Consider the following 56,935-nt stretch of genomic DNA (forward strand, 5'->3'; position numbering starts at 1 on the left):
ATTGATCAACGCGAGGGTGGTGAAAGTTACGTCGCAATCAGCCGCTTTTTACGCAGGTTTTTCGCTAAAAAAAACCTTAGGGGGTTGCATCAACCCCTTCCCCCTGTGCCGGCGAGGGTCAAAACTTCTTGTGAGCGAATTCACGTAATGAAGAAGAATAAAGGCACAACCTTCTACAGCAGCCAATAGATGACTTAGGACAGACACATGGGACTAGTTAAATCTTGTCCGACAGATGCAGGCAACAGTTCCAATTGCATAACTGCGCATATTGCGAAAGGGGCACATTTCGGCCTCGAAAGTTACGAATTCATACGTCATAGGAACATATTTCTGTCGTGGTCAATTTGCGTAAAAATTGAACACCGGATGATTACCGAGCTATTGTTCTATCCAAATTTTCTGATTCAAACTCGCTCAGGGTCATCGTGCAGGTAAAGGGGGCCCGCTCAGCAGAATGTGTATGAAATATGGAGATTCTGAAAAATGGGTGGGGGGGCCCGCACACTAGGGGGCCGCTTTGGAGGCGATGACCCCCCCGAAACGAAATCCTGGCTGCGCCACTGCATGACATTGACTTGAGGTAAACATCCTAAATTGCTTCACCTAAACAAAAAAACATATAAATCGACGCCTCTGAGAACAGAAAGCACGATTGTATCGAAGCGACGATAATGCGACCATTTTTACGAAGTTATTTTTTTTTTATATTCATGTCGCCTTACTATTTTTCGAAAAACCGAGACATACCAACTTAATGATATGCGGGCGGTGCCGGATTCGGGTTCGATTCCCGGTTCCGCCCGTTCCGCGGGCGTCGTCCCCGGATGTGTCACCAGGTGTGGGGTAGGCTCCCACTGAAGCCGTAGCCTGGGGGTGGGGTACAGTGGCCGGGAGGAGATGGAGCCCTCCTATAATTGGGACAACACAAGAGCCCGTTGGAGGGAGGCCTGAATAAATAAAAAAAATATTAAAAATATTATTGTGATTATGAAAACCGACTTACAAACACGGACGTATAAATAAACTGGACTGACAATCCCAATGGACCTCCTATGGAAGATACTGAAGCCGACAAGGCCCCATTTTACGTTGCCAAAAATCGTGCTGTGAAAGGTCATCGAGCCAATACAATTGGAATTGCGACTAAGTAAGCGGATGATCGGATCGAGATGCTGGTAGTACCGTTCGATGCGTAATGCCTTGAGGCAGGTGATGATGTATGTCACAGGTCACCCGGTGTCACGTGGCGCGTGCCACGTGCCGACAAACTTCCAAAGGGCAAAAACCTTCAAGCGACACTTCAAATCAAACGAAGGGCAGCACAGGTGCCAAACTCACAGGTCACATGTCCCAGTGTTCGACCACTAGCATATGGTATGCTCGGCATCAGGGGGTGCGGAATGCACGCGCTAGTGGCGAAAAACATGTTTTGAGGAGGCATCCTCCGATTCCGGAAAACCTTGGCCTAGGCACACCAAATTTGGCACACTGACACTACTGGACACGCGCTTTAAAGGGACCCTCCCACCTTCAAAAAAGCTAATGAATTGGCATGAAAGTGATGTCGCTAGATTCAGAAAGAGCAAAGACGAATATCTATCAAATTTCACCGAACAATATTCACCGGTTTTCAAGATATTAGATTTTTACTTTTGTTTACTTTTTGGGATCTCCGCTGTTCCTAGCGACTTCATTTTGGAAGTGCGGCGTTCGCGGCAGATGTTGCACGCAAATAGCATATACCACCACTGCTTTACAAAGATGTTAGTATAAGGTTTTAAAATCGTTAGATCACCGCTGACGTCACAAATTATAATGGGGCATCTCAATGCATTAGCCCCTTAGAATCCGAAAACTGCAAGTTTGAAATTCCATATCTCCGAATTAAAGCATTGTTCAATGTTGTGAGTGCCCAAACCGGTATTTGCAGGCCATGGCCACCAATTTGGCTATCTCAACTCAAAACTAATGTTAAGGTGGGATGGTCACTTTAAGGTGCTGTACAAATAGGCGTGCTGGGGTACACGGTGCACGTGCTGTGCACGTGCAAACCTTTTGATGTTGCACTCTGTGTCACATATGCGGGTAGGGCGGGTAGCGCTGGCAAGCTCAAAGTGCCAAATTTACACAGGCCACCCAGAATGCATTCCAGCATAGTTATTGAGCATATCCATCTCCTGGTGGACCCAAAAGGTGCGCTCTGCACGTGCAAAAAAAAATTATCCGCGCCGTGCGGTGGGGATGCTTGGACACCCTATGTGGATTTCTGTAAATATTTCGAAAACGGCGTTGTGTAGCGCCGCCGTTTTTGGCACACCTTTTCATGCATCTTTTTCACAAATGCTGCATAACTTTCAGACTTAGGTCGCTCAAGGTTAGGTCACCAGGTTACGTCCAAGCGGCCTTACCTTAGGAAAAATTATAATGCCCGTCATAGCTACACAGACTATAGGGGAGAGTGGGGTAAGATGCCCAGGGTGGGAAAGACGCCCCACCCCCTCTAGCGACGAAACAAAGAATTGGACCTGGAAATTAATGTTCATAGCGTAAAGCGGAAGCCTGCCTTGTTAACGGCACAAAAAAAATTGCGAAGCTCAGTTGGGCAACGGCTGGCTGATGACTGCATGTTTTTTATTTGCTGCTTTCAAAAAATATTTTGGTGTCAGAACATTGTAAATATCAAAGAAGGTAAATAATTTTTGCGTCCCTTGCTATAGTCGTGATACATTAGCATGCGTGTACTGTGTCCCAAACAGTTTGTTTCATGGTGTAGTTTTATGGCTAACAAATTGTATTGATTTAATGTTACTTCGGTACCTTGGGGTAAGATGCCCCCTGTCCTGATGGGGAAAGACGCCCCCCCCCCCCTAAATCCGTAGGCTGTCCTTCAAACAGCCCGTCAAATCATTTATTACATACTTGTGATGTAGACAAAAGCCGATCTGGGACTATTGAGAGTCCAGTACGGTCGGGTGCTCCCCATGCCGGTCTCTCGGCCCACATAGCGACTTTTTGGGCGGCATCTGACTCTGAGAGCCCTCACGACGGCCTCTGTGGGCCCAATTATTGGCTCCAGAGCCCATCACGACATCCTTTGAGGGCTCCCACGTTGGCCCCACGGGCCGCACTGGCATCGGAGGTCCCCACGATGGGCTCGAGGGCCCTCAAGCATCATGAAGACCTATAAGAGCCCCACAGTGGTCTCCGAACGCCACCACGGAGGCTTGTTTGGCCGCGCTGGACTATGATGGTCCTATCGATGACCTCTGAAGCCCCTTACGACTACTTTTGAGGGCCCTTATGATGACGTTTGGTGTCTACTGCAGGCTCGAAGGGACTACTGATTCGTTCAGGCGATTCACGTGCCCATTTATGTCACTTATAGTGCAGGGGCATCTTTCCCAACGTCAGGGGGCGTCTTTCCCACCCTGTGGGGTAAGATGCCCCCTTTCACTTCTTCAGGAAAATGCTTAATAGCAAAAAAAGTAATAATATTTCAGGCACGAAAGTGTGATATTTTTGGAGAAAAATGATGTCGGCTTCCGTTGAAACTCCAAGTTTTTGCTTTCCCATCGTCATTTTCGAATAATATATGACATAGTAAAACCCTGGGCATCTTTCCCCACTCTCCCCTACCAGTATAACGCCTTTTGGGGCGACTAACGGAGCGAGCGAGAGGGTGAGCCTTGCACGTGCGAAATTTCGAGAGGGTACTTCCAACTGACTTGTGCACGGCACCTTACTAACCGGTCTCTAGCGATGTGCCAAATTTGAGCACAATCGGCCCAGCCGTTCTGGAGATCTGGAAGCGGCACCCTGCACGTGCGCACGTGCAAAATGAGTCCCAACTGACTTGTGCACGGCACCCTACTAACTGGTCCCTAACCGTGTACCAAATTTGAGCGCCATCGGTCCAGCCGTTCTCGAGATCTGGAAACGACCCCTGCACGTGCGCACGTGCAGCAGCACCCCAACTCTGGCACATGGATAATGGATATGCAGTACCTAGTGGGTGCCTACCTACATGCCAACTTTCAGCGCAATCGGCCAAGTAGTTACCGAGATATTGCAACAATTACAAAACTGACACCCCTTCGTTTTGCACGTGGCACGTGCATAAGGGGTCACCCACATGCAGTGGGAATAGTCCAATACTTGGCAGAAGGAATGAAGCTACCCTACAAAAATTACCGCGTGTAAATCGGTCAAGTGGTTGCTGAGATATAAGCCTCGCAAAAAAAGTCCGCACGGCGGGCCGGCCGGCCGGCCGCTCATACTCAGAAATTTCCGTTAAGGAAAGGCTAAGGAAAGACTCCGCTCGCTTCGCTCGCTCCGTAACTACATAGGTACTTCTTAAATGTCCAAATGAATACTAAATTCGAAATCAGCTCCAAGCACTGCCCTAAAAACATGTAAAACTCGAAAAAGTGAACCAAGGTCATCAAAGGTCAGTGACCTTGACCTACCCTTCACATGACCTTGACACTTAACATATTGCATGGGACCAACAATATTCCACATGTTCGAACGTACAACCACAAAAAGACTGGAAACGCGCGGATAATGTGGCTGACTTACGCCGAATCACGATTCTGACCCAACACGGTCCGTGAGATATTGACACCTAACATATTGCATGGGACCTGAACAATATTCCACATGTTCGAACGTACAACCACAAAAAGACTGGAAACGCGCGGATAATGTGGCTGACTTACGCCGAATCACGATTCTGACCCAACACGGTCTCGGGAGATATCAGATACTGATTTACCGCTACTCAGTCAAGTTCGAACCATTTCTTGGCCGCGGTCACCGGTCCCGGCCACCCAATAATCCGTAATACACCGCGCTTGCTCAATGCTCAGCTCGTATTGTAAGAGCACTGCTGCAAGCATAGATGCAGGCGCTTCGCTACTGCCATCTATGGGTAAAAGATGGAGATATTGGTTATTGCGGTACATTATCATTGCAGGCGCAAACAACGTGGATAACAAAGATGCCTATACTGCGCTGGCCGGCGATTAAGGCGTAAATTTGCGTTGCTGGGTAGTAAAAAGTTTAGGAGCCCGAATTTGACAAAATACATGATTTGCCGTGCTGGTGGTCTGAGGTCGCAAAATCAACAGAACCCTAGGTCAGTGATATTGAAATTTCGAGGTAGAGGTAGGTACTCTACGTATATACTGTTGATCTTATCAATTGCTGCACGTTTTAAACCGATTGTATAGTCTGTGTAGCTATGACGGGCATTATAATTTTTCCTAAGGTAAGGCCACTTGGACGTAACCTGGTGACCTAACCTTGAGCGACCTAAGTCTGAAAGTTATGCAGCATTTGTGAAAAAGATGCATGAAAAGGTGTGCCAAAAACGGCGGCGCTACACAACGCCGTTTTCGAAATATTTACAGAAATCCACGTAGGGTGTCCATTTCCACAAGGCCCATTTCCAAGCATCCCCACCGCCCGGCGCGGATAATTTTTTGCACGTGCAGAGCGCACCTTTGGGGTCCACCAGGAGATGGATATGCTCAATAACTATGCTGGAATGCATTTTGGGTGGCCTGTGTAAATTTGGCGCTTTGAGCTTGCCAGCGCGTATGAGCGCCTTGCTCGTATCGTATATCGTATGTATCATATATGTCATGACATTCTTTATGCATCATATTCGCTTGTATGTATTATATAACATTCTATAAATATGTAATACAATATTCATAGAATGATATAGTTTTATGTGCTATGTAAGTGTTAAAGATGTATTATACGTGATCAGTGTTATTGACTGTCATGTTGTGTTTATTTATGTAGGGGAAGGAGGGTGAATTGCGCCACCTTAAGGAAAAACGCTAATTGTAAGAAAACCACTGGAGATGTAAGCATGCACTGGTAACCATTTTAAAGAGGAACTCATTGGCTACGATTTAAGGGCCTCCCGATCAATTAAGAATGTTTCGTTTGCTTCTGACAGCTGCTTTTTCAGAAACATGCAAAAGGGCGCATTTACCAACAACTGCTGTAAATTGCGCCAGGGGGATGGCGCAATTAGAATCCAATTGCGCCCTATCCTTTAACATGGCTAAGCAAAGGAGACGGAATGCATACACTCCGGCATTCTATGTCATTGTGGCTTACTTGAACATGTATTATGTGAATCAAGCTCGATACATAATAAATGTATATATAAATTGCGATGTTTTTTTGCGCAGGTAAATAACTTTACTTGTGTCCGGTATGCTTCTGAAGTGGAACGTAAACGTTTGATGTAACCGACTAGATATATACAGGGTCTTTCATAATGAATGTTACTTTTGAACATTTAGTTAGGAGCTCTTAATTTATCACTTCCGCGTGAATTTTAGATGCGTATTGTTGCAAATTGATTAGGGTTTTGTCCCAAAAAATAAAAAATTCACAACGCCAATTTTCCTTCACGGAAAGGCAGAGTATGTCGACACCACTAAAACGCATTACGGATTACGGCCGACGGACAAGTCTTCATCCATTGGCTCTCCCCTGGGTCAACACTGAACGGGGTGGCTCACCTCAGGCTGCTCAAGGAATGCTTCTGCCTCAGGTCAGGGACAAGGTTCAAAGAGACGGCCTGTGGTTCCAGCAGGATGGTGCCACAGTGCACACCATGGCAGCTGTTGCGCCAGTGGCTGATCGAGAATTTCGAAGAGCGCGTTATCAGCCGCCTCACCGAGCGACCATGGCCACCACTGAGTCCTGACCTCTCCCCGCTGGACTACTGGCTTTGGGGAGTCGCATTGGCAGATCTGAGACAAAACCCTCCTGCAGCCATCCACTGCGAACCACAGTGGAGAGGTTTACTGGAAGCCTGGACCCAGACGTTGTGAGGCGCGGGGTGCAACACCTTCGTCAGAGTGCCGAAACGTGTGCCTTAATTAAGGGCGATACAGTGGAAAATTCCTGAGGAGCATTAAAATGAAAGTTGTGTGTGCCAAAACGCTTATGTGTTTCTGCTTCATGTGATGGTACATATTACATGGGAACATATATGTCCTGAGAAATAGCTCGTTCAAAAGTAACATTCATTATGAAAGACCCTGTATGAACGTATGCGCCTAGACGGTTATATTTTCAATCGTTTCTCTCAAAATTAATATTTTTTATTGCTTCTACAACTTTTTTGACATCAGTTTTTACTTTGTATCATAGCTGTCACCTCTCACGCCTGTGTCCATGTTAAAAATGCCGTATTTTGTCAATTACACCGCAAGTTCATAGCCCAAATGTCAGCTACATTATAAGTTCGATGAGAGAAATAATTTTTGGACTGACGATGGCGGGTTGCTCCCCTGCCTGACATAAAACTCCTTCTTTATTGCAATCAGTTAATGATGCATTCATACTGTCGTGATACAATAGCTACACCATTATTCTATTTGCGCCCCCCTGGCGCAATTGCCATGGGCGCAATTAAAATTGAGGTACTTTTTAATAAAAGCGTAGAAGTTACCATAAAGATGCTAAAGGATGTTTACTGTTTCAGTGAAATATAATGAAAAAAGGATTTTTCTTTCCAAATATCACTCTCAAAATCACACAAGTATCGCCTACTTTTATAGCCAACGGTTCAAAATGCTGCAAAAAAGTTAAGAAAGCGCCGTAATATCTTCGATGGCGTAATGAGCCTTGCTGATTGGCTTCATCGGAGAGCTTGGGCCATAAAAGGAACTATCCAGTGGTGAAAATAATGTTTTCGAAAACAAAATGCTGAACATGCCATTGAATTCGTGGGAATGTGGGTGGGCGCAATTGGTTAGGAGGGCGCAATACACCCACTTTCCCCTACGCCTATGATGATAAAATTCCGACCTACTAAATGTTCGATCCTTAAGTTCGTTTTTTTTTTTCAAAAGGACGCTGGCTCCAAATATGTTTTTCGAACATGCACGTGTTTTAGCGAGCAAAACGGGCAAAAACTGAACCTGAGAAACTCGAACGTCGCCTTATTTTAACATGTGAATTATTCCCGATAAATTCCATGCCTGCGTTTTGGAACTAGACATGAGAACAGTGGTGACGTCATGCTGTGGGACTTGCATTGGAATGCAATGCAAAACTATCATGGAAAGGATCGCTTACTCGATTCGGGCCTCGGTAAGAGCAAAAAACGAAGTTTTCTCAAAATTCGTCGGCAATGAATGCTTTCGTACGGACACTGGGTGCCAGCTGCCACCAGTGACGTCATCATAGTATGCTCATTTTTGAAGTCACAGTTTCCATGTATTAACCGAGCACAATTTGAAATCAGTCATTTTTTTTCGGCAAGAAATTCCGAGCCAGACGCTAAGGTTGCTAAAACTCACGTGAGAGCTTCGATAATGAACTTTTAGCCAGCGTCCTTTTGAAAAAAAAACGAACTATAATCTTGAATTGAAGGCCATCGTTTATTTCTGCACGTTTGTACTCAGCAGAGGCGGATCCAGCTCAGAGTTTTTTTTGGGGGGGGGGGGGCAAACCATAACAATTTATCGATTCTTTCCATGCATCGTCCGTAGGCGTAATGTTAAAATTATGCCACTTTGGGGGGGGGGGGGGCAAATGCCCTGTGGCGCGGCGCGTATTATTTAGCTGCGGCGTGTCCGTCCAGCACGGCCGCCCTTTGCGCCGCCAATCGCCGCCTCGCGCAGTGTTTATGTTATTTTTCATGAACGTTTGTTGTCCTCTTTTATATTATTGTAAATTCATTATTATCGTCACTTCTGTTTTAAAGTTTTTAACCGTATTTAATATCTGTCCTTGCTTTAATTTGTTGTAATTACTAGATTGACTTTTCGCCGTTTCCATATGCTCGATTCGTTTTTGATTATGTAAAAAAGTGTTTTAATTTTTGGCTTTGTAGTTCCGCCCCCGTTGACTTCCTGTTCGTTTTGATCTCTATGGTTTTTGGCACGTGTCTGAGTTCGAATATAAATTTAGTATCCGTACGCAGAGTGTCAGAGAGGCTGAGTATTTCGACGAGTTCCTAGTTTTATTTCTCACGTTTTTCTCCCAGTTTTAACCCATATCTAACCATCGTTTCGCTGTTTATTTCGTTCTTTCATTGTGGGTAATTTCCTTTCTTCCGAACACGCACCTATATACCCTGAGACCCACATTCTGGTGACCCCGACGTGATCAGGGCCTCGTTTCATAAAACGAGTCCGTACTTTACTCCGGTTTTTGGGCTTGTATTGCAAGCGCATGTGAAGCGATAAATTTATTTCCCCTTCTCCCTTCTGTTCTTGCTTGCAAGATAATTCAACGATTCAAACTATCGTCATCGCTTCACATGCGCTTGCAATACAAGACCAAAAACCGGCGTAAGTTACGGACTCGCTTTATGAAACGGGGCCCTGAACACGCAACCTTCTGATTTTGCCCCCCTGGATCCGCCACTGGTACTCAGTGAAACGTCTCAGTTTTATTTCGTGTGTCGACAAATTGTTCTCATGTTCTGATGAAGGTGCAAGTCGAAATATATTAATTTGTGTTTTTCTTTTGAATGTAATTACGAATATGAGCATAAGGTTATTAATAGCATGCCTAATAATTACATTCATAATGCTCAAAAGTGCCTAGCAAGATTACAAGTTCATTTTAGTTGGAAACAACCATTCTGGTATGCAAAATTAAGTATAAAGCCCATTATGGTGACAATCTAGTATCCTTCAAAGGTCGAGTATCTGATATCAACACGAGTTGTTTACTATTCTGTCTCACGTTGCTAGGTGGTTGCTAGGGAGCTAAAGATACTCTCTTGCGCTATCATTTGTACTTAGTTTCGTCACTATATCGACATGTTGCTGTTTCTGAGACCTAATTCACGCTGATAAAATAGCATTTTTCTTGAAATGTGTATTTGAATGCCGTAGTATGAACAAAGCTCTGCCATTCTACTCAAATATCTGCATTATCCTGACTTCCCGGAAAATTGTTGGTGGTGATGGGGATTGAACCCGTCGATTAAAAGTAAGTCAATATTCAAAGGCCTAAAAACGTCATTTCTTGTGGTTCTATGAAATTGCAATGCAAAGGCTGATGATTGCACCAGTGTTGAGCTTTCAAATGAAGCATTGCAATTAATCGTATGATAATTAGAACCGAAGAAATCTGTCATAAAACACAATAATTATGCCATTGTCTTGCTGTCAATCAATCAATCAATCAATCAATCATGTATTGAGTCCTCCATGTGAATGGTTTTTCAGTGCTCTTGTCATACAATCATTCACAATCTATAAAACTACAAGTGGGTATAAAACACACATCAATAAGAATGACGCACAGTATAAAAGTAAAGAGAATTGTCTGTACCAGTAAGATACTCAGATGGCAAAATGTGAAGTTAAGAATGCACAATACGCGGGTAAAAAGTAGACAAAGTAAATAAAAGTGAGCAGCGCAAAAAAAATCATCACAAAATACATCACAGCTTGTTTGCCTGAAAGCTGTAGAACGGGGTTACTTTCAGTCTCTTGGGAACACGATATGCCGGTCTCAGTCGAAAAACACTTCAAAAAGCGGCAATAGACAATTAAATTTCCAGATAATTTCCGAGATAGTATCTCGTTTTTTCTGTATCTGGTTATGTATCTTCATGAAACCCTCTGAAATACAGTCATTTTAGCATTAAAGTCTATGGATTTAGAAGAATTTTCATATCCGACTAGATTTGGGCTGTTGATTATGATTGCAAATGATTGCAAATGAGATGATATGTTGATTACAGGGTTTCGGAGTCGTGGTAGCGCTGTTCCGTCTCCGACTCCCACTCCGACTCCGGGCTCCTGACCGACTCCGACTCCGACTCCGACTCCGACTCCGGGTCTGATACGAATGGCAATGGCGGCCGCCAAAATTTTGCGTGATATGACGCCACATGCTAGGTCTACGTGCACGGGGAGAACGCCCCTACACTCCGGTTTCCTTCATGCACTCACCATTTCTCCCACGTGGACGCAGCTGAATCCACAAAAGGTCAGCGGTCAGCGTGGAAACCCGCCGAGAAGCACGAGAGGCGGCCGTATCACGAACACGAGCATCGCCATCATGTTGGTCATTCCTATGTGTTGATACTTTTCGGAGCATAAACGAAGAAAATAAGAATACATTTAGTCTTTGACTCTTCAAATACTTAATATAGTGGAAGTTATAACAGGCATGCAAAATACTTGGCTACTTAATTATGATATAACTTGAAACTTGTAAGATCCAATGTTTGTCATTTAGAACAAAAACAAGATGAGTGCAATTTTTATCGCCGGAAGCGAATTCTACCGCGGGCAACTGGTAAGGTAAGAAAAAACTGAAAAGTGATGTCACAGATTCTAGTTATTTTCCGGAGTCGGAGTCAAGGCAGCTTGACCGACTCCGGCTCCGACTCCGACTCCTGGCTGCTTGCCACGACTCCGGGCGACTCCGACTCCGACTCCGACTCCGACTCCGAAACCCTGGTTGATTATGACAACAGACTGTAGATTAGTCTGTTGACCGGGGGCCGGATGGAATCGATTTTTTTTTTTTTTTTTGTCGACAATTGTTCCTGTTCATTCTGAATATGGCGCAAGAAGATGAAGATGAAGATGAAGTTGAAAATGAAGATGGCGCTCGGTCATTCTTTACAGAGCAAGAAGCAGCGCATTACCACTAGGAGAAAGGAACCGTCACAAAAACGACACACACACACACACACACCCCCACGCACACGCACACGCACACGCACACGCACACGCACACGCAAGGGGTGCCGTTGCGAAGGCGATACCCCGAAGACATCATCTACATCTACATCTAAGCCGAAACATATCAATGATTTTGTTTAATTATTCAATTTCAACAAAAAAAGTGCAAAGAATGAGCATAAGGTACATACTTTTTTACTTATGATGATGCTCAAAGATACCATTGCTCGCCAGTACAACAAATCAGTAATTATCGATTACCTGCTTTCTTGTCCACTAATGGAAAAAATGATTTTTATGCAGGAAAAACTGATAAAAAATAAACACTGCTTTTGACCGTGATGCGCATTATTTGTCGAATTTCCCAAAAGACGCTCGCTTTCGACATTTCAGTGAGGTTACCATATCCTCATAACGGCATTTCAATGCAGTGCATTTCTCAATTTATCATATTCTTGTTCCATGACACGGAACAAAAGTAAGGGTAGAATAAAGATTGAAATAGACTTGCAATCGGTTCAAATTAGGTATGGCGTCGTAGATTGTTCAATTCTGATTGTTTTTATGACACATTTTTATATTTTTATGGACGTTTTCATATAGTTTTATTGAAACGCCGTGACCATGCTTCGTCACGGAACAAATCACTGAACTTGGAACGTTAAAGCAATTCCGACTTAATTATATAAAAAATGGGTATCATTAGAATCGTTGAGAGACGGCGCTTTGCATAGCATAAAACCATTGCCCAGTTGATGCCGATTACAGGTAAAATACCGACATATGCTGATGTCACTTTTACATGAAGTAATGTTTGTCTAGGGCATAAATCCCTTTGCTTTTTAATATAGTATTTAGAATGAAACAGCCAGCTTGAGGTCAAATCTTCATTTATTTTTGATTATTTTTGCATTTGATATGCTATTTTGGGGTATTCATCAATTTTAATAAAGAGGCATCTATCTAAAATTTGGTATGTGAATAGAATTTGGTAAGGTCCATCAGATGTATTTCTTTTTTTCGTAAATCGAAAAACTTTTTGAATTGTTTGGCAATTATATTAATTTTTTTTGGTCAAAATTCAAAAAATTCAAAATTTCGAGATAGCAGTTTTGTAACCCTGCTAATTCTACACCTTTTATGTCTTGAACGTTTTTCTGTATCTTCAAAGGTAGGCTGTCTTTAGGTCAGAGCTGTCAAATAGGCCTGACAGCTCTTCCCGCGAAACCTTTTTTTGGGTCGAAAACGGCAGAACATGACGTCACTCTGACGTCATATCATTATCATATCACTCTGCCAACCTATCATAGTCTTTGGAACAAAATTTGGTCACAATGTGTAACATTGATGCCCGGGAGGGCACTGAAAGTTTGGTGACGATCGGCGCAGCGGTTCTGGAGATATATCGTAAAGTCTGTGGGAGGGGGCAAAAAATAGCCCCCCCCCCCCCACCAGAGTGCGGGTTAAAGGTATCCCAGTCATACATATTGCCGCCCCTGGCAAGTGGAAAGATGGCGTCTCTATGCCATTGGTCCATGTCGAAAGAAAATAATGAATACACATGTGCTTTTGATTCCTTTTAAGACCAATGACTTATGCGTAAATTTCTAGCGCATTTCCGGGCGACTGGCCCATCGTGGCCTGTTGTGGTGCCACAGTGGAGCTTCTGTTCTGTACCGGCGCTGTGACGGCTTCCCTTGTCCTACACCGGCAGGAGACACCTTCAGCGTGGTGGCGCGCCAGGGAGCGATCGAGACCGTATGGTGTCTGGTGGACGCACTCTGGATGGACGTGCTGCCCTACCTGGTGCTGCTGGTGGTGCCCGTACTAGGTACGTCTGGTGTTGTCCTATCAATCCGCGCCCTCCTGGGGGGGGGGGGGATGAGCACACACCTGCGGTTTTCGCGAATATCTAAAAAACGGCGAGGCACAATACCCGAAGATGCCTCTTTCTAACAAACCCAAAACAAACCCAACCTAACCAGACCTAACCTAGCCTTCAAACTACAATCTACCACCTACCACATAGGGTAAGGGCGGGTAAGAGGACGCGGGCGATAAGAGTACGCATCATCTGTTTCGGTTGCCTAGCAACGCGGGTTTGTCGAGTTCATGAAGTGACATGAAGCCGCCAGCAGTGTCAGAAAAGTGGTTTGGGGATCTAAGTTCGCAGACTAAAATTTTGAAAAGGTCGAAGAACAAAGTTGGATCTTAGCTAGGTTCCAAATTTTTAATGCAGCTACTGCATTATATCAGTTTCTTTTTGGCATAATGGGCAGATATTGTTGAAATGCAGCACATATCAAAGTGAAACACCTGCACATGACCAACATGCAATGGTAATCATTAAGCAGGCACCTCACGAGATGCCAGATCTGTCTACGATAGCAATGTAGGTTGTAGGTTGTAGGTGTTAGGCTTGTAGGTTGTAGGCTAGTAGGTAAGGTTAGGTCGGGTTAGATTATGTTTCAGATCTGGCATCTCGTGAGACGCCTGCTTAATGAATCCCCATGCAATCTTGTATCTACTTAATAGGCAGGTAGCTTACATTGCCATTGCTCAGGTATAATGATGCATACCTATATAAATATTAATATTCACATTTGCCTAATTTTAACAAGGGAAATCCAACAACATCATAACTAAATGCAAGAAAACAATCTGAACCCACCAGAAGGCTACTAATGTGAAAGCAGCTACCCTTGGATATCACTTTCTTAGCCTAGGTAGAAGTGAAGGTATAATCAAGAAGGGAGAAGTTAAGACAAACTGAAACACATGGTTTATGTTAAGTATTACCATTACCTGAGCTTGTTACAAAAATAGACATGAACAATCCCACCTCAGATTCCTTGAACGAAGATGGTCGAAGTCGAATGAGTCTCAGTATCTCAGCCTTTAAACAAAAATCATATTGTTGAGTATGAAAAAACGAGAAAAATTGCACATAAACATTTAACTATTAAATTACCCCACGAAATTATACTTCTTTACAATAACTCACGCAAATTGCGAGACTAACCCGGCGCAGTCGCGTAAAAGCGCGCGGAGACGCGCCAGACAGCGCTGCCTAGTCTGAGAATGTATTTATTTTTTAAAAAGTATTTGTTGCTAGTTAAGTTCATTGCCGAATGACAAAAACGATTTCGATGTTCAATTTATTTTAATACAAAATTTAATGAATAATATGCTGCACAAAATAATGCCTTCGGTCGATTTATTACAAGTTAAGATATCTTACTGCCATGAGTTCGAGAAAAATAAAAAAGTCATTTTTTTGTGTAATTTAGATGGGAAAAGGGCATCAAAAAGACAATAACTGTTTATTTTGTTCATTTTAATATCATTCACAAAAAATTTTGCCATAAATTCGTCCAAGTTCTCTTATGCCGGCACCAAAAAGGCGATACCTCAAAAGACGCTGTCACTTATTATCCCCATACGCATTTTTTTGCTCATTTTTACGAAACAAAAACTATTCTATAACTTTTTCCAATCAATTTCCATTCTAGCCATAACTTGTTTTGCAATGAATGATGTCTAGGTGTCTTAAACGATCCAAGTGAAGCTGACCTTAGCAGGCACGGAACGACCCCGCAGACTATCGTAAAATATGGGCATCACACGTTATGAAATTGCTAAATTTTGACATTTTTGAAAAGAAAAATCTTTTTTACATCTACTGATATCATTTTTTCATACTTTACTGCAATTGGGAACTTTTACCAGGGGATAGTCTGCCACCACGGAAACACCAAATATGTTCTGCGAGAACTCAGAAAAAGTTTGCGCCCGGTTGCGTTATGAAGGGAGCCGGGCGGGGAGCGAGCTTGTTGGTGCGGCGATGGCAGTGTTTTAGACGTCAAAAGGCCAAGGCTTATGACTCGTCTCCCATGACTCGCGTGTTATTTTTGTGATTTGTTTGGTACCTTCGTTTGATTTGTGTGAGAATGTGATTTTAAAGGTAGGATAGGTTGTGCTGATATATGTATTATGGGTAATATGCTTATCCAGTACCCATAATTTTCTGATAGCATTTAGGTACTACTCACTAGCTTGGTATATGTGTCATTTCTCAGAACAGTGTACATGTAAATTAATCAAGCTGAGGTTTTCAGGTTTATCTCACCTGACTACGTAAAGTTTGCATATCCATTTGGGGCATTGCCCATTTACTACTCACTAGCTTGGTAGTGTTGTTTCTCAGACCAGTGTACGTGTAAATTAATCAAGCTTTTCAGGTTTATCTCACCTGACTACGTTATTAACTTGAAGTTTGAACTGCTGTTGCCTGTCAGTTAATTTTTTAAGCATTCACTACTTTGTAGGCACTGCATGCTAATATGGATATGAAATCGAGCTTTTCAGGTTTATCTCACCTGATTACGTTAAGTTTGCATATCCATTGGGGCATTGCCCATTTCCAGCTCCTGCATGCTGTGTCAGTGTAGTCCTTCATTCATATCATACGTGTTGAACCAGATGTTAAAAGAGTGACAAAATTTTCAACATTTGTATTATAAAATACAGGATTAATTGTTAATGCACACACTGTGTGATCACAATTCACAGATCACCTGTTCATAACACATCACAGTTGATGGGCTTCAGGCTGCCGATCAAATACCAGTTATATCTATCAATCTAATATCAGTGAAAGTTTTGCCAACAGCTGTCAGCTGGTGAACCAAGAGTAGCAGGCGGTGCTGGTTCTTGGGAGTAGGTCAGTAGTTTGTACTGCATTCTATTCAGGAGTCCAGGTCTTCATTCAGTAGCCATGGAGACTGGAGAGAGATGACTTGATCTGCTGAAGAAGAAAAATCAGTCAAAATGGGTAGGCAGTTGGGTTTTTATTAAGTGACCCATTGTGAAATGCTCCATCAAGCCTGATAATGCTGACATAGATGGGTAGAGGTACTTTGTTGCACAGAAATCATCTGTTTAGGGAACGTTTGCTCACAGAACAAAAATTGCTTTTCTTTAGTCAAGACTTTTCGCAGAACAAATCTTCCGAGTTCAAGAAAACTTAGAAACGGGCCACTTTTCTGACACTGGCCGCCAGTACGTGTTTGTCACCGACGGAACGTGTACGTTTTGCGGCGACGCTGTTGAGTTTAAGGCGATAAATATTATTTTGGAGCGTTATGATATTATTATGGTATGGTACCGTAAACGGGGGTGACTTTGCCTTGCGGGGTGACTTTGCCATGCTTCTCGAAAAAGCCTTTAGGGAGATCTCCATTGATATTTCACGAAGAATGTAATACTTTTTTATGCACGCATGAAGATAATTGATGGGCCTTCCAATATAACCAACACTGAGAGATAAGTTACCACTAAATGCCTAACTGGGCTCCATTTTATTGCAGTCATTGAAATGGTCAAATTTGAAAAGGTCAGAACTTTTTATTATCTAACCATGTTTCAGACGAACTGCGATGCTGAAACTTGGTATGGCTGATCATGACAATGCTGTTTAGTTAGCATATCCAACAAAATTGGCATTTGTCACTTCATTTAGCTAAAATTTTTGGTGGAGATTTTTCCAAGTGAATCGCAGGCCATATGGGATGACTTTGCTACCATGCTATCAATGCAAAAATGAAATACTTATCCGATGCAATTTAAGATAATTTTTTAAGGTAGCATCACTTTGACCTCCAAATTTGTTTTTAGAAAGTAAAAGTTTATATATTGGAAATTGACACAGGAATGCACAGTGGTAGTATAGAAAAGCAAAAATTACCAAAATGAAAAAAATGTATGAAGCTGGGCCCAATTTTTCAGCACAGCCAAGATCATTGACATTTCCTGAGTTGGCCAGTATGACTAGCTGAAGAAATATGTACCATTTTATTGATCAAAACGCTGATAAAAAGGGTGCCGGAAAGTTGCCGCAAGAACGTCCTCTTTCTCTTCCTCTGAATGCCGCTGGAAGAAAGCGGCAAGGTCCTAGAGTACCGATACAATCATCTTTATGCTTATTTATCTATTCTGAACCATTTTTCAGTTTCTATATAGGTACTATAAAATGTCAATATTTTCAACAAGTATAATGTATTATAAAAAGTAATGTATCTCTCCTTTTGTGCATCATTTAAGAGCAAAAAACCTCAAATTGCTTTATATTTTTCCCATTAAGCAATTAAGGATGGCTGCCCTTCCCCATACAACTGAAAAGAAATGCTTGAGAAATATTTGTTAGCGTTAAAAACCTTATTTGGCATAGTGGCAAAGTCATTAAGCCTACCAACTCGGGCATAGTGCTGCATTTCTCTTCAGCTCATCCGTCCTCGACCAAAATTAGCATGGCTAGGAACCAGTTTAGAAGGGCCATAGCAGTATCCTCGAATAAGGACAGGGAAGAAAAGAGCGTTACAAAAATGTGGAATCTCCCTTCTAGCAACAGGTACCCTGAAAACGTGCTTAGGAGAACTCTAAAGGGAAGCGAAAGCTGCGGGCACTAAACGGGGTTCTACAAAAGAGGATGTAGATGGCTTCTTGACTCTACCATATGTGGACGAGAAATTATTGAGCCGGGTGAAAGGTGTGGTGCGCAGGTCGGGAATGAACATCCGACTTGCTTGGCGAAACAAAAACAAACTGAAAAACGCGCTAGTCAAGTCAGCCTTCTCACCTCCTCTCTGTCCGGGTGCCAGTCGCGGGTGCTACTGCTGTAAGTGTGGCTTAGCAGGGAGATGCACGACCAAAAATGTGGTTACGAGTGAGCGAGCGCAGCGAGCGAAGCGAAGTCTTTTCAATATAACGGAAAAATCTCAGTATGAGCGGCCCGGCCCGGCCCGGCCTGTAACGCTTTTGAGAGGCTTATATCTCAGCAACCGCTGGACCGATTGGCCTGCAGTCTTTTTTTGCTGGGTAGCCCCATCCCTTCTACCCCGTAACTGACTACTTTTGATACATCTCAGTGACCGTCGTGGCACGTGCCACGTGAAAAATCAAGGGTGTTCACACATTCTCGAAATTCGTATATGCATGGACGGAAGTAAAGTCCGTGTTTACGGGGACGTCCACGTTTTTCGGTGTCACGCCGTTGCCGTTGAATTTTCGACGATGCCCTCTTGACATGACAACAAGCGAAGTTGCCCGCTTGTTACTAGCCCGATTCTGTGCCGAAATTGACGTGTTTAAGGGTAGAGAATTCGACCGACATACATGGACCAAAAAAAGATGTGATAAGGGTGTTTGCATGGACAGTGGGCGGAGCCTAATTTCTCTATGAGTTATTTTCATATATCCATGGACTTGTGGGCGGAGCTTAACACAGTCCATATAAGCACGGTTTTATTCGCTTACTCGATTCGAAAGCATGAACCCGTTCTAGTATCACCTTTAATCGTGTTTTATCGCCATTAGATTGTATGTCATGCGCGTAATTTAACCCTCGCCAGACCTATTGTTTTTCTACATACCGTTGGTACGACCCCCTCACCTTTTCGGCCCTAATAAATAACCTGAACTCATGTGACCTTTAGGAAAAATCCGAGATGTACAAGTTGTGAGGCCTCTAGATGATGTTAGCCATTAGGCACTGTAAGTTTCATCTCCCTTTGAAAGCTCCTCTGGCACTGAGAGCGTTGCGAAGTTGCGACATTTTAGGACCGTGCAGATGCTCACTTATGTCGTAGGTCATTGACTTGACCTGACCTGAAAATGCGGATGATGTCACAAGATTCGGGTTGAATCAAATGTCAGGTATGCTAAGGTCCAGCTCTCTATCTCCAGCGTGTCCCGAGCTATCGTAAAAAAATATAAAAGGCGCGGCGCTCTCCCCCCCCCCTACCATTCGGCCGGCGAGCGTTAGTTAAACCGCGCCTGACAGGGAGGAGGGCTATTTAGAACCCCTCCCCCTCCCTACACACTATACACAAACACATAAACACTAAAATGTGTGTGCAAATTTTATATAAAAAATGTGTGGAGATCTGATGATTGTTCGGAATGATAAACTCGAGTGAAGCGTGAATTGTCGGCACCGATCACCCCGTCAAAGAGCAAGAAAGTAGCTGCTAAAGAGTTAAATGAGGTCATATCACATGGGCATGAATACACTTACTATCGACTGTTCGAATTATTCAAATGTATTGCTTAAGTCTCGCTTAGCTTCCAAATTCTGCAGAACAGAAAAGACTCGGTTGATTATTGTTGCGAGATACACAGATGAGTTTTGAAATAAGAAAAAAAAATGGAACGCTTCACACTATATATTATCAAATATCAGCCACGCAAGTCAGCATGAATGATCAAAGAATGATATTACCTGGCGAACTGAGGGCAAACAATGGCATAATTTTAAGCCAGCTGATAATGATTTTCTTCGCGGTGAAAGGTAATCCGCCTATGTGATTGCGTCATACCGCCGCTCGTCAGGTCCGCATGAACAGGGCCAGGTCATTCGTTCGCGCGCCACCAGCGCGAGCGGACGGCGAATGCCGAGCGCATCAGTTTACATAACAACTTTGCACATGTTGAGGCGGAACAAGCAAATCCGCTGCCACAGACGAGGCATCTTTGTCACCACGCACCTTCATGAATGTAGACAATTAACATGAGTGTATGCCTAAACCTTGAACATGAATCTCGAGCCGCAGTCAACGGCGGCAGAGCGCATATTCTGGGCGGGCACGCACACGCGGCGGCTGCCGATTGTGCGCGCGCGTGGGGCGGTGGCACCAGTGGACGGGCGTCTAGCGTGCACGTGGCGGCATCGGCGCCGGTAGACGGCCGTCTTGGCGCGCGCGCGGCGGCGGCGGCGGCTGTCTTGGCACGCACTCGTCGGCCAGCTGGACGGAGTCAGAGCAGCCAGATTCCCAACCAGAACTGACGGTCTTCGACGCAGCGTCTTCAGTACGGCCAGAGACAGACTCGTTGTCCAGCGCCTCAGTCTCCTCCGTCTGGCATCACACAGGGGTGGGGCTGGGTTAATACAGGCTGACACGGGGAGTAGTTAGGTTTAATACCGATCTGGCAAGAGAGAGGGTAATGGGTCAAACACTGAGCTGACACAGGAGGAACGGCTGGGTCGAACACCGAGCTGACAAGGGGTGGGGGCTGGGTCAAATACCGACCTGACACGGGGAGGGGTCTGGGTAAGACATCAGGCTGACACAGAAGAGAGGCTAGATCGAACACCGAGCTGACACGTGGGAGTAGTTAGGTCTAATACCGACCCGACACGATGGAGAGGGCCGGGTCAAACACCGAACAAACACGGGGAGAGGGCTGGGCGAACACCGAGCTTTCAACGCATAGGCGGTTACTCGACAGGCCGAAAAGGGAATGTCAGAGAGTAAGTCACCACAGGAGCTAATGCAAAAGGTAGCTGATATTAGGAAAGGTAATTACTGACAGCACGGACACGGAAAAGGGCCAAGCTAGTAGTACGAGACACTATAAAGTATCACAAATTACCAAGAACACGTCGCTGGCGGTTCATGGTACGGCACATAATTGCCGCACAACTGCTATACGAGGCTCGGGAGACCAATTCCCCGCTGACCCTGCAGATGCACTATCAGCCAAGGCAGTTCAACAGCCATATCAGAGCGGGACCGGCCGTGCTGTGTCTGAGACAGCCGCCCCGCCGGAGTCGGCGACCGCTGCGGCGTCTCCGTTCGCCGTCCGCCCCTTCATCCACTTCTCCGGCACCCTCGTCAGTGTGTCGGCCTTGTTAGAGGCAGACGAGACACTGAACACGCTCACACTCAAGCCATACTCATCGACGAGAGCCCTCAGTGTGCCGAGCCGGCGCCTGATCAACATCTCAGACGTCGCCTTCGATCGAAGTCGCGCCCGACCACTCAGCAGGTCACTAACCCAATGATACACAGTCCGAGAATCGACCATGAGACGCATCACTGACACTCCCCACTGAATGGCCAGGTTAACCCCCTTCAACACCGCGTCCAGCTCGGCCAGATTTATGTGGCTGACGTCATCACGAGGCCTCAGCCAGCTCGCGTCCTCTACAATCTCACCTCCCACTTCGAGAGCAACACCGAGAGCGAGTGAGCTTGCGTCAGTCCACACAGTCGCTACACCGTCACCGACATCCCACTGACCCTTCGCTGGGTCATCTGCTCTCACTCTCGCCACCAACTCGTTCACCAGCCGCACGACATTTTCATCACGAACTGGCTCGTCCCACCCGTGCGCAGCCTCACTCACCAGTCGTTTCACGAACGAGGCGGCAGGACGGAGCCAGCCGCACACAGGGTAATGGCTTGTAAGCTGTCCACACAGCGAGAACACGCTTCGCTTTGTCACTGGTGTCGCCAGCACGTCCGCGCACACTTCACTGTCCCGGCGCCACCGGAGGTGCCCGTCACGTTCCCCCCAGACACGGTGACCCAGGACGCGAGCGCCGCTGTCTGCCCTCACCGGCTCCTTGCTCTCCAGTCCGAAGTTCCTCAGGTGCTCAGCCACGTCTCGGGCCGGAAGCACCGCCTCATTCACCAGAATGTCGTCCACATATGATGACACGGCTGCTTCCACTTTCGCGTCCTGCGATAGCACAGTTTCCAGCACGGCCTTCATCACGGAGGGCGACAGGTTCATGCCGAAACCCAATCTCGTCAGACAATGCCGCTTTCCTCTGTAGATCACTGTTTGGTAAGGCCAGAGTTTCTTGTCGACGTGAATCTGAAGGTAAGCCTTCTTCAGGTCCAACAAGGCCACGTCCGTTCCCATCCGCCGCCACCTGCGCGTCTGCTCTGCACAGACGTCGGCGTCTGCCGTATGAGTTGTCAGGTGACGATTGAGGGGCCGGAAATCCATGACCGGCCTGACCTTTGTCTTCTGGACGACCGCCATCAGCGGAATGAGCCCCTTCGGGGGACCCATCTCGCTCTCATCATACTCTCGCAGCCACCCATTCTTCACCCAGTCGTCTAGCTCCGCCTCATATTCGGCACGCGCTTCTGCCGGCACTGGGTACTCGTCCACGTGACCGGCCAGGTCGGGCGGTGGGTTACCAGCGGACCACTCCCATGACACTGTCCACTCCCGCCGGACCGGGTCGAAGGTGACGCAGAAATCTTCTCTGTCGACTCGCAGCGACCCCTCCTTCACCGGCGACGCAGCGCACGCCTCTCCTGCCGGCTCACAGCCGAAGTGCACATCACCGGGCGAGCGGACAAGCACTCCACCGAGCTCTCTCACTGCATCCATGCCCGCTATCATGGAAAAGCCGAGTGGCTTATCCCTCACCACCAGCGCGCTCACCGTCACCCGCCGCAGCCCCGGTACGGCCACTCGCACATCAGCAATGCCAACACATTTCAGATGCTCACCGCTCACAGTCACCGCGTGCAGCTCACGCCGGTGCCACCGCCTGCACAGCGAGACGTGAACGAGAGTCCGACTGCAGCCGGTGTCCACGAGCGCTGCACACCTCGCCCCATTCACATCCAGCTCCTTTATCGGCAGTGCGCCAGCCCACTTCAATCCCGAGAAGAGGCCGGCGCAGGTGCCTCCCCTCGCTGGTCGTTTCCCTCCGGGCAATATGCGGCGATGTGGCCCCAATTCCTGCACCGATAGCACTGAATCTGGGTGCACCGGCTGCCCGCACGCCCGAAAGGCGACGGTGACTCGCCTTCGTCGGAGATCCGCTGCTGTCGCGGGGTCCGCGCCTCACCACCAGCGGGGCGTCCCGTAACGTCACGTGCCGGGCACGCGCGAGCATAGTGACTGAACTCGCCGCAGGAATAGCACGGTCCCCGTCTCCCTGCGCCCGCTTCCACCGCCGACCCGCGGCTCCACCGGCGCCGGGGTCCGCTGACGTCACTGCCGGTTGCCATGGCGACCACTCCCTGACTCTCACGCAAGATGGCGCGAGCCCGATCAGCCAGCTCACGCAGGGGGAGAGAGTCGACGCGAGCCCCTGCCTTCAGCACTTGCCTGACACTGTCCGGTAGTCCCGTCACGAAGGCGCAGCTGATGCCTTCTTCTGTCATGCCGCCAAAAAGTGACGCCAGCTGTTCCAGCTCAGCGAGGAATATGTCCACGGACTCGCCTGGCCTGAGCCGCCGCTCTGCGAAACGTTCATACGCAGAGAACTTATCCAAGGCAAATGCCCTTTTCAGGGCCGACTTCACCTTCTCGGCGTCCTTCTTATCCTCGCTGGAAAGTTGCCGGTACACAGAGAGCGCGCCGCCTTAAGCCTAAGCGGAATCACGCACTCCTGAGGGGCCGCCGGCGTCTGCAGCGTGCAGACCAGTGGCGCAGCCAGGGGGGGGTCAGAGGGTCAGCTGACCCCCCGAAATTTCTGTCAGGGGCCCGCTCGAGAGAGAGAGTGAGAGAGAGAGAGAAAGAGAGAGAGAGAGAGAGAGAGAGAGAGAGAGAGAGAGGAGAGAGAGAGAGGTCCTAATCTAATCGGACGAGCCCGCTTCGAGAAATGCCCACTGCGACACCTCGGGTGAGGGGTCGGCCTGGTGCCCCAGGTGGACAGGGCCCGGGCCCCCAGGAGAACGGGCCCGGCCCCCTGGGTGGATGGGACCCGGGCCCCCTGTAGATGGGTCCGGGCCCCCGGGTGGATAGGGCCCGGGCCCCCCCCCCGGCGGATGGGGCCCCGGTGGATGGATCCGAGCCACCGGGAGAACGGGCCCCGGGTGGACGGGGCCCGGACCCCCGGGTCCCGCGAGAACGGGTCCAGGCCCCTCGGGTGGATGGGGCCCGAGGCTCCGGGAGAGCGGGCCCGGGCCCCCTGGGTGGAGGGGGCCCGGGCCCCCGGCTGGATGGGGCCCGGGCCCCCGGGAGAACGGCCCTGAGCCCCGGGTGGACGGGGCCGGACCCCCGGTTGGATGGGGCCCGGGCCCCGGGAGAACGGGCCCGGGCCCCCTGGGTGGATAGGGCACGGGCCCCTGGGTGGATAGGGCACAGGCCCCCGGGTGGATGGGGCCCGGGCCCCGGGAGAACGGGCCCGGGCCCCTTAGGTGGATGGGGCACGGCCCCCCGGGTAGATGGGGCCAGGACCCCCCGATGGATGGGTCCGGGCCCCCGGGAGTACGGACCCCAGGCCCCGGGTGGACGGGGCCCGGGCCCCCGGCTGGATGGGGCCCGGGCCCCCTGGTGGGCGGGCCCCGGAGCCCCGGGTGGACGAGGCCCGGAGCCCAGGTGAACGTGGCCCGGGCCCCCGTATGGATAGGGCTTGGTCCCCCATGTGGATAGGGCCCGAGCCCCCGGGTGAATGGGGCCCGCTAGGGTGACCCGCTTGCTTCGCAACGCGAATAAGGGGTATTTTCGATCGGTGGGCGTTTGGTTGGTCTTGTGTCTGTGGGTTATGTATCCATTACGGTCGATTGTTTTTTGACGGCTAAGCATTTTGGTTTTGGGAAAAAATATCCATCGCATCGAGGTGCTCGTGTCTGATAATAACCATGCGTTCTACTATAGAACATGCCAAGTGTATTTCATGACATAGGTTGGCGTAGGTTATTGAAGAGTGAAAGCCATCGATTAATTACTATGTAGAGGTTTGAAACATTTATATTCTTAAGAATATTGCTGCTCGTCATGCAAAAGCGATGATTGGACCTTGGTCACAATTGAATGCTCTTCCAATCTATGCCCATTTCAATTGTCAAACATACCAGGTTATGTAGCAAAACCCCTGTAATTAAGTAAGTCATAAGCAAATGCTATTTTCTCCAGCAATTTGTTCCACCTTGTTTTTGATCAATTAGCTTTTCACAATTTTCCCATGAGAGGCGGTAGGTACATTTCTCTTGCCAACAAGCGTTGTTTGAACCCACTCCGTCTGACAGTCACCCAAAAATAGCATTAAGTCCAAAATCCGTCCAAAACGTCAATTTTTCAAGCATAAGTGCCCTCACGGGTGCACGTGGCGCGTGCCATCCCTGCACCGCACACCATTCGATAGCCCGTTCGATTCTCATGCACGATACTGTGTTCCTCGTGCCGATCGGACCCACGGTTACCGAGATACTGCACGGGGACCGGACCCGTGTCGGGCAAGTTGAGCCATTGTCGCCCATTTTTGCAAGCCGATTTATGCATGTAAAGTCTATGACGCGAATTTGCACTTTTTGAGCACGCGCCATGTGCTCACCACCGGCCCGATCGAGCTGTGACTCTTCACAGGCACGTTACCCATCCTTGTTCTATAAGTTGCGCGAATTTCAGCGCACTATGGAAGTTACGTCGCGATCAGCCGCTTTTTTACGCGAGTTCTTCGCGAAAAAAAAAACCTTAGGGGGTTGCATCAACCCCTCCCCCCTGTGCCGGCGAGGGTTAAAACTTCTTACGAGCGAATTCACGTAATGAAGAAGAATAAAAGCACAATCTACTACAGCAGCCAATAGATGACTTAGGACAGGCACATGGGACTACTTTTAAATCTTGTGCGACAGAAGCAGGCAACAGTTCCGATTGCATATAATATGCTATGCATATTGCGGAATTGGGGCTCATATCGGACTCGAAAGATACGAAGTCATACGTCATAGTAACATATTTCTGTCGTGGTCAATTTGCGTAAAAAGTGAAGACCGGGTGATTACCGAGCTACTGTTCTATGCAAATTTTCTGATTCAAACTCGCTCAGGGTTATCGTGCAGGTAAAGGGGGCCCGCCCAGCAGAATGCGTATGAAATATGGAGAGATTCTGAAAAATGGGTGGGGGCCCGCACACTAGGGGGCCCGCTTTGGAAGCGATGACCCCCCGAAACGAAATCCTGGCTGCGCCACTGGTGCAGACCATCTCCACTTTCTCAATCCAGTCCACCACGTGATCTTCTCCCGACCCGTCAAACTCTGGGATCAGCTTAACGTCCAGGCCCGCCATTGTGGCCGAAATAGCTTGTGATCCGAAATTATATTTCCACTCTCGCAATGGGCACCTGCACACAAAACAACACTCCCCCGCACCCGCCTGACTCGCACTGCCAAGTCGGCCGCTGCCGCCCAGGGTATATAGAACAACGGGTACACCAACGACGCGGAAAGCGCCCATTTTACCTGGATGAGTTACATGGAAGGTGATATATTTTTTGAATATGGAATAAATAGAGTATTCCATTCTGACGAGTAAAGCCAAATTCATAAAGCAGTTATTTTTAAATTATATGAACCAGAAATAACATACTAACCATAGTTTAAAACTTAGCATAAAGTTAGTTGAAAAGCCTATAGTTGATACTAAGATGGAAGGAATCTATGGAAGGCGAAAATGGCGCAGCTGTTTCATTCTTAAAATGTGTTCGCAAGCAGGATTTACGTGATGCTAGCGACATCTATAAATGTAATCGGGAACGCTCATTGGCTGATCGAGTCCGTGAGCAGTATCGCCGACTTACGCTAGTACAGGGTTGAGGCAATGTGCGCATGCGCAGGAACTAGTGCTCTCATGGAGGGGATTTTGGTACCTCGGGCAGCGCCCAATGCTTTTTGGACCTGTTATGGCCTCCGCATCGAAAAACGCTAGATAAAAAGGTTGTAGAGGAAGCTTGAGGCTACCTTTCCCCACAATAATATGGGCACTTTATGTTTTAGCTTACGTGTGGGGCTCGCTTGAAAAAGGTCGATTTAACATGCAAACCCTATGGGGTAGTAGTTTTTGAGCGCCCATTTGGCCTAATGCTACCAACTGTTACTGGCTACCCCTGGCTGCCGCCGGCCGCCGGCACATCCTTGATTTTTCGATCGCCCGCACGTGCACCAATCCGAGCGTGCCGGCGAAATAGATCAGCGCTGCCAGTGCACAATACAACACAGTACAATCAGCGCTGCCAGTGCCCAGTACACCTCCTCTGGCCATTCTTTTTATGAATGCAGTCGAAACACTCATGTTAGCAGCAGATACACATCAACCCTTGATATACCTCAGATATATAGATGATATTTTTGGCATTTGGACACACGGCTCTGAGTCTTTGGACAACTATTACGAGTTCCTAAATAGTTTTCATCCTGCTCTAAAGTTCAGCATAGAAAGGACTGACAACTCCCCTAAAAAACAAATTCCCTTCCTAGATACATTACTCACGGTGGAACCAACAGGTAAATATACTACCGAACTTTACATTAAACCTACAACAGCTCCCATTATTCTTCATTTTCAATCTTGCCATCCTATGCAAACTAAACGGTCTATCATACACTCCCAAGCTCTACGAGCTATACGGATAGGGTCTGACAAGGCAGCAAAAGACAGAGGTCTTAGAAAACTCGCCCAGCTATTCTTGGAAAACGGGTACCCGCGTAAAATGATTAAAAATGTCCAAAACGCAGCATTGCATAAGCCTAGTCGGCCGGGTTCAAGACTGGTAAGACTGGTCAAACTCGTACCTACGTATCACTACCCTATATTGACGAATCCTTAACTAGAAAGATAAACGCAGCAGCAAAATCTTCAGATCTCGCAATCCAAATTGCTTGGAAAAGTGGACCAACGCTCTCTGATAAACTGATTAGATCAGCATTAGAACCAACCCCGTGCCCCAGAGGCAACCGGAAAGTATGCCATACATGTAACGGAGTACTGGATGGTAAATGTCACACTAAGAACGTTGTCTATCAAATTACCTGCAAACTTTGCAATTGTACGGTTCTCCAGTAAAAGTCTTGTTGGTTTTGCTTTTTCGGACATATCTGGTCCTATATAATGTTCAAATGCATAAGTCTCAACCCGCATTATGTGTATGCACATTTACCACGAGACTGTGAAATGGCATCGATGTATGCCGAATACTTTCCGAGATATTCACCAAAAACCTCATTTTCTGCCGTTTGGGGTATTCTGGCCGCAATCTTCCTGGGATCGCCTATGACATCAGTAGAGCCATCTAACGACAGGACCGCGGAAACACAGAATCATGAATGAATCGAGCGCGTAGTAAACGGTGTATGAAAGGGAGACTCGGTAGAGGCTATCCGGGTGGCCGGCGCGCGGCGCGCCCTTAGGCATCGGTCGACCCTTCGGACCGCGCGGGGTCGGAGGTCGCGCTCGGGAAGTCTCGGCTCTGGGTTTTAGCGCTGTGCAGTCAGGAAGGGAGGATAGGATAGCGCTAGCCCGACTGACTGGTATCTCGGCTGATTCGTGTGTGGTGGAAGGGAGCACAGAACGGGATGGTGGCTAGTGGTGGATGATGGGATGGTGGTTTCTGGTTAGGTTAGTGCGTACTGCGTAGAACGTAGCTGAACATGCATTGTTTTTTTCATGGCAAACAACATGCAGCATAATGGGCGGGATTATGCAAGAACTCATACAAAAAGGAAATAATATTTCGGCCGAGGGAGTGGATGAGTGCCGTGACAAAGCATGACGAGGCTGCCAAAATCGGGATGCTTTTTTGTCACCATTTTTTACCCCTATAAACATGCAGCGCTTGATCCGAACTTAGAGGTCCCCGACTGACCTTAGACCTTAACCGCACCCGTCCGGTGCGCCACATTTTCTTCAGGGGCGCTCTTCTTGGTTGTATCTGTTCTTACCAATAACTAAAGCAAATCGAATGTATAGTAAAAAAGGGCATACCTCAAACACAATTTTATTCACACCCGCTCGTGTGCATAATCGTTTTGACCTATACCTTCTTGCATCATAATATATCACTTCAGTGCTTAATCCTCAACGGAATTTTGGGTTTTCTGCATATACCCCGGCCGAGGGGGGGGGATTACGACCCCTCTCCGTCTTTTTGCCCCTAATTGAGCTAGCGCCTTGCGGATAAAACTGAGCGCGTGCGTCGTATGAGATGCAGCAACTGGTACCCGAGTTGAATGTCTCAGGTCAACCGATAAACTCTGAGGTCAGTATAAGTGCTCCAAATCGCGGGATCGGTTTTTGGTAAACAACCACCATAAGTGGTTGCAGAGCCAAGATAATGGCGCCATCGAGTTTTGCATGCTCAAGCGCGTCGAATAGTATACGCTTTGTTTTTGTTGAGGTCAATTTAAGGTGTTCACATCAGGTCATGGTCAGGGCAGAGCCACTCAAGCCACGAAGCTGGCCAAAGGAGGTCATATCGCTTCTTAGATTCGGTAGGTCCTCACAAGTCCACTGGTGGCTTCCCGACTCGCTAGCTCAATTTGATCGGGACTTTTTGGTGAAAACTCCTGTGACCTTAGTGACGTCATAAATGAAGTCGCCTAACTTTAAGAATGGAAAAGTGAATGCTGGCCGCTGGGGCTTGCACAGATTGTATAAAATTGCGAATTAATGCGCTTGAGACAGCTTTAGATGGCTCCCGGCGCCAAAATAACAGCTTTCATATTTCCCAATTGATTAATAATCGTGAGGTTGCGTGACCGACCTGACTTCAGGTGACTCTTGAGAAAAATACGAGATAGCTACATGCAAGTTGTGAGGCCTCTGGGAGATAGTTCTAGATCATATAAGCTTCATTCCCCGTTGAAAAGTCCCCTGGCACGAAGGGTGCTGCGACGTCGCGACATTTTGGGACCTTACAGAGGTTTTCTTTTGACGTCATTGGTCAACGGCCTGACCTTAACCTTCGCACTTGTAGGAGGGTGTCGAACAGACCTCCTAACCTCAGTTTTACGCAAATAACTCGCGCAAAAAGCGACTGATTGCGACGAAACTTCCAGTACCCTCGAGTTAATCAATATTACGCCTATCCTATAATTTGTATGATACTGACTCAAAAGACCTTTGACTTGTGACCTGTTTTCCGAGACCATGTTTGGCCGGAATTGCGTTTTGGCGTATTTCGAGAAGAGCGCGTTTTATTGTCTTTTTGTGGCTTTAAGCGATCAAACATGCGAAAGGATGTTGATCCCATGGATTCTAGTGGGTAGCAAGGTCACGTGAAGGTCAGTCAGGTCACTGACCTTTGATGACCTTTGTTCACTCTTTCGAGTTCTACATGTTTCTAGGGTAGATTTTGGAGTTGATTTCGCATTTAAAAACCGTTTGAACATTTAAGAAGTAGTTTTGGTTCCCTCGTAACATGTGACCTGACCTGACCTGACCCGACCTGGCCTAAATGCACGAAAACATCATCTGTGATCCAAAACTAACTTGAAATTCGTGATCAGCACCCCGCAAAACCTTATAACAGCTCCACTTTACGAAGCTCTAACAGGTCCCGATTCCCCGAACTTTGAGTTATATTGACCTGTCAACCAATGACCTAGGACCTTAAAATTGGGTATCAACGGCCTCCTCTCGTCACGGGCAACACGCTCTTTTTCCGCGAAGCTCTAGCTCGATCAGGGGCTGAACGGCAAAGGGGTCCAACGGACCTTCCTCCCCCCTTTACGATGGACGCTGGCAAAGCACCAATATGGGCGAGGGTGAAAATACAGCTGCTGTCATAAAAATTCAGCTTGAATCAAAGGTCAATTTTCTTGCCAAATTTCAGCTCTCGCAGCTATCAACAAAAATAAACATGTGGAGGCGGCACCCGCCTCCCCCCCCCCTCTCCTCTCGGCCACTGCCAGCGAGGTTTTAAGCGTATCATACGGTTACAAAGCATCATATCAAGATGACACACCCCAGCAGCCATATGCACCGAACAAAAACTTATTACCCACGCTAGTCTATCGGCACCATAGCACATGGTCGAGACTGTCGTCAGCCACGGACGTCGGACACGCACTCGACCAACCCTCTGAGCCCGTTGACTGCGGGTGACCTTGACATGTCAAGCCTGATTGGCGGCCGGCCGCTGTCGTGCGGTCGTTACACGCGGAGGGGAGGGAGACACAAAGCTCTACGTTATAGCTGACCTCTGACCTTTCCCTGCGCCCTGGTCACTGACCCCGCTCCATGTCGCTGGGCGGTGGCATGGCGGTGGAAACCGGTTCTAGCCTCTACACATGCCACCATTCTAACCCTCCCCTCCCCACGCTACTACGCGGCGTGGAGTACGCTCGTGCGTAACTGGGCGGAGCAAGGGGTCACGCGATACAGGGGCGGAACTGGTTGCCCTCCCGCTCGCCGAGCGACCAACGACTAATACCCTGGAGAACCGTACATACATTGGAAAAACTAGACGCATGATAAGGACACGATTTATGGAACACTTTGGTGATGCTAGAAACAAAAGGAGTGGGACTGACCTTGGTGATCATATGTTGACGGCGCATGCGACAATTCAAGCCAAAAATGAGCAATTTGAAATCACTATTCTGGACATATGTAAAGACGAAGCTAATCTTAGAATAACAGAATCCATTGAGATTAGAAATACAAAACCGCTGCTGAATAAAAACACGTCATCGTGGCGCCTACTTTACCCGTTATCATACTCGTCATCGTATGATTTGTAACTAGGTACGCGACATGTTTGTCTAGGTATGCATTGTATCCGTTGTTACCCATTGCAGATTGCAGTAGGCAGTTACGTATTTGGCATGTCTATATGTACCGTTGCTGTTATTTATATTGTGTATCTCCTTTTAGGGTGTCATCTGATTAGGCACGTTACACCGCATATTTTTGCTATCTGGATCTTGGTTCGTTGTCTTTGGCTGGCTGCTCGATTTTCCTATTCGAATCTGATGATGACCCGTGGTCGAAATATTATTCTCTTTGTCTATTTCGCTTAAAACTTAACTAATATATGATGAGCATCAGGCTACATTAAAAAATATTTCTTATATACATGCTATCTTCGATTATTGATTATTGTTCCGCATTTTCCAAAATCTTGAACTGAATCTTGGCAATTTCTCATGACTACTTCACGACCGTGATACATGCATTTCTTAAATTGAACTTTTTGAGCCAAACTGGTACACATATGATAAAATGAATGTCACCATAGTGTTCTACGCCCCAAATTACCCATTAAACATGTGTCACAGGCTGCGAATATCAGTTTTGATTTTCGGGGATATGTGCCTACCCGGTTGACCTGACCTTGACCCTGACCTATGCTTGACTGACCCCTACATGGAGCTGACACTCTTGTAGGCCTTATATGATGGATTGTGCACCGTTTTGACAGAGTTTATGACGAGAGGCGCCCATTGTGAAGTCCTGAAGTCCATGCTACTGAAAGTCCGATTTCAGGTGTTTGACCTGACGTTGACCCGACCTGTGACCTCAAAATTCAACTCTAAAGTACTCATCTGAAGCGTCTCGTCGCGTTCTTTCGTTTGCCGTCTCGTGCGTTTCGCTGCGCCTATTGGTTCTCGAGTTATCGGCTGGGGGCGTTTAACGCCCCCCCCCCCCCCCAGCAAACGGTGGGTGGCGAAATATCCCAGCAACTGCCGGGTTAAGGACCTGCATCGGCTCTGAGGGCTCAACTTGGCCTTTTCTGGACTCTGGGGTCCAACACCAGCCCAAGCCTGTCTTTTAGGGTGCCACACTGACCCCTGAGGGTCCCATCCTTGCCTCGGCTGTAAGGACCCGCATTAGCCTTTGAGAGCCTAAGTCGGCCTCTGATGGCATCAAACTGCCATTTTCAGGCCCTGTACTGGTCTCTGAGGGCCTTAAACTGGCCTCTGAGGGCACAAACCGACCTCTAAAGGTCCCACACCGGTTTCTGATGGCCCATTTTCTGCCTCTGAGATCCAAGACTGACCCTTTTGTGCCTCTGAGGGTCCCGTACTGGCTTCTGAAGGATCGATGCCGGTCTCTGAGGACCAATGTCAGTCTTATAAGGGCCTCACACTGACATCTGAGGCCCACATTAGCCTCTGATGGCTCCAAATTGAGGCCCTATTTAGTCCCCAATCAGCCTATAAGGTCTCTGATCGCCCTATTTTGTTGTCTGGCTGGGGACCCATGGCTTACACCTTTAGGCGTTACGCACTGGCCTCTGAGAGCCCACATCGGCCTCTGGGGTTCCATACGGGCCTTTGAGGCCGCTATGGCAAGGGGCCCCTGTAAGCTAGCACTGCCCCTCCCCCCTCCGAGGTTTGGCAAAGCTGCCAAGTTGCCCCCACCCCCAAACGCCAAGTCTGCTACCGCCCCTGCATTCAGATGCATCCATTGTAAAAAAAAAAAAATAACTTGCACTGCAGTGATTGGGGGCTGGGGCACTGGCTGCTAGCAAGTTTTTTTCCCGGGAAACCGAAGTGGTAGTTCCTACCGGACGTCTGGCCGGACCTTTATTTTTGCATTTGTTTCTGGGTGGGCAAATCGACGCCACTGGGTGATCAATTGTGGTGACTGGGTAGGCATTTGCCCACCCAGTGGGTATGTTAGAGGAGGCCCTGCCCCCTGAGCGCCGAAGGCGCGAGGGGGCCCTGCGGTCCATAGATAACTCTGGAGGACCTAGCACGCCGTGCTGGATCCCTGTACCTTAATTCCAATACTAGATAGATCGTCTTTTACTCAAAGAAAAAATGATATCGAAGAGGGATTATGTCACGGTGACGAGCCCACAGCGCCCCTTTCTAACTGAGGGCCACTGGTTACCTGAGTGGCCCCTGGTCACCTGAGGGCCCCCTGGCCATCTGAGGGGCTCCCTGGTCACTTGAGGGGCCCCTGGTCACCTGAAAGGCTTTCTGGTTACCTCACTGGTCACCTGAGAGGACCCCTAGTCAACTGATTGGCTCTTAACTACCTGAGGGCCCCCTGGTCACCTGAGGGCCTCCGGGTCACCTGAGGGGCCCCCTGGTCATCTGAGGGGCCCCTGACTACCTGAGGGGCCTCCTGGTCACCTGAGAGAGAGAGAGAGAGGCCCCCTGGTTACCTGAGGGGCCCCCTAGTCGCTTGAGGGGCCTCTGGTCACCTGAGGGACCCCTGATCACTTGAGGAGCCCCTGATCACCTGAGGGCCCCCCTAGTTACCTCACTGGTCACCTGAGGGCCCCCTGGCCATCTGAGCGGATCCTGACCATTCGAGGGTCCCCTGGCCATCTGATGGCCCCCTGGTCACCTGAGGCCCCCTGGTTACCTCCGTGGTGGTCACCTTAGGGGCCCCCTGGTCACCTGATGGACCGTGTTTATCCAGGAAATGTCTGGTTATCTGCAAGGCCTCTGCAGCCATATGAAGGCCCTTAGTTACGCGAGGGGCCCCTGATATAAATGGCCCCTGTTTATAAGAGGGTCCCCTGGTCACTTAGTGGAATCTGGTCGATTGAAAGTCCCCTGGTCACCTGAGACGCCCCTGATTAACCCGCGCCACACTGGGGTCTGCGTATAACACGCCCTATTGGGGGGGGGCTCTCCATAGCCCCCCCCCCCTCCTAACTCCGAAACTACTGGGCCGATCGTCAAAATTCAAACGGCGTCTGATAGCCCAGGAAAAACTGTCGAGCGAAGCCGGCTTGTTCACATTTTGTAGCTCTTATGTAGCCACACTCTCCAGAAGGGCCCCACGTCGGCTTCTGAGGGACCTTTGCCGGCCTCTGAGGGCCTAACTGGCCAATGAGGGATCAGTTATAAGGGCCCCACATTCGTCTGTTATGGACCCACGACCCACATCAGTGCTTCTGAGTACCCTCATAACGGCGCCTGCGAAGGCCCTCACCGCCACATCTAAGCGCCCCCCCCCCCCCCCAGTGCCTCACGAGGGCCCACATTTGCGGCTCTAAGAGCCCCCACACCGGCGCCTCTGAGGGCCCTCCACTAGCACATCTGACGGCATTTACCAGCGACTCTGAGGGCTTTTGACCGGCTTCTGAGGGTCCCTTGTCGGCCTATGAAGAGCCACCAGTAACTTTCAGGGCCCCACACATACCTATGATGACCCCCACCAGTGTCTCTATAACCCTAAGGCCCCCACAACGGCGCCTGTGAGGATCCCACACCATTGCATCTGATGGTCTTTCACCCGCACCTCTGAGCGCCCCAGACCAGTGCCTCCGGAGGGGCAGTGATGTCAATTACGGAAAATCGGAATACCAATACCAAACCAAATACCAACCAAAACCGTGGAGAAATACCGAAACCAAACCAAGTTGGGAACATGAGGAAAATACCAACTTTTTACCGATTTCTTAGCCTCTTAAACATTAGCGAGGGTTCATGATACCAACAAAATACCAAACACATTAGGATTGAAATACCAAATACCGAGTTGGTATCGGTTTGGTATCGGTATACCAAAAAGTTGGTATCCGATTGACATCTCTAGGAGGGACCCACACAGGCGACTCTGAGGCGCTCGCTCGCTATGCTCGCTCATAAGATTCTGTGCATTTTATGCATACTTTTCAGGTAAAAATGACGTTATCGCCTTCCAATTTTCCACATTTTTTAGGGCTAAGACCGTTACAGATGGGCCCGTCTGCAAGGGAGGACTGGGCCCACTGTACCCAGCCCCCCCCCCCATCGAAAGGTTCTGAGCACGCCCACTGCCTGGGTTGGCAGGGGGCCCCCGGGTGACCAGGGGGCTCCTTTGAGAGCAGGTGGCTCCCTCCTGGGCAAAATTCTGGGTACGTGCCTGCTCAACAAGAAGTTGATTAACGAGAAACCTGCTGTAGCATTCAATGAGCACTGCTATAATAATACTCTGCTTCCTTCTCACACAATTATATCTCACACAATATACCGGGCTTCTCAAAAAAAGTTAGACGGATTTCTTTTGCGAATAGAGGACCCCTAACAACATTTAAGCAAAATCAATGCACGTGGAAAAACGGAGAATTTTTCGTAGATTTATATGACACCATGATTTGAGCTTAAAAAATGAAGCCGCGGTTTTAGAAAGTAAAAGCAAAACTCGTGAAATTATGCTTTCCCAGACTAAGTCGGTCGGTTCGACACCACGGAAGATCCGCAAACAATTTAGGGCAAAGAGAGCAACATCTTGAAACAAAATTTTCCACATTATTGACAAGTTTCTGGCTCGAGGAAGTGTTAACAATAGGTTCATGCAATTCAAGGAACACAGCGGCGGCCATAAACCCAATCAAAGGCTCACGGCGAACACCACTCGTGTGAGAGATGCGCTACTCAGACTGTCAATGGTCAGCGATATTGGGTGGCTCTGGCGACGTTTTGGAGGGTTCTGCAATATCAGGATGAGCAGAGATCCGGAAACGCTTAAGATCCAATGGCTCCAGCAGGACGGTGCCACGCCAATACCGCTAAAGAAAACCGGGAGGGGCTGTGGGAGCGCTTCGGGCGGCGCGTGATCTCGAGGTTCGAGACACGCCCGTGGTCGGCGAATTCTCCGAACGTAACCCCATCGGACTTTTTCCTATAGGACCACCTTAAGTCCCAGGTGTACCGAAATCACCCAAAAAGTTCCGAAGATCACAAGGATGCAGTGAAGTCAGCGGTGTGCCGTCTGCAGCTTTCCGTGGGTCGTGCTGCAGCAGAGGTCGCGCTGCGCCGGCCTAAACTGTGCATTGAGCAAAAAGGGAATCATCTCGAACATAACCTCGGCACGGCTCAGAAAGGCGACTGCCGAGGATCGAAATCCCCTCAAACGAAATGTCTTTGATGAGGCTTTTAGGTGATACCCAATTATGTTTTGTTACACTGATACACCCTTCAATACGTTAGTTATAAAATCGTCTAACTTTTTGAGAAGCCCGGTATTTGTATTTTATGGTATAAAAGTGTACGTTTTGGCCCACGACTTTTCCCATTCCCTATTCCCAATCATGCAACTGCGCTCAAACGTGTATGATGATGCGTGACCCATAGCCACTTATCCAGTCATATTGCCCCCAAAAAAACGGTAAATAACTTTTGAAAATACCCATCTCCAATTTTAGTGTTTTCTGGACTAAAATTTTGCGAGGAATCCGATAGTGTGGTCCCCGAGATCTGAAAAATTTCCACTTTGGAGATAGCACCTATTTTTTGAAAAATAAATATTCGTCAGGCATAATAGTCGAATAAATTGAAAATATAATGAATTAATTTTTGTATAACAATACTAGAATGTGTCGAACATTAATTAGAGATATATTTTAGCTGAGATGATACTATATCTGCGCAAGCATGTGCATTAACTAGTACATTAACCCCCATCGGCCGAGAAGGGGTGGGGCGGGTGCCGCCTCATAGGGTTTTTCGCGATAGCTCAAAACACGCCTAGGGTAGACAGCTGAAACTTGGCATACCTAATCTTTTATTCAAGCTGGATCTTTTGACACCAACCGAGTTTTCAGGTCAGGTCAGGTCACTGACCTATGACCTCATAAATGAGCCTCTGCGAGGTCCTCAGATGTTGCAAATTTGCAACGCCCTCAGTGTTAGAGGAACTTTCATGCAGGAAGATGCAACTTACAGGGCGTAGTATCCTTCAGAAGTCTCACAACTTGTATATCTCGGATTTAACCTAAATGTCGCATGAGGTCAGGTCGGTCACGTGACCTCACCATTATAAGTCAATGGGGGAAATATGAAAACTGTTATTTTGGCGCCGGAAATGATCTAAAACTATCCCAATCACATGGAATCGTGGTTTTATGATCGGACCTTACAAGGAGTGCATGACACCACGATTTCATGTGCTTGGGACAGTTTTAGATCCTTTCCGGTGCCAAAATTAGTCTTCATATTTCCCCCATTGACTTAGAATGGTGAGGTCACGTAACCGAACTGACCTCATGTGACCTTTGGGAAAAATCTGAGATAAACACGTTGTGAGACCTCTGGAGGATACTAGGTCCTGTAAGTTTCATCTTCCTGTGAAAGTTCCTCTGGCACTGAGGGCGTTGCAAAGTTGCAACATCTGAGGACCGTGCAGAGGCTCATTTATGACGTCATAGGTCAGTGACCTGACCTGACCTGAAAGGGTGGTTGGTGTCAAAAGATCCAGCTTGAATAAAAGATTAGGTATGCCAAGTTTCAGCTGTCTTATCATCCTCAGCGTGTTTTGAGCTATCGCGAAAAACCCTATGAGACGGCACCCGCCCCACCCCTTCTCGGCCGGCGAGGGTTAATGTACTAGTTTATGTACATGTATGAACAGATATAATATCATTGCAGATAAAATATATCACTAATTTATGTTCGACACATTCTTACGTTGTTAAAAATATTCACTCATTATATTTTCAATTTATTTGACTTTTATGCATGACGAATATTTTTTTTTCAAAAATAGGTGCTATCTCCAAAATGGATTTTTTTTTCAGATTTCGGGGACCACACCATCGGATTCCTCGCACAATTTTGGTTCAGAAAACACTTATATTGGAGATGGGTATTTTCAAAAGTTATTTACCGTCTGCTGGGGCAATGTGCAGTAAAAACATTATTAGTCGAGTACCTGATGTGCTGTTGCGCTGCCTGCGATGCCCTGTATGCTAACCCGTGTATTGCTGCCGTCCGCCAGGCCGCATGTCGGACCGGGATCTACCAGTGCGCCTGCTAGCGTCGCGCACGTTCGCATCCATCATTCAGCTGATGCCGCTGGAGCCAGGATGCCCTGGCGGCGACGCAGTGCCGTCGCCGCTCAACCAACAAAAGGTGGCAGAGCGCTGCTTCTTGGACCAGCTGATGGACCCTTCGTGTATCGAGGATGTTCCGGTGCCGGCAGGGGTGCGCGCCCAGCTACGGCCCTACCAGCGCCGCGGCGTCAGCTGGCTGGCATTCCTCAATAAGTACCATCTGCACGGTGTGCTCTGCGACGACATGGGGTTGGGCAAGTCGCTGCAGTCGCTGTGTATGATAGTGGCCGACCATGCTGCGCGCCGTGAGCAGTTTGAGCGTTCGGGCGCTACCGAGGACGCGCCAAGGCCGTCTCTTATTGTTTGCCCTCCGACTCTCACTGGTCACTGGATGTACGAGGTAGACAAGTTCGTAGAGCCATCTGAGCTGCGACCGCTTCACTACTTCGGACTACCGGCCGAACGCAGCCGGCTACAAGTACGCTTACCCAATCACAACTTGGTGATATCCTCATACGATATCGTGCGTAACGATATCGACTTTTTCGTCAATGTCAAGTGGAACTACTGTGTCTTGGACGAGGGCCACATTATCAAAAACGGAAAAACCAAGGTGGCCAAGGCGATCAAGCAGCTGGACTCCCGTCGGCGTCTGATCCTGACGGGCACGCCACTACAGAACTCAGTTCTGGAGCTGTGGTCATTGTTTGACTTTTTGATGCCCGGCTTCCTGGGCACGGAGCGCCAGTTCACGACCCGCTACAGTCGGCCGATTCTGCTGAGCCGGGACGCCAAGGCCAACTCGCGTGAACAGGAGGCCGGTGCGCTGGCAATGGAGGCCCTTCACCGCCAGGTGCTGCCGTTTCTGCTGCGGAGACTCAAAGAGGACGTGCTCGAGGACCTGCCGCCCAAGATCACGCAGGACTACTACTGTGAGCTGTCGGACATCCAGAAGCAGCTTTACGAGGATTTTGCGCGTTCGCGGGCTCAGCGGTCACTGGTGGAGGGTTTGGAGAGTGTCGAGAACCGTCGCGGCGTTGAGCGAGCGCCACCACACGTGTTCCAGGCACTCCAGTACCTGCGCAAAGTTTGCAATCATCCTAAGCTGGTGCTCACCAAACAGCATCCGAGCTACGCCCAGGTACAAAAAACGCTGTGTGAACAAGGCAGCAGTCTGGAGCAGATCGATCATTCTGCCAAATTGGTGGCGCTGAAGCAACTGCTCCTTGACCTGGGCATTGGTGAGGAGGATGGCATGCCAACAGCCAGCTCCGAGGTGGTGCACCCGCATCGCGTGCTCATCTTCTGCCAACTGAGGTCGATGCTAGACATGGTGGAGCATGATTTGCTGCAAGGCCATCTGTCTGGCGTCACCTACCTGCGCCTGGATGGCTCGGTGCCGGCCGGCGAGAGGCACGCACTCGTTCACCGGTTCAACAGCGACCCGAGCATCGACTGCCTGCTGCTGACCACTCAGGTGGGCGGCCTAGGTCTCAACCTGGTCGGAGCCGACACTGTCATATTTGTGGAGCACGACTGGAACCCGATGAAGGACCTGCAAGCAATGGATCGCGCACATCGGATCGGCCAGCGCCGTGTCGTCAACGTGTACCGGCTCATTACGCGCGGCACGCTCGAGGAGAAAATCATGGGTCTGCAAAAGTTCAAGCTGTTGACTGCCAACACGGTGATCACTGCGGAGAACAGCAGCTTATTGACCATGGGCACCGACCAGGTGGGTCAGATGGGGCCGGACTGGGGGAAGGGGGAGGGGGGCTCAGATGGGGACGAACCACGTATGTAAGGCTGGTCAGGTGGGCGCAAGTTAAGTGGAGATGGACCAGGTGGGTCAGATCATCAGATGGGGCCAGACCCAGGGCGTAACTTCATATACTATTGGGGTGACAGGTGCCCCACCCCAGCCCCACGAGCCGCTGGGGCATAAAGTTGCCCCCTTTACATTTTGTGGAATACCTCCGAAACCTGATGAGCTACGAACGTGACACTTGGCATAGCTTCAAATGAATACTTAGGCAATGTTTGAGGAAAGTTTGGTGGTTGTAGTACTTAAGATGACGTCACAGTGACGTCATAACGTTTTGTCGTTTTCCGATATGGACCGTTCCTGATGTCGCTGAGCATGAAACTCAACTGTAAATGACCTATACAGCGCCTCTGTCATCCTTAAACATCTAAGTACACTTCCAACTAGTTCCTGACCAATAGTTAATCGGTCCTTTATATTCGGTCTTATACATCGGATATAACCATCGTGAGGAAACTGTGAGTCGCAAATCTATAATTTGACTGCTGACGTCACTGTGACGTCACTTCAAATGGGATCGACACCAAATTTGGACAAAACCTCGGCTAGGTATTCAGGAAGAAGTGTGCAAAGTTTCGCTTCTCTATCTCTTCGCGTTGTGACGATATCGTCGCTGAAGTAAATGGGGGGGGGGGCAACTATATGCCCCCCAGCGGCCGGCGGGTGGCGCGGAGGCCCAGCGACCGCCGGGTTAAATTATGTCATCCCAACATCCCGTTTGCCACCCCAACTTTTGGCGGGCGCCCCTAGGCCCGAAAGGCGTCCTCAGGGGCCAGGGGCGTCACAATGCTCAACAGAGTGGTTCGAAAAAATAAACCGACAGGTGGCGCCATTGCTTAACCCGGCAGGCGGTGGGCCTCCCGGCCACCTTCCGCGCGGTTGGGGGGGGGACATTTTTTGCCCCCCCCCCCCCCCCGTATCTCCGAAACTACTGGACGGATCCGGAAAATTCAAACAGCTTCGATAGCCCTGTCAAATTTGTCGAGGTAAACCAAATTTTATTGAACTCGGGGTCACCGATGACGTCACAGGTCAGGTCAAAGATAAAATGTCTCACCGTTCACGGGTCTTCTAGGGAATGCGCTATAACACCGATTAAAACGCATTTTGTTGAAAATCAGCGATAGGGCGTCAGTTGTCTAGTACATATGTTGCTATTAGAAGTCACTGGTCATACCAGGTCAGGTCACAGGTCAGGTCACCAAGGATCACCACATGAACCCAACTTAACTAAGGTTGTGCGATGCATGTTTTATGGCCAATTTTTCATTTCCAACTCAATGGTGTTGGCGATAAGACCATCAGGTACGGTGTAGGTCACTTTCTGGTGGTCAGGTCAAGGTCAGGTAAAAAAAAGATCAAATTTCAAAGTTGATAGTTTTGCATAAAATGGGCATTGATTCGATGCAAGTTGATAAAAATTGAGTTTGAAAATTTGAGGTCATCAATTTTGAACAGTTTTTTCGCTTTAACCCGCGCCCTGCTGGGGGGGGGGGTGTTTGAACACCCCCCCCCCCCTTGTGTTTTTTTTGCGAATATCTCAAAAACGGCGGCGCTGAGCGCCGCCGTTTTTGGTATACCTTATCATACATCAATTCTACACATGTTGTGAAAATTTCAGACCAAGGTCATTCAAGGTCAGGTCACCAGGTCACTTGAAGTGACCTCACCTCATAAAAAGTTTAAATGTCTTTCATAGCTACACCGAGTGACCGATCGCTTTGAAACTGTAGAAAACCGAGCCACCTCTCACACGCTGTATTCCTTACGTCATCGTGTCGCGGCGCCAACTGCCGCCGCGCGCCCGAGCCCGGCCGGTGGTCCACAGTGCACACACAGCTGTGCGCCATAAAACTAGCGCCGCAGGCGCAGGAAATGCGGCCCGCCGGTCCCACGGCCTCGGCGCGCCCACACAAACACGGTCATAAGCACACACGCACAATACACACACAAGGCACGCTACGTTCTACTAATTCATAACACAATTCTATTACACTCCCCCCTGATTTATAAATCACCATACTGCGTCAGTGTAGCGGGACGCCGCTCCCGCGTGCTCCTGCGAGCAGCTGCCGATTCCTCGCCATCGTGCGAGGCCCCCTCCGACTCGCCTCGAGCCGCAGCGTCGGGAGTGACACGCTGCTCATAAAAGATAATTGGGGCGCCCTCGTCGTCACTCTCACTGATCGGCGGACTCCTGCCCTCGGCCGGCTGTGGGAGAACGGCCAGCCTCAGGTCCCGCACATGGCGCGGCACTCCATCCACCTCAACACACTGTACAGACACAATACGGCTCACCGTCCCAAGTGAACTGGCCACGTCACAGCGGCGGCTCGGGTCCCTGACCCAAACCTTGTCCCCGACAGTAAAGCGGCTGATATCGGCATCAGCTGGCGTGTCTACATCTGGGACTTTCACTCGGTAATTAAACAGCGTTTCCATGGGGCTGGAGCTCTGATCCTCCGCGCGTGGCATCACGTTATAGCGATACACCGCCTCCACCACCGAACACTTCTTTCTGGCCGCTAACGTTTTGATGGAGCGGTGGTTGCGCTCCGAGATGCCGTTACCGGACGGGACATGAGCTGCTCGGTATCGAACGGAGACTCCCCACCGACTGACGAACTCATTGAACACGGCACTTCGAAACGATGGATAGTTATCCGTCAGCAGCTCAGTGGGAGCGCCTCGCTCCAGGAAGATTGACTCGAGCTGCGCGATGACACTCTCAGCGTCCTGTCGCTTTAGGCGCCTCCAGATCGCGTAGCGAGACGGCCCACAATCCACTAGGGTCAGGTAGAGTTGATTGTCGGCGTGGCAGACGTCCATGCTCACTCTTTCCCAGCACTCGTTCACCCCTAGCGTGCCGCGCACCCAGCGCTTCGGCGCAGGGTCGACCGATTGGCACGCCTGACACTGGCGGATCACGGCACGCACCTGAGCTCTGGTGACGTCAGAGCTCTGCCTCCTGCATAGTCTCAGGGTTCGTGTGATGCCAGGATGGCCGCTGGTGTGGTGAATCCGTGCGATGTCGGGCTCTGTGACGACGGCACCGCACACCATCGACGCGCCCTGCGGGGTCAGCCACTTTTTTGGCACTCTCGTGAGCGCGTCGGCCCGGTTCTCAGCCGATGGGACGAATTTCACGCAGAGTTGCATGGCATATTCTTCACCCAGCTTCTTCACTGTCTCAAGACGTCTCCGAATTAGCATCTCGCTCGCTGCCTTGGTTTTTACACGGGCTCTGCCAGACAGGACGTCGGACAGCCAGTGATAGACGGTTCGCGAGTCGGTCATGATCGTCACATTCTTCAAATTCCAGGACAGTGCCAGATTGAGCCCTCGAATCACAGCATCTAGCTCTGCGAGATTGATGTGGGTGTCCGAGCTCTTCCGCAGCCAGCAGGCGTCTTCAACGACGCAGTCGTTGATCTCCAGCACGGCCCCGATGGCGAGGGAGCTGGCATCGACCCACACCACACCTCCGCCGTCTCCAGAGACATCCCACCGGCCCCGCGCGGGGTCAGATGTGTTCACACGCTCCACCATCTCAATGACCATTGCACAGAGCTCCGGGTCAGTGACCTCGTCATCCCATCCACTGGACACAGCGGTGACACGCCTCTTCAGATATGACGCGGCCACGCGGAGCCAGCCGGCCACAGGAACAAGACTGGTGAGTCGTCCGCACAGAGAGAAGACTGCCCGTCTCGTCAGTTTAGGGGGCGGGCTGATGTCGGTTCTGTCACGCCTCCAGAACAGCCCGTCTCGCTCCCCCCAGACCCTTAGGCCAAGCACACGGGCACCATCGATCACACTTTCTGGCGCTTTGCAGTCCAAGCCATGGTTCTCGAGATGGGCCTTCACTTCAGCTGCGGTGGCGACCTCCTCATTCACAAATATGTCATCGACGTAGGAGGATGTCGGGCTGTCTATTCTCTGGTCCAGCCCGAGAGCCATGCTGAGCACTTTTTTCATCACCAGCGGCGCACAGCCGATTCCAAACCCTAGTCTCGTCAGACACCACCTTTTGCCCTGAAACACAACAGTCTGGTAGGGCCACAGAGACTTGCTCACATGCACCTGCAGGTAGGCGTCTTTGAGATCCAGAAGCGACACGTTCCGTCCGAACCGGCGCCACTCGCGAATTTTCTCGCTACACACGTCTGCGGCAGCCGTATGCGAGTCCAAATACTCATTCAGCTCTCTGAAGTCCATGACCGGGCGCACTTTGTCTTTGTTCGGCTGAATCACCGCCATCAGCGGTATTGTGCCCTTTGCCTGTCCGTGGACACGCTCGTCATAGGGAACAAGCCATCCGTTTGTCACCCACTTTGTGAGCTGTCGCTCATACTCCTGCCTGGCCTCTGATGGTATTGAGTACTCCTCCGCTTTGTTGAACAACTGTCCTGGCTCATCCCCACACCATTTCAATTGCACAGACCACTTTTTCTGGCTCTCATCGTAGCTCACAATAAAGTCCTTCTCCTCCTCGCGCCATATACCCGCCGCCGCCTCCGGCGCCGCCATTGCCCGCGTCTCGGTCACTGTCAGGGCCCCAATTGCCGCTGACCCAGATTCCGCCGCCTCGGTGGGTGCAGTCGACTCGGCCAGTGCCGCCGTCTCAGCTGCCACGGGCGCCGCCTCAGGCACCCGTCTCTCAGCCACCGCCGCCGTCCCTGCTGCCGCCGGCGCCGTCTCGGGCGCCCGTCTCTCGGCCACCGCCGCCGCCCCTGCTGCCGCCGGCGCCGTCTCGGGCACCCGTCTCTCGGCCACCGCCGCCACCCCGGTCGTTTCAGCTCCGAACCTCACATGGTTCTCCGCACTCACCGTCACGCCACCCAGTGCACTCACGCCGTTCATCCCCAGGATAAACTCAAAGCCCAGCGGCTTCCGTGACACCACAAGCACGCGCACTGATACCGATTCGCCAGATTGCGATCGCACCTCCACGACACCCGTTCCCTCGCACCAGTATCGGTCACCGCTCACCGTCATCACGCTCACTGCGTCTCGATTCCAATTTCGACACACCGACACGTGCGCTACACACAAGCTGCATCCCGTGTCCAGCAGGGCGTCACAGGTGGCGCCGTCCACCGATACTCGCACAACGGGCAGCGCCCCGCTCACTGGAGACCGGGAGAGGAGGCTGGCGCCGAGCCCTCCTCTCCGCCGTCGTTTTCCGGACAGGACGAGGCGATATGACCGGGCCGGTTGCAGCGGAAGCAGCGCACACTGCGCCGACCGCCGCGGGCCCCGCCGCGCTCCCGCTGACCGCGAGCAGCGAGACAATCCCGCGACAGGTGGTTGGGCTGTCCGCATGAGTCACGAGGGTCACGAGGGGTGGCGCCGCCGACGTCCGCGCTGCTGCTCCCGTCGCTCCTGCCATGGCAGTCTCTTCTTCATCGGCGAGCACAGCTCGGGCCCGGCTGATTAGCTCGCTCAGCGTCATGCTTTCGACGCGGCTTCCTGCACGAAGCACACGGCGGGTGGTCTCCGGCAGTTTTGCCACGAACGCGCAGGCTAGGCCGCCGTCTGACATACCGCCAAACAGGCCGGACAGGCGACGCAGCTCTGCAACGAAGACATCCACCGGCTCACCTCGACGGAGCTTCATCTTCTCAAACCGGTCATAGGCGTCAAACTTATCCTCTGCGAAAGCCGAAATCAGGCCATTTTTGATGGTCTCGTAGCCAGCCTTGTCCTGCTCGTCCAGCTGCTGATAGACAGCGAACGCCCCGCCAGTTAGGCGGAGGGGAACGACGACGTGCAGCGCGTCGATGCCACGTAGACGGCACACCAGCTCCACCTTCTCCAGCCACTCTGTGACAGGCTGAGTCGCTCCGTCGAACTCAGGTATGAGTCGGAGATCGGCTGCAGCGTCCGCCGTACTCGCCGGCTTCACTCCACTCTCAGGCGCACTTTTCTCGTCCTTCATGGCTCTTACTCTCTGTCTCTCACACAAAGCCGAAATAGCTTGTAGAAAACCGAGCCACCTCTCACACGCTGTATTCCTTACGTCATCGTGTCGCGGCGCCAACTGCCGCCGCGCGCCCGAGCCCGGCCGGTGGTCCACAGTGCACACACAGCTGTGCGCCATAAAACTAGCGCCGCAGGCGCAGGAAATGCGGCCCGCCGGTCCCACGGCCTCGGCGCGCCCACACAAACACGGTCATAAGCACACACGCACAATACACACACAAGGCACGCTACGTTCTACTAATTCATAACACAATTCTATTACAGAAACTTTCAGCGATTGCTAAGAGCAATAGCATGTACAAAATGTATATCTCAGAATTTTTATATCGATGACCTAAGTTCAGGTCAATTTTGCGACCTCCCCATTATAAGTCAATGGGAGAAAATTGAAATGCGCCTCTTTTGGACGAAAGACATTATAAACACTCCCAAACACCGAATTACAAGTGGTTTAGACACACTGAACATGAAAATGGTGTCCGTGACCCTTGTTTATGCCCTGAGGTCATCTTAGGTCACGAATGGTATCTAACAGTTTTTTCGCAAATAAATTTTGATAGAGGCATGCTAGAGCGATGAAAACACCTTAGATGTGTTAAGCTCGACGATACGGATCGACTGATATGCAATATGACCCTTTCCGGTCAGGTCATGACCTTGACCTGAGGTCAAATTTTCAAGTTGACCTTTCAAGGTCAAGGTATAGTTCATTCGATGCGTCTTGACGAGAGGAACACGATGCCGGTATAAGTAAGCTCGTACAGGGCTTGGGTCAAAAGTTATTGCAGAAAAACTGTTTCCGAAAAAATCGGCTATTTTTGCAGTTTTTGCCCCCTGCAGGCAAAACCGTTGACGTTAGGTCAAATCTGAGATAATTGATCAGAAAGGGCGTTAATATGGCTATCGAATGCGCTTTTCCGCGGCGCTGTAGCTCTATTGGTTCCCGAGTTATGCGTTGGCTTCTTGGAAATTGTCGACATTCGACCTGGAAATCGGCGAAATTTTGCCTTCAATGACCTCTGGTGACCTGACCTTTGACCTGATCAAAAAATTGACCGAAGTGGTTTCGTCATTATTTTTGGCGCTCTTTTGAACACCGCCTTCCGCGTATCGCTACGTGGCCCAGGAGCAGAGTTACAAGGGGGGGGTGTTCAAACACCACCCCCCCCCCAGCAGGGCGTGGAAATCCAGGACCCCCAGCCGGGCGCGGGTTAACTGGGCGAAAAAATGGTATCGGTCTCAAATTTGGTATGTTGATAGAAGGCGGTAGGGACTATCACATATATTCCGTTTTTTTTTCGAAATTCAATTTTTTCTGGATTTTTCGGCTTTTATATTCAAAAAATCTGTTTTTGTTTTTTTAGGGGACAAAATCAAAAAAAAAATCCGACATAGCAGTTTTGTAGCCCTGTTAATTCTACACCTTTTTTGTCTAAACCGTTTTTCTGTATCTCTAAGGCTGTATGGGAGGTTGCCGTTGGGGTTATTTGACCGTTTTTTTTTAGAAAACGATTTAACTTAAAATTGACGACAAATTTTTTGCATTTTCTCAACGCTGGCAGGTGTCGCATTCATTTTACTCTACTGGACAGTGAACTTGAAATGATAGAGTAATTATATTGTAATTGTGACGCATTACAAAGGCCTGCAAGGCGGCCAAATTGCCCCACTAGCAGGGTTATTTGGCCGGGGTGGGGCAATTTGGCCGGTGTTAGTTTGCGGTCGGGATTTTCTGTTATATTGCCAGTCAGCCTCAGATTCCGCAATGACGTGTGTCCTATGACGCATTTACCGCATTTTTGAGGTTGACTCAGGGGTCACAGGGGTCAAACAAGCTGGAGTGGTATGGCATCTCTTCCCGCTGGTTCAGCAGCTACCTATCCAGCCGTTCTCAGATCGTCCGCGGCGGCACTCTTCAACTCCCTCTAACCCATGGTGTTCCTCAGGGGTCTATAGTCGGCCCAATCCTCTTCCTCATCTTTGTCAACGACCTATCATGTTTCGTACCCCATGGCGGACTCCTATCCTACGCAGACGACACCCAGATCCTTGACTCAACACCCTCTAAACCTAGTGAACTCCAATCCTTGAAATCCCGGGTCGAGGAGAACATCCGGACGTTGCCGGTTTGGTTTAGTTCTAACGGTTTGAAAATGAATACTGAAAAAACATGCTTCACTATTTTGGGTACGCCGCACTCTGTCTCTAAATCAGCAGACTTCGTTTTAAAAGTGGATGGTATGGACTTTCGGCCTCGAAATCACATTAAAATCCTGGGTGTTCTCTTCGACCAGACGCTGAGCTGGGAGGCACACATCTCATCCTTGGTCCGCCGCCTAAACACAATCCTCATATATCTATACAAAATCCGTCATTTTCTCTCTCCCAACATTCTCAAGATCCTTGTCCTTGCCCACGTTTTTCCTCAACTCCAGTACTGTTCGTCAGTCTGGGGTGGTGCTACCAACTCCCGTCTCGACAGGCTGCAGAAAGTCATCCACTTTGCAGCTAGGCTGGTCTCAGGTCTCCGCCGCTACGACCACGTCGGCCCCGCTCTCGCCGCGCTCGGCTGGCCGGACATTCAGGAGGTCATTGCGCGCCGTGACGCTCTGAACGTGTACAGGGTGTCCCGAAATTGATGCGCGGTTGTTTTATCCTCAATAACTTATAAAGTGCTCGAATTTACTTCACGGCTTATGGGGCATTCCACGTCAAATCAAACACCGAAATCCGTCATCCCCTTCGATTTTTCTGAAAATTTGTAGGCAGACTGGGCATAGTTCAAAACTGAGTTCAGAGTTACGTATAATATTTTCGAAATTTGATAACGTATCGCCGAGATATAGGTCATCGAATATAGCCAAAAATGCCAGACATCGTTTTTTTAAATGCTTATAACTCTGGTTCCTTTTCTGGTATCAAAATGATATTAACAGGGTCTTGTAGGCAATTGATAAGGCTTTGATTTTTAATTATAAAATTAAATTGAAGTGACCTTAAAATGCATTTGACCTTGAATTAAAACAGAAAAATTTAAATAGCAAAAAACACGCCACCTTCGATTTGAGTAATTTTTACATATTATGTCCGTCACAATGTTCCTAACCATCTGTGAAAAAAATTGGAGTGGGCCATTCATAACTTTCGCGGCAAACGCCGTTTTCATGCATCAACATCACGCAACCGCGCGTGACCTTGAAAGACAGAGTCAAGACATGCTTGCTTGTGTACACTTTCTGAAATGAATGATTGCTGATTAGTGATATCCCAAACTCTGCGAGAATGGAAATGCATAGTCATCGTAGTCAAGCATTCACGTTCCATTGTAAAAGTGTCTCAGGCAAACGGTATTTTGCGGTGAATTTTGAGCCGTGTGGAAATGCATCATGACATAAATTCAACGAAAACATTATCACGCAACGATATCTTCACGTCTTTTGATCTTCACTATACGAAAGAACATACATTTTTGAGTATGTATGGGGAATTTCTAGTTAATCCGATAATAAATATGGCAGTTAGAGTCCTGCTAAGAGTAACATGTCGCCGGCTGAGGCGGGATCGGCCGACGCGGGAAACGCAGCAGTCACAATTTTGTGTTTACACGTTCATATTTCAATTGTTTACCAACCTATTTTCAGAATTCTTTCACCATAAGATTGCCTGTACATTTCTTAGTCTTCTCACAAAATTTGACGCGAATCGAACGTAATCAGCGGTAAGGAGCGCGATGTAAAGACGGAACCGTTCCGTTCCGTCCCGGCAGTCTACAATTCAGGCGGCGCGTAGAGGTCGGCGCCGGCTGCCGAGTCGCCGCGTCGCCGCGGCGACAGGATGTTCACTTTACACCGCTATTACTAGAACAGTTGTGAACCGATTTTCTTATTGCTTGCACGATGAGATGTGCAATTCAATTCTGGACAGGTAGCCATAAGTAATTTCGCATCAATATTATGAGATATTGGCGAAAAACAGGAGGGGTGGGGCGAAATTCACTCTTCCCCCTACACTGCGCGTGCTAACATACGTTTGCATATGTGTCATTTTCTTCAAAACCTATGAATGGCCCACTCTAATTTTTTCACAGGTTGTTAAGAATATGGTAGGCAATAAAATATATGAAAATGAGCCAAATCGAAGGTGGCGTGTTTTTTGCTATTTCAATTTTTGTGCTTAAGAACAGAGTTAAGCAAATTTCAAGGTCATATATTTAAGTCGATGCAATTCTAAACAAATGCTTAAGAAATTACCTAAACAGTAAGGTTTATTTCATTCAAATCAAACAAGTACAACCAAAGTTATGGTCGTTCAAAAATATAAAGATGCAATATTTTGTAAAAATTTGATGCCCTATATTTAGAAGACCTGTGGTCAGAATGTGCAAAAAACATCAAAGTAATGTCCGGGGCGACACAGGAACTCGCTCACAAATTTATAATGAAATCGCTGATGGTAAGGTGCAAAACAGCCGAATTTTGTTCGATTTGACGTGGAATGCCCCTTATATGTTATCATAGTCCCCATTCAGTTGCATACACGGCCTAGTGCACTCTAGCGTGTCACGTTTTAGGTTGTCAGGAGTCTCTCCTTTGAAACAACGCCATGCCGTTTATATCTCCTGAAACAGCCTCTTCTCTGAGCTAGCCCGTGGAAGCTTGCTGAGCTCTTTTCTGACGATCGTCCAGATAATTTGGATCAGGGACAGGTCCAGACTGTTGCCAGACCATGTCCCCTTCTCCCAGAGGCCTGGGAGCCTCGCTCGGCACCAGTCCTGGGTCTTCCTGGCGTGATAAGCTGGAGCCCTTTCTTGCTGGAAAATGGCCCTGGACATATCCGACAAAAGTTTGACTCTGGTTTTTGAACCATTTACCTTTTCCCTCAGCATCTATGTGGCATCAGTCTTCTTCAGCACCTCGTTGACATAATAATAAGCGGTCACGGTCTGTCCTCGAGGCACCTCGTGAAGCTCAGAGCGCCTCTGTAGCTCATCATGCTCCAAATGAGATTCTTCAGCAGACGTTTCACCGTCTCGACAGCGGACTCCTCAGAGCTGCCGTTGGCCCACATTTCGATCGTTCTGGCAGTTAGGGGCTTAGTCGTTCTGGCAGTTAGGGGCTTAGAGACCGCAAAGGGCACCTTGTCACTGAAAAGGACGCAACTCCAGTCCTGAATGGTCCAGTTTTTGTGGGTCTTGGCGAAATCCAGCTGCCTGCACTTCTGGACCACGGTAGGCTAAGTCCAGGGGCGTAACCACGCTAGAAAAAAATGGTGCGGACAAACTCATAGCGGGCGCCATCCTTCGAGGGGGCGCCATCGCCTATAAGGGAAATGGGGTGCAAAAGAGGGGCACCCTCATGTGAAAGCGGGGCAGTGGCGTAGCCAGAGGGCCAGGGTGAACGTTTCCTCCTTCATGTTCAGGAGGACCGGGCCCGAGGTGCCCTGTGACCCTAATTGGCCGCTGAGGGTCCCATGCTAGTCATAATTCAACTCAGAAGGGCCCCACAGGGCTCGCAAGAGCACCTCATGGCAACTAAATAGCCAGAGCTAATCTCCAAAAGGGACCCACGCCGGCTTCTAAGGGCCCCTTGCCGGCCTCTGAGCCAGGGTCCCTTTACCGGACTCTGAGGACCCTTGCCGGCCAATTAGGGACCAGCAGCTCTAAGGATCCCACACCCGCCTGTGATGGCCTCACCACAGGTGGCGGAACGGGGGGGGGGGGCACCGGGACACCGTGCCCCCTTTGATTTTGGCATTTTAACATTAGTCCTATGGGCGTTGCATGGAAAGAGTGGGACCAAAAGTCGGCAGTGCCCCCCTTAACTGAAGGTGTTCCGCCGCCACTGGGCCTCACATCAGTTTCTCTTAGGGCCCCATAACGGCTACTGTGAGGGCCTTCACCGGCGTCTCTAAAGGCCCACACCGACGTCTCTGGGGGTCCCATGGCCAGGGACCCGCAGTTGCTTCTGTACACACTAGTAATTCAGAGTATTCTTGGCCTGTGACACCGTTGGAGGCGAGTTGGGGAGTGATTGTAGGCTTGTTGAAACCGCTGTTTGAAAGGCTTCAAATTGATATAATGGTCTCCTAACTTAATCATCTTTTTATGGTTGTATCGGCAAAACATTGTTTTTAGTGCTATTTCCTGCCCCACTCCTTCTGAAACCTGGAACCGCTTATTGCATTCACTCCTGCCATCTAACGATGGTCGTGCTAGCTACTAGTTCCGGCGCTAGTTTCTGCTCCAGTTTTGCACCCGGCACAAACTCAAGCGGCGCCGTGGCTCGACCGGTGAGGATCGGACCGAGCCGACTGCCTGGGGCGCGGTTGGGTCGCAGGCACAGCTGGAGAAGGGGACGGGAGCGGGGGAAGGGAGGAGGTGGTCACGTGGTCCGTCCAAGCTCGCGCACGACCTGTCCCAACTGAAGCGAACGCTCTGAAAGTGAACTTCAGCTGCAGTCTTTGAACAGGTTTTGTGGAGGTAAATGAATATTGCCTTGATGCCGAAAAAGATGGTCGGTATGCCTAAGCCATTTCGGCCTCTAATCGAGCTAGAGCTTTGCGGAAGTACGAGTGTGTTGCTTGTGACGAGAGGAAGCCGATGATACCCCATTTCAAGGTCCCAGGTCATTGGTTGAACTTGCAGGCCACGACAATGACTCAAAAGTCGGGAAATCGGGACCTGTCAGAGCTTCGTAAAGTGAGGCTTCGTAGAGTGAGATTAAGTAAGTTTTTTTTCAGGATTCTTATCACGAATTTTATGTTCAAATTTTGATCCCAGATGATATCTTCATGCATTCGGCCAGATCAGGTCGGATCGGGTCAGGTCAACCAGTAGTGGTCCTGTCGGGTATTCATAGTAGTTGGGTGTCAACCACCACTGACAGCTTCGTAACATGTTTTGAAGGCACCAAAACTACTTCGTAAATGTTCAAATGGCTGCTGAAACATCGAGGAGGTTCTGTTCGACCGCCCTAAAAGTGCGAGCGTTAAAAACTGTAGGGCCAAGTATTTCAGGAAGCTTATAGTTATCCTATACACAATAAAGTGTTAAACTAAACCGTTTTACTCTTTACCTATATGGACTAGCCTCAGCTTACAGGGTGCGCCATAAAAATTGCCCATCGATAAATTCACTTTATTTCCCAATGGGATGGCATAGGTAGGCCATCTTTTGCAAAATCGAAAATTTGTCTCCAATCCTGACAGTATAGCTCATTTTGTATATCCTCGTCCACTGTCTTTGCTACGCTCCTGAAATGCAAAGTCGTCTTAACGTGCATCCGCCGCTCCTGAAAGTCACGAATCAACACTGGGTGCTGGCTGCTGAACGCTCTTTGGCCTTAAGAATGCTGGGCACAAGTAAACCCGCGCCCCGTAGGACTATCGGTGGACCCTACCACCCGTAGGGGTGGTAGGGTCCCCCAAGATCGGCCCCCCAAGATCTCGGAAAGTTACCGGCCGATTTTCAAAATTCAAACGGCGATGGATAGCCCTACCACGGAACTACCTTGTGACTAGATTTCATTGACCTCGCCCTCGGTCCAACCGATGACGTACAGGTCAGGTGAAAGGTCGAATGTTCACCGTTTACAGGCATTTCAAGAAATGTGTTGTAAAATCGAGTAAAGGCATGTTATTGAAAATCACCGATGCGGGAATGGTCGGTAGAACACATATTATGCTATTTGACGTCATTGATACCAGGTCAGGTCACAGGGGTCAGGTCACTGGATGGCACAATATACGAAAGTGTCGTGTGATACATACTTTATTATCCATTCTACATGACAAATGAGATTATGTGGGTCAGGCAACCTTTGGGGCCAGTTAAGGTTATGTCCCGGTGAAGGTCAGGTCAACGTCAGGTTAAATAAGGTCAAATTTCAAAGTTGATATTTTGGCACAAAATGGGTATCGATTCGATGCAGCTCGTCATGTGTTTTCACTGTAACTTAGCCAAAAAAGAGGTATCAATCTAAAATTTGGTATGTGGAAAGAAAGTGGGAGGGAGTATCACATATAATCCGTTTTTTCAAAATTCGAAAAAACTTTTTTTTGCTATTATATAGAAACATACTTTTTCATTTTGGGGAGTCAAAATCCTAAAAATTAAAAAATTCTAGATAGCAGTTTTATCAGCCCTGCTAATAATACACCTTTTATGTCTTGAACATTTTCTGTATCTTCAAAGCTATAGACCTGACAGCTCTTCCCGTGAAACCTTTTTTTGTCGAAAATTGCAGAACATTACGTCATTCTGACGTCATTTGAGGCTAACCTATCAGAGCCTCTGGAAAAATTTAATCTCAGTGTGTAAAATTGATGTAAAAGATGGCATAGCTGTGTCAGCTCGCCTTGAAACAAACTGAAATTTTCGATGGGTAAATCTATATGGCTCACCCTGTATGTAAAAAATATTTGCTGATTTATTACGATAGATGAAATAAATATCAACCACCGCATACATTAGAGAGATCCGTAGGACCCCTTCCCCGTTTTTTTCCACAAATAACTCGCGGGAAAAACAACGGATCGCAAAGATATTTTACCGCCCAGGAGAAAATAAATTTGATAGCTTTTGCCAAATTGTCAGGGAACTCGGATTTGTTTTTCAATAGAAAAACAATTCTAACGAATAGTGTTTTAACTATTGACAACAAACCTTCGGTTACCACTTCCCTGAACATTGAATAGTCTTTTTTCAGTTTTGCACGTTCCCTGAGGATAAATTATTGCTGAGCCAAATGACCTTTGACCTGTGACTTTTGCCCGAGATCATGTCAGGCCAGAATAGCAATTCAACGTCAATCAGCTCGCACATCCTTTGTGCGTTTTGATACTTTTTGTAATGAAGGATGTGCCAACATATGAAATATACTACATTGTTTGTCCCATGGATTATGGTAGTGCCAAGGTCACATGAAGGTCAGGTTAAGGTCATGACTTCGATTAATATTTATAGTTAACACCATTTTAGTACGGTTTCCAGTGCCAGTTTGAAATTTAGCATTCATTTAGCATTTGAGAACCATAATACCTATGTTATCAGTGATGGTGCCTATGCAAAATGTTGCGAGGTCATTAGTGGTGGTTAACTCCCGACGAAATAGCCGACGGGGCCCCTCCTTGATGACCTGACCAGACCCGACCTACCCGAAATTCTTTGCTACATCATCTTTGATTAAAACAAATGCAAAATTGGAAATCAGGAGCAAACAAGCCTCCATTAAATCTCACTTGAAGAAATGGTAGCAGGACCAGATGTCCCGTGCATTTGGATCACAAGCCCGGCCTATAACGTTAATCTAAAAATTTATCCTATCGGATTTCTCTCGTCACGAGAAAAACGCTCATGATTTCCTTTTCCGTGAGGCTTTATAGTTCTATCAGAGGCCGAACGACTGAGGGTTTCTACGCCCCCCCCCCCCCCCCCATACGTAAGACGCTGAAAAAGTGTCAAAACGGGCGATGGTTAAATATCTATTGGCGTTTAAGTGCCGAAACACGAAATTTTCCTCCGATAGCAGTTTCTTACAGACCATCGACCTAAAATACAATAATTACTTGCACAACATAACCATCAATTAAAATAAATTTATATTGGGAGAAGCCGCTCTGGATTGAGGAGCTATTGAGAAGCTTAGTTGCACAAAAAAAAATATCTGGCTTGAACTCTACTGCTCGCGGTTCGAACTGTTGTAGATGTGGCTGTGACACTATTCGCTACACCTCGTGACGATCAGCATTATGTTGCATTTGTTTTCGTTAAGCTATAGCTTAAAAAGGAGAGAATTCGTGAGTGGGTTCAAAATAACCCTCACTTGCCCCCTCCCCGTTGTCTGGAAACATAGGTAACCGAAAGGTTTGGCGATGGTTTATCCAGCTCGTCTGCCGCAATGAGGCCTCGATTTGTTCGGTATGTGGATTCCTTGAGCGGTCCTCCCCGGAGGCAAGGTGAAAGGTCATGGCCTGTATCACAAATTTGTACGTTCCTCAGTATGTTTTACAATCTTTCCAGGACCTTGTATACCGTTTTATTACATCCGATAAGCATTGCAATTTCTTGCTCAACAATGACTTTAAAGAAAACTTTATTTTTAACTTGTACTGCGGCGTTGGTCGCTTTGCGTACGCCAGCCTTTTTATGATAGGGCCACAGCCACCTCCACTGCGCTGGAGCT

General features: G+C 48.7%; 2 protein-coding genes across 2 annotated transcripts; one reads left to right on the forward strand and one right to left on the reverse strand.

Annotated features, from left to right (window-relative positions):
* Positions 1 to 13,410: 13,410 nt before the first annotated feature.
* On the forward strand, positions 13,411 to 40,748 carry LOC122376454 (TATA-binding protein-associated factor 172-like; the record flags this gene model as incomplete). Its single annotated transcript, XM_043356327.1, has 2 exons — positions 13,411 to 13,527; positions 38,890 to 40,748. Coding segments are annotated over 2 exons (1,976 nt in total), but the record flags the coding sequence as incomplete, so codon positions are not given.
* A 2,028-nt stretch (positions 40,749 to 42,776) lies between these two features.
* On the reverse strand, positions 42,777 to 45,299 carry LOC122376455. The gene has a single exon (XM_043356328.1). The coding sequence runs from the start codon at positions 45,297 to 45,299 to the stop codon at positions 42,777 to 42,779; it is 2,523 nt and encodes an 840-aa protein (XP_043212263.1).
* Between the last annotated feature and the right edge of the window lie 11,636 nt (positions 45,300 to 56,935).

This window comes from Amphibalanus amphitrite, unplaced genomic scaffold (genome assembly GCF_019059575.1).
Source record: "Amphibalanus amphitrite isolate SeventyFive unplaced genomic scaffold, NRLGWU_Aamphi_draft 002146F_arrow, whole genome shotgun sequence".
Taxonomy (NCBI): domain Eukaryota; kingdom Metazoa; phylum Arthropoda; class Thecostraca; order Balanomorpha; family Balanidae; genus Amphibalanus; species Amphibalanus amphitrite.

Excerpts from the sequence above, each read along its gene's own strand:
- LOC122376455 (XM_043356328.1), bottom strand. The coding sequence starts at position 45,299 with ATGGCGGCGCCGGAGGCGGCGGCGGGTATATGGCGCGAGGAGGAGAAG.